General features: G+C 53.0%; 2 protein-coding genes across 2 annotated transcripts in view; both read right to left on the bottom strand.

The window, feature by feature from the left end:
• Positions 1 to 25,142, bottom strand: part of LOC103270245 (myosin-6) — a 27,585-nt gene extending 2,443 nt beyond the window's left edge. Inside the window, exons 1-35 of the mRNA XM_008067778.2 lie at positions 25,107 to 25,142; positions 24,557 to 24,766; positions 22,876 to 23,019; positions 22,468 to 22,624; positions 22,345 to 22,372; positions 21,968 to 22,079; positions 21,564 to 21,656; positions 20,507 to 20,570; positions 20,146 to 20,244; positions 19,472 to 19,575; positions 19,243 to 19,381; positions 17,315 to 17,583; positions 16,850 to 17,020; positions 15,380 to 15,689; positions 14,241 to 14,311; positions 13,865 to 13,952; positions 13,659 to 13,776; positions 13,389 to 13,512; positions 12,969 to 13,105; positions 10,264 to 10,519; positions 9,859 to 10,101; positions 9,496 to 9,672; positions 9,068 to 9,213; positions 8,728 to 8,818; positions 6,244 to 6,633; positions 5,494 to 5,620; positions 5,285 to 5,403; positions 4,748 to 4,944; positions 4,023 to 4,206; positions 3,668 to 3,833; positions 3,439 to 3,563; positions 2,264 to 2,572; positions 1,809 to 2,012; positions 810 to 935; positions 327 to 602 (exon numbers count right to left, since the gene is read on the bottom strand). Of these exons, the coding sequence (XP_008065969.1) occupies positions 327 to 602; positions 810 to 935; positions 1,809 to 2,012; positions 2,264 to 2,572; positions 3,439 to 3,563; positions 3,668 to 3,833; positions 4,023 to 4,206; positions 4,748 to 4,944; positions 5,285 to 5,403; positions 5,494 to 5,620; positions 6,244 to 6,633; positions 8,728 to 8,818; positions 9,068 to 9,213; positions 9,496 to 9,672; positions 9,859 to 10,101; positions 10,264 to 10,519; positions 12,969 to 13,105; positions 13,389 to 13,512; positions 13,659 to 13,776; positions 13,865 to 13,952; positions 14,241 to 14,311; positions 15,380 to 15,689; positions 16,850 to 17,020; positions 17,315 to 17,583; positions 19,243 to 19,381; positions 19,472 to 19,575; positions 20,146 to 20,244; positions 20,507 to 20,570; positions 21,564 to 21,656; positions 21,968 to 22,079; positions 22,345 to 22,372; positions 22,468 to 22,624; positions 22,876 to 23,019; positions 24,557 to 24,757 (5,565 nt within the window). The 5' untranslated portion in view covers positions 24,758 to 24,766; positions 25,107 to 25,142. The remainder of the gene's footprint in view (positions 1 to 326; positions 603 to 809; positions 936 to 1,808; positions 2,013 to 2,263; positions 2,573 to 3,438; positions 3,564 to 3,667; positions 3,834 to 4,022; positions 4,207 to 4,747; positions 4,945 to 5,284; positions 5,404 to 5,493; positions 5,621 to 6,243; positions 6,634 to 8,727; positions 8,819 to 9,067; positions 9,214 to 9,495; positions 9,673 to 9,858; positions 10,102 to 10,263; positions 10,520 to 12,968; positions 13,106 to 13,388; positions 13,513 to 13,658; positions 13,777 to 13,864; positions 13,953 to 14,240; positions 14,312 to 15,379; positions 15,690 to 16,849; positions 17,021 to 17,314; positions 17,584 to 19,242; positions 19,382 to 19,471; positions 19,576 to 20,145; positions 20,245 to 20,506; positions 20,571 to 21,563; positions 21,657 to 21,967; positions 22,080 to 22,344; positions 22,373 to 22,467; positions 22,625 to 22,875; positions 23,020 to 24,556; positions 24,767 to 25,106) is intronic.
• A 4,815-nt stretch (positions 25,143 to 29,957) lies between these two features.
• On the bottom strand, positions 29,958 to 51,643 carry LOC103270244 (myosin-7). The gene is made up of 40 exons (XM_008067777.2): positions 51,541 to 51,643; positions 50,151 to 50,206; positions 49,477 to 49,685; positions 49,054 to 49,197; positions 48,605 to 48,761; positions 48,441 to 48,468; positions 47,718 to 47,826; positions 47,542 to 47,634; positions 47,375 to 47,438; positions 46,822 to 46,920; positions 46,480 to 46,583; positions 45,810 to 45,948; positions 45,584 to 45,702; positions 45,317 to 45,466; positions 44,865 to 45,035; positions 43,961 to 44,270; positions 43,630 to 43,697; positions 43,209 to 43,296; positions 42,428 to 42,545; positions 42,182 to 42,305; positions 41,789 to 41,925; positions 41,274 to 41,529; positions 40,423 to 40,665; positions 40,107 to 40,283; positions 39,149 to 39,294; positions 38,027 to 38,117; positions 36,901 to 37,290; positions 36,549 to 36,675; positions 36,268 to 36,386; positions 35,188 to 35,384; positions 34,505 to 34,688; positions 34,160 to 34,325; positions 33,873 to 33,997; positions 32,978 to 33,286; positions 32,523 to 32,726; positions 32,278 to 32,403; positions 31,894 to 32,169; positions 30,905 to 31,000; positions 30,656 to 30,790; positions 29,958 to 30,090 (listed from the first exon to the last, which is right to left on the bottom strand). The coding sequence occupies exons 3-40, from the start codon at positions 49,675 to 49,677 to the stop codon at positions 30,073 to 30,075; spliced, it is 5,808 nt and encodes a 1,935-aa protein (XP_008065968.1). The 5' UTR covers positions 49,678 to 49,685; positions 50,151 to 50,206; positions 51,541 to 51,643; the 3' UTR covers positions 29,958 to 30,072.
• Positions 51,644 to 62,181: the final 10,538 nt, after the last annotated feature.

Below are 62,181 nucleotides of genomic sequence, written 5' to 3'. Positions count from 1 at the left end.
CAGGCAATCCACTCACCTTAGCCTCCCAAAGTGCTGGGATTACAGGCTGAGCCACTGAGCTCGGCTGGTAGCCATTATTAAAAAACCCGAGGAAAGGCTACTTAAAAGAGCTTTCAGGCAGTAGAAATAGATATTCCATTTGCCAGAAAAATGCATAGACTCAAGTCAAACTGACTGCAGAGAATGTGAAAGAAGGTTAATCTACGGGAAGCACCTCAAGGAGCAGGTGACAGGAGGCTACGCGCCTGGAAGGTGGCTCAGCAAGGGCCTCGTACGGGACCAGAAAAGCTGCTTCCACGTCTGCTCCCAACCGCTGCCCACCGCACCTGGTAGGTGAGCTCCTTGATGCGCCGCTCGCTCTTCCTCATGCCCTTGACGGACTCTGCGTTGCGCTTCTGCTCCGCCTCCAGCTCGCCCTCCAGCTCCCGCACCCGCGCCTCCAGCTTCTGCAGCTGCTTCTTGCCGCCCTTGAGGGCGATCTGCTCGGCCTCGTCCAGCCGGTGCTGCAGGTCCTTAATGGTCTGCTCCATGTTCTTCTTCATGCGCTCCAGGTGGGCGCTGGTGTCCTGCTCCTTCTTCAGCTCCTCTGCCATCATGGCGGCCTGGGGGCAGGAAAAAGTTGTCAAGAATCATGGGCCCGGGAGGCCCGGCACTCTTTCCCCAGGGACCTCCTCTCTTCCATCCTGGTGTTTGCTCCCTCAGGCCTTCAACCCACAGAGTTAACTTGGCATTACGGTGCAGTGGCCTGGCCTGGGCACAGGGCCTTGTTTGTGTTTTTAGGGGAGGCAGGAAGGTGGGCGGTCACTCACATCCGTGATGGCCTTCTTGGCCTTCTCCTCGGCGTTCCTGCACTCCTGCACCGCCTCTTCCACTTCTGACTGGAGCTGGGTCAGATCGGACTCCATCTTCTTCTTCTGGTTGATGAGGCTGGTGTTCTAGATATGGTAGAGAAAACTATCAAATGTGTACTGATATCTGATTCCACACCTTTATCCAGGGAGAACTTTTTTTTAAAACAAAAAACCTTGCTTTTAGGATATTCCTTGTTTTGCACTTACTTTCCACTCTCCTAGGAAACTGGATATGATGTAGACACATATCTAAAATTGCTTAGCTCTGAACAAAGACTTCAAACAGCAAAGGGTCTGCAGTTCTACTCCTGAGCTCTTTAGCCACATGTTTACATAGAAGCATGACAGTATTTCAAGGAAAATAGAAACCACTTTTTACTAGGACAATATTCTGGAAATGATTATAGTTACAGCAAGAGTGTAGGGGGAGTAAGGAAGAAGGGGACGAGGCCAGTGGTGATGTCATTCCCCCAAACACTGAATTACAGAACAAAACTCCATGAGGCACTACGATAGATGGGCACAAAAACTCATTGCAGAGTATAGCTGAAAACAGTGTAGGTGGGATTGCAGAAAAAACGGTGTTCTATCCAGAATTTGGTTTGCAAGAAGTGCAGCTATGCTTCTTTAAACTCCCGGACTCTCATCTTTATAGAGCAACTGGAGGCTCTCTTTTTAGATCAAGGCTATCACATAACAGCACGCATTCCACTACTCCCAAATTTGTGGCTTCGGTGGGTATCACCAATCAGTCATGACAATCTCAGATTCTAAGTCTAGATGCCTTTCTCAAGATAGTGGTTCTGGCAACCACTACTCACAGATGAGAGTCGGCCCAAGAGATGAAATGATTTCTGACCCTAGTTAGACACGCTCACTTAGAACACCTGGTTTCTATAGATGTCCTGGGCTCTGACACTTAGCAGGTTTCCACATGGTGGGCCCTGACACCCTCACCTGGGAGTGCAGCAGCTGCACCCGCTCGCTGGTCTCGATCAGCTCCTGCTCTGCCAGCTTCCGGGACCGCTCCGTCTGCTCCACCACGGCACGCAGCTCCTCCAGCTCAGCCTGCAGCAGGTTGTTGCGCCGCTCCACAATGGCGATGTTCTCCTTCAGGTCATCGTTGGCACGGACGGCGTCATCCAGCTGGATCTGGGTGTCCTGAGCACCAGGAGACCGGCCATGAGGGGGAGCGGCCTCGGTGCCCTTCTTGGGGCTGTCAGGCGGAACTGGACGTGGTGGGGAGCCCTTGCGGTGACCCGGGCGGGGGGCCTGTCGGGGGTCTCCGCAGTGACCCAGGGGCAGAAGGGGTCCGTTGCCTGTGATGGGACGCCGCCCCTTTGCTGGGCCACGTGGAGGCCGGTCCCCTCCCGCGAGGTCGCCTCCTGCTTCCGGGCCTCTCGTGCACCTACCTTCAGCAAGCTCTGGAGGCTCTTGACTTGCTTCTGGGCCTCGGCGGCCATGCGGTTGGCATGGCTGAGCTGGATCTCCATCTCATTGAGGTCACCCTCCATCTTCTTCTTCACCCGCAGGGCCTCGTTGCGGCTGCGAGTCTCTGCGTCCAGGGAGGTCTGCAGTGAGTCCACCACGCGCAGGTGGTTGCGCTTGGCCTGCTCCATCTCCTCGTCCTTCTCTGCCAGCTTGCGCTCGATCTCTGCCTTGATCTGGTTGAACTCCAGCTGGGCCCGGAGGATCTTGCCCTCCTCGTGCTCCAGGGAGGCCTGGGAGGAGGGGTGGGGAGAGACAGGACACAGGGCAGGATGAGGGAGGGAGGCCAAGAGGATGCAGGGTGTCAGCAGGACTATGACCTGGAGAAGAAGAGCTGGAGAGAGATGGGGAGGTGGGACCTGTACGCCGTGCCCACCAGGGTGCTGCGAGGGAGGAAGTGCTGGATTCTCTGCATCAAGGAAAGGCTTTGGATCTGACAACTGCCAGACTCTCCAGCAGTAGCCCTGCATAAATTCCTGACCCATCTAAAATATTATAGAAAAGGGAGGAATTTTTACATCTACAACTTCAAAGTTTTATCTTTGTTTCCTAGGTTCCTCACCCCAAGTGAGAATAGTTACAAACTCCCAAACTCAGGTGCTTAAAAATGAACAGTAACAATAGCTAATATGTGTTAAGTGCTTAATCTTCATAATAATTATGCATAAAGTCGTATGAGGTATATACACTTAATTCCATTTTACCAATGAGTAAACTGAAGCAGAGAGAGGTTAAGGATCTTGCCCAATGATGCAGTGGAGGTCTCCAAGCTGAGCTTCAAACTCAAGTCTGTTTGACTATGGAGCCCACGTTCCTACTGACCACCTGAGTGGTTATCATAATGGCCACAGTCCAACTTTAAGAAACCTGGTGGGAAACAAAACCTTGCGGCCTATAATCAGACAGTGACACTTTCCTTTTTGTAAACTTGGCTTTGGAGATTATCATGGGTGGTGGGTGGTGGGTAGATGACCTGGGACAAAGAATATGGAGCTAATAGATTTTGTCTGGGGGACACGTTAGGGTCACTCCCAGGTGAGGGAGAGACGGGAGACAGTGGCAGAGTGGGGTGGGGGTGTAGAGAGTGCCAGGCCCTCACCTCAGCCTCCTCCAAGGCCGACTGCAGCTCTAGCTTTTCCACCTCCAGCTGTTTGCGAACCTTCTCCAGCTCGTGCACATTCTTTCCTCCTTCTCCTAGCTGCTCCGTCAGGTCCGAGATTTCCTCTGGAGATCAGAGAGCCTGAAAGCTCAGAGCCTGGGTTCCCCCTGCCCACATGGTCCTCCCTGCCACTGCAGCCCTTCCCCGGCCTCTCGGGGCCCCCACGCACCCTGCAGGTTCTTGTTCTCCCGCTTGAAGGTCTCTAGATGCTCCAGGGACTCCTCGTAGGCGTTCTTGAGCTTGAAGAGCTCGGTGCTGAGGGAGCGTGCCTCCTTCTGCGAGGACTCCAGCTCCGACTGCGACTCCTCGTACTTCTGCTTCCAGTCGGCCAGGATCTGCCGGAGACGAGGCTCACTGTGCAGCTTCCCAGGCCCCAGCCTCAGCCCCACATCCTGGGACTGTCCAGGTGCTTCCACCTGGGCTCAGCCCTTGTCCCTGCCTCCAAGGAGGATGGCTCCGGCCTTGTGCTGAGCCCCTCCCATTCCAGCCCTGCGTGCTGGCTGTGGCCCCCACCCGCAGCCCACCTTGTCAAAGTTCCTCTGCTTCTTGTCCAGGGCCGCGGCGGCGGCGTTGGAGCGCTCCACGTCCACCATCAAGTCCTCGATCTCGTTCTGCAGTCGGTGCTTGGTCTTCTCCAGGGACGAGCACTTGGCGTTGACGGCCTCCACAGCCTCCTCAGCGTCCTGCAGCCGCTGGGCCAGCTTCTTCCTGCCCGGGGGAGGGTGGGGGTGGTGTGACTCTACTTGGCCACAGTGGAACCTTGTGTTGACTTCCTCCGGCCCCCTTCCCATTGCTCCTTGGGATACTGTAACCCCAGCCTCGAGGGAGCCAAGACTGTGAGGACAGAGTCTCACAGGGAGCCAAGACTGTGAGGACAGAGTCTACCGCATGGGCTCCCCAGGCGTCCTCCCTACATGCAGTGGCATCTGGTTGGCACTACCCTCCCTCCCTGCATGTCAGGCTGATCGACGGTAGCTCCTCTGACCAACAAGCTTTTTGCTCGTCTTATACGTGTGCATCAGGTATAACCCGGGCCAAAAGCTCGCCTGTCACAGGAAGTGGGTCAGGACCAGCCAGGGTTTGCAGAGCACAGGATCAAGGCTTTCTTTCTTTCAAGTACCTCTGTTGCCCAAGTTTCTCCCACCCTCCTTTCTCCCCCCTCCTTCCCATGACCGCTCTGCCTGTCCCCACCCTAGGTCCTCTTGTTCTTTCTTCTCTGAGAGTCAAAGTGGGAGCACCCAGAGCTCACTTGGCCTCTTCAAGCTCCTCGGTCCTCTGGATGGCGTCCGTCTCGTACTTGGTCCTCCACTGGGCCACCTCTGAGTTGGCCTTGGACAGGATGCGCTGCAGTTCGGCCTTGGCCTCCGTCTCCTCCTCGTACTGCTCCCGCAGCAGGTCACAGTCATGCCGGGCTGACTGCAGTGCGTGGGCCAGGGCGTTCTTCGCCTGGGGAGAGGCGGGTACCAGAAGGTAGGAGTGAGCCCCTGCCCATGATACTCTTCTCATCTGTTTGCTTCAACCAAGCACAGCCTCATTCAGCCTGAGGGCAGATGTAGAATCTCAATGTCTTTGAGTAGCTTCCCAGTCTGTCCACTCCACCCCTTTGCAAATAAGGGGTGTTCAATGACTTTCTGGTGTCGCTTAGCTGCAGGGCAGAAGGACCTAGACTAGAGGGTCTTTCCACAGCAGAGGCCTCTCTCCAGCTTCAGGCTCCATTTCTGGGGTTGAGGCTAGTTGCCTCAGGGCCACCATCAAGGCTGCCCACTGGCCGTCGGCTGGGCCTCACCTTGCTCTCCTCCTCCAGCTGCCTTTTGAGGTCTTCCATTTGCTGGGTGTAGGAGAGTTTCCCTCGGGTCAGCTGGGAGATCAGAGCCTCCTTTTCCTCCAGTTGCCGGGCCAACTCTCCTGGAGGAGGAATGAGGGGCTTGTGGGCCATGGAAAGGGACAGGTGATGTCTCACCCTAGGCAGGTACGGGGCTGATTAGGGGCACCAACCGTTCTCGGTCTGCAACTTGGCTCGCTGGGTGGTGAAGTCATTGAGAGAGCGTTGCGCCTCTTCCAGCTTCATGCGGTACTCGTTGGCCTGGTCCTCCAGCGTCCGAGACACTTTCTCCAGGTTTGCCTGTAGGCAGCAAGGGACAGGAAGGATGAGGGTGGCAGGGGCTGGGTTGAGTAGAGGAAGAAAGAGAGGGCCGAGGTGAGGAGAGTCAGAGGGCAGGAGGGTGACACGGATGATGTGGGAGGACAAAAGAGGGTCATGAATTAAAGAAGGGAAACGGCCGGGCTCGGTGGCTCAGCCTGTAATCCCGCATTTTGGGAGACCGAGGTGAGTGGATTGCCTGAGCCTGCGGGTTCGAGACCCGCCTGGACAACTTGGCGAGACCTCATCTCTACAATAAATCAAAAAATTAGCCGGGTGTGGTAGCGCGCGCCTGTAGTTCCAGCTACTTGGAAGGCTGAGGCAGAAGGATCACCGGAGCCCAGCAGGTCGAGGCTGCGGTGGCCGGGAGCAGCCACTGCACTCCAGTCTGGGGGACAGAGTGAGACTCCAACTCAAAAAAAAAAGAAGGGAAGAACGTGAGGGGACAGAGACGTGGGTAAGGGCCAGGGAGAGGCAGGGGAGAGAGGAAGAGACCAAAGGGTGACAAAGGAAGTGAGAATGACAAGGGAGATAGAAAAGGTGCAGGGAAGGTACAGCTGTATGCGGCGGGTAGAAGAGGACAGGGGAGGCTGAGCAGAGCCCACCTTGGCTTTGATGATCTGCTCCATGTTGGAAGTGACGTCATCCAGCTCCAGCTTGAACTCACTCTTCTCCTTCTCCAGCTTCTGCTTCACCCGCTGCAGGTTGTCGATCTGCTCGCCCAGCTCGGCCACGCTGTCGGCATGCTTCTTGCGCAGGGCTGCGGCCGTGGCCTCGTGCTGCAGCGTGGCCTCCTCCAGGTCCCGCCGCATCTTCTGGAACTCCGCCTCCCGCTTCTTGTTCATCTCGATCTGCACGGACGTGGCCCCGCCGGCCTCCTCCAGTCGCTCGCTGATCTCCTCCAGCTCCCGGGACAGGTCTGAGCGCAGCTTCTCCACCTTGGCCCTGGCGGTGCGCTCGGCTTCCAGCTCTTCCTCCAGCTCCTCGATGCGTGCCTGGGCCCGACATAAGAGGGCTCAGACACCCCGCCTAGACCCTCCGCCGGAGCCCCCGTCCCAGACTCTGAAAGCTTCTGAGCACTCAGGTCCCTCTCAAGCAGTGGTTGTCAACTAGGAGGAATTTTGTGTCCCAGGGAACAGCTGGCAGCATCTAGAGACATTTTTGATTGTCATGACTCGGTGGTGGGGTGTTTCTGGCATCTAGCAAGTAGAGGCCAGGGATGCTGCTAAACATCCTGTAAAGCACAGGCCACCAATAGGAATTTGACTGAAGCCAAACCTTCGAGGCATTTCCTGAGGGCATCTCAGGCCCCGTCTGAGCATCTGCAGCCTCTAATCCCGAGGATCTGTATTCAGAGGGGGATCCTGACACTCTGTGAGATGGTGAATCTCAAAGAGTCCACAGACTCACTGGACTCTGCCCTACTGTCCAAAAGACAGCAATGGATCCTGGTATTTTACCAATATACGCGATAATATGAAGTAATCAAAGTAATCAAATACTTTTGTAATTTTCTGAGTTAACCACAAAGTTCAATCAACCAAATCCCTCACTCTCCAGGGTCTGCTTTATTTATGCTCAGGACTGGTTTCCAGCTTGAGTGCTCCCTTCCTAGCCAGTGAGTGCTAGCAAGGAGATCTTGTCTTCATCATGGCTCTACTTCATTTTTCTGGCTTTAGCTTTGGTCTTAACTAAATTGGGAGAATGTCCCATCTACCGTTTTGATCTGCTTCTGGTTAGCCAGAGGCAAAGCAGAGTGTGGGTGTTATTCCCTCCGCCTGAAGTTATAAGCAGCTTTAATGGACTGTGCATGGGTGGCTCCTGGGAGCAGGAGAGAGAGGACCACCACTCTCTTAGTGCTCTTAGTATGGAGAAGGTGAAACTTGTGTGTAAGAGCTTGGGCAGGAAGAAGGAGGAGCCACGGCCCATTGCCAAGACCTGGTGAGGATAACAGCACTGTCGTTCTGGGTCAAGAGGCCAAAGATGTTGCCCAGACCTAGGTTAGAAGAACCCGAGGATGGCCCAATATTCTAGCTAAAACCCAAGAAGATGGGAGGGCAAATTATTACTGAAGGTATGTTGGTCCCTGAGTTGTCCCAGAGGAGTAGAATTATGTTTGTGTGTTATTACAACCTGGGCCACAAGACTCGAGGGCTGAGGGGAGACTAACTCTTTCTACTAGCCACAGTCTGTCTATAAAATGAGAGGACAAGGTCCTGCCCCAGTAGCCGAGTGCCTGTTATCCTTGGGGTCACTATGTCCAGACCTGGCGATGTAGCTTCTGTAGCTATACTGTGGGGATGACAGTAGCTGCCTTGTAGGTCTCCACAGCTCTTCTGGAGACTAAAAGCACATTAAAGTTTGACACACAATAAAGGTAAGGAAGACTGTGGCTGTTCATTTCATCTCATTCTGCAGAGGGATGAGAAGGCCATGGGGAAGACAAAAGAATACCTTCTTCCTGGTGGCTGGCTGACTTCTCTAACCTGAGCTCTATTAAAATGACATTAATATAGAGTTTCCTAGTTGACAAAGTGGTTTCATATACATTCTCTCCTCTGGTCCTGTAAGGTTGGTATTGTCAGTCTTATTTTACAGATGGGAAGAAGATCTGAGGACAAGGGAGGGCAAGTGACTTGCTGAAGGTTGCCCTGTGGGGACTCAGCCTGGGATAGTGACTGGGGTTTGTGCCAGGAAGAATATGAACAAAGCAGCCCACAGGAAGGTGCTCCGTGAAGGTTTTGTTCACCCCCCCCATGCGGACAGCAGAAGTACCAAAGGAAGGGTTGGAGGAGAACCAAGTCCCATCATTTGTCCCAGAGCAGAAAGTCCATGAGACAGAGCATATCTCAGAAAGAGAAACTCTTTTAGTACATGTGTCCCCCCAAAGCAATTGTTTTGCTAAAACAATATATTCTTGCTTTACTTGGGGAAGGCTGGCATTCCTGAGAACCTGTCAGTCAGGGATGGTTGGATCGATGGGGTTGGCTGGAGTCCCAGATACTGTCTGGAACCCTAAGCAACTCCCACGGCCTCTGCCACCTCAGGGCTATTGAGCTTCCCCTTGGCTGCACTGGGAAGAGTGTCACCTGGTTTTCCTTCAGTTTCTTCTGCAGCTGAAGGGCCAATGCCTGCTCATCCTCAATCTTACTGTTCTGCTGATTAATGTCAAACTCCTTCCTAGAGGAGAAAGGTGGGTGGAGAATGACAGGTGGTCCCTCTTCCTCTGAGTACATTCTCTTCTTTTGTCTTAGCATGCCAGGACCAGCTCCCCCCACACCCAGCCCAGAGAGTGAAGGGGGCGGGCTGTGATTGACCTCATTCTCAGGGTGCCCAAGACAATCGTGGCAAGTGTGGCGCAGCACCCTGCACTTTTTCCACCAGGATAGGCACTTCCATTAGTTCCTCCTGACCACCTCAGCCGCTTACTTCTTGAGCTTTTCTTCCAGCTGCAGCTTGTCATTCTCCAGGTCCATGATGCTCTCCTGGGTCAGCTTCAGGTCACCCTCCAGCTTCCGCTTTGCTCGCTCCAGGTCCATGCGCACCTTCTTCTCTTGCTCCAGGGATCCCTCCAGCTGATGGAGAGAAGAAAATGAGCAAAGTGTGGAAAACATTAAATCCATAGTGCATGCTCTACTGCTTCCTTCTAAACTTGAAGCACAGTATGGCTGAAAGTCAAACCAGCAGAGGAATCCTGCAAGCAAAAGGATTCAGAGGCCTAGCCTAGTGAGGAACCGTAGGGAGCAGAAAGGCTCCAGGGGCCATAGAAGTTATTTCCAGGGATCAGAACCCCAGGGCCAATGGCGTTGCCTGAAAAATCTTGACCTGAGGGAGGGAGTGTGGTCCTTACTACTCACATCATCCACCTGCTGCTCCAGCTTGACCTTAGACTTGGTCAGGCTGTTGACCTTGTCCTCCTCAACCTGAAGGTCATCCAGGGCCTGCTGGTGAGCCTCTTGCAGAGCTTTCTTCTCCTTGGTCAGCTTGGCAATGATCTCGTCCAGCCCAGCCATCTCCTCTGTCAGGTTCTTCACCTGCCAACCAGGAACCCCACCCCATTTAGGGTCAAAGGTAACTCTAGCCTGGGGACATCTTTGGGGACCTCCATGCCAAGAATCATGCTGCTCTCAGGATCCCAAGTGGGATGGTCTTGGTCAGGGTCACTGTGGTCTGGGAATCCTGAGGAGACCTGGGCTGGAGCCAGGAGGAGTTGCCCTCACCTTGTTCTCTGTTGCATGCTTCTCCTTCTCCACCTTGGCCAGTGTCAGCTCCAGGTCATCAATGTCCTTCTTGAGCTCAGAACACTCATCTTCCAGCTTGCGCTTCTTGGCAGTGAGCTCGGCGTTCATCTCCTCCTCGTCCTCCAGCCTCTCGTTCATCTCCTTCACCTTGGCCTCCAGTTGGATCTTGTTCTTGATCAGCTGGTCGCAGCGCTCCTCTGCATCGTTGAGGTTGTCTTGTTCCTGGGAGAAGAGCAGAGGGCAGAAGCTGATGATGAAAGAGAGGTGACACCCAGGATCTGAAAGAGAGCAGGAGCTCCCAGACTCCCGGTCCTTGGTTGTGAGATGGGCTATAATCCAGGGGAAAGGAGGAGGTGAGCTGAAGAGATAATCACGTGGCCTCACCGCCTGCACTTGGAGCTGCAGGTCATTCTTCTCCTGCAGCAGGGACACCATCTTCTCCTCCAGCTCCTTGCGGCGAGCCTCCGACTTCTCCAGCGACTCTTTGATGCGCCCGAACTCCTCCTTCATGGTGGCCATCTCCTTCTCTGTCTCTGCGCTCTTCAGCAGAGGCTTGATCTTGAAGTAGAGCTTCATCCAGGGCCAATTCTTGACCCCCATGAAGGCCCGAATGTTCCACTGGATTACCAGCAGGGCATCCCTGACAAGGAAGCACAGAGAGGGGGGCACTATGAAAGAGCACTTTCCGATTACAGGCCCACTAAGCAAGTGTGTAGGTACCTGGGCAGGAACCCGTCTTGTAGCCTTCCCCCTGTGTGCACCTCCACCCCCAGCATCACTACACTGAACATAGAGCTGCTCAATAAATATTTATTAATCAATCAATCCAATGAAAGGCCAGTTTATATCCTCCCTACTGGGGTGTTAGAAGTAATGGAAGCTAGCACTCCTAGAGTGTCTCCTATGTTCAGTGTTTCTACTCTCACAATATCCTCAAGTGTGTTAGAAATTTTGTAGTCTTACGTATAAGGATATCTGATATACTGTAAGCTGTGAAGCATGAAAACAAAATGACTATCCATGAACCCACTACCCAAACAAGAGCCAGAGCATTACCAACTGTTTGTTCTACGTGTGTGCTCCTCTCTAAGGTCCTCCCATCCACCCACCACTCCTGCCAGCAGCAGCTATTACTCTGAATCTTGTTTATTCTTTTCTTACTCTTTCAAAAAATACTTTAATCATATGTGTATGTATCTTCAAACAATGTAATGTTGGGGTTTCTTTCTTTATGAGCTTTTTTAAAAAAATGGCATCATTCTGCATGTATCCTTCTGCGATTTGCTTTTGTTCACTTAACAATTGCTATCAAGGCTCAAATATATTTGACCATGTGGCTGTATTTCACTTCTTTTCACTGCTTTATAAATATTTCACCAAATGACTATAATGCTATATATCCATTTTCTTGTGGCTGGAAGTTCAGGCTGTTTTAAGATCTTTGATGTTGTGACCAACGCTGCTATGAAGATTCCTTTTCGTTTCATGGTGTATGTGTGTAGGAGTTTCTCTGTGGAAAAGCACTCAGGAGTGGAATTAAAAAGTATGCAATTGCTGGACTTTAAAAGATGATGATAAATTGTTTTCAAAGCAGTTACATTAATTTATATACCCACTGGGCATGGTGGCTCCTGCCTATCATCCCAGCACTTTGGGAGGCCAAGGTGAGAGAATTTCCTGAGTCTACGGGTTCGAGACCAGCTTGTGCAACTTGGTGAGACCTCATCTCTACAATAAATAAAAAAATTAGCTGGGCATGGTGGCACACACTGTCGTTCCAGCTACTTGGAAGGCTGAGAAGGAAGAATCACCTGAGCTCAGCAGGTCGAGGCCACGGTGGCCGTGAATGTGCCACTGCATTCCAGCCTGGGCAGCAGAGTGAGACTCCAACTCAAAATAAATAAATAAATTTAAACACCCATAAACTATGTGTCAGACTTCTTAACTTTTGTCAGTCCAGTGTTTTAAAATGGTATCTGGCCAGGCGTGGTGGTTCATGCCTGTAATCCCAGCACTTAGGCAGGCAGAGGTGGGAGGATTACTTGAGCCCACAAGTTTGAGACCAGCCTAGGCAATATAGCAAGAGCTTATCTCTACACAAATAAATAAATTAGCTGGATGTGGTAACATGGGCCTATATTCCAAGCTACTTGGAAAGCTGAGGTGGAAGAATCACCTAGCCTAGGTGGTTGAGGCTGCGGTGAGCTGTGATCATGCCACTGTACTCCAGCCTCTGTGACAGAGTAAGACTCCTCTCAAAAAATAAAATAAAATAACGAAATGGGCCGGGCTCGGTGGCTCAGCCTGTAATCCCGCACTTTGGGAAGCTGAGGTGAGTGGATTCGAGACCCGCCTGAGCAAATTGGCGAGACCTCATCTCTACAATAAATCAAAAAAATTAGCCAGACATGGTAGCGCGTGCCTGTAGTTCCAGCTACTTGGAAGGCTGAGGCGGAAGGATCGCCGGAGCCCAGCAGGTTGAGGCTGTGGTGGCTGGGAGCGGCCACTGCACTCCAGTCTGGGCGACTGAGTGAGACTCCAACTCAAATAATAATAATAATAATAATAATAATAAAAATGATATCTCATTGGAGTCTTTTTTTTTTTTTTTTTTTAGTTGGAGCCTCACTCTGTCACCCAGGCTGGAGTCAGCGGCATTCTGGCCACCGCAGCCTCAACCTGCTGGGCTCAGGCAATCCTTCCGCCTCAGCCTTCCAAGTAACTGGAACTGCAAGCATGCACTACCATGCCTGGCTATTTTTTTTTATTTATTGTAGAGACGAGATCTCACCAAGTTGCCCAGGCTGGTCTTCAACTCCTGGGCTCAGGCAATCCTCTCACCTTGGCCTCTCAAAGTACTGGGATTATAGGCTTGAGGCACCACGCCTGACCTCATTGAAGTCTTAACTTTCATTCCCCTTTAGACAATTTTCTTTAAAAAGAAAATTCAAAATGAGACCCAGAGTGGTAAAGTAACTTGCCCAGGCCAGCTAGTAAGTCTGAATCCAGGCCTTCTGACCCACACTAGTCGGCACTGCTTGTCTGCCCTTACATATCGGGGTAGCCTCTCCCTTTCCCTCCTGCCTCACCTGCGTTCCACGATCTTCTTGAACTCAATGCGCATGAGCAGACCCCGGGCTTGAGCCTGGATGCGGGTGAGGATGCGGCTCAGCCTCTCATCTCGCATCTCCTCCAGTAGCCCCAGCAGCCCCGCCTTGAAGAACACCTGCAGAGAAGGGGTAGATCCAGGAGGCCGCTGCCTCAGAGGGGTATCCAGGGTGGAAGAAGAGAGAGGGAGAACCTGGCTCCCCGGGGACCCACCCCCGCTATGTATCCTAGAAGTGAGTGAGAGAGAAAATTTGAAAAACAAGACAGAAAGAAAACCTAGGTTCCAGCCCTTGGGTTGGTAGGGAAGCCAGGAATCAGGAGTCTTCCTCCTGGACTCCCAGCTGCTCGAGTCAACATGGCCACCGGCCCTGCAACCACCCCAAAGGACTCTAGGCTCACACCTTGGTGTGGCCGAACTTGTACTGGTTGTGGTCAATATCCAGGGAGCTCAGCAGCTTCTCAGATCCCTTCCTGCTGTCAATGAATTGTCCCTCGGGGATGGCCGCTGGGTTCAGGATGCGGTACCTGGGGAGAGAAGTGCCCGCAGTAACCCACGCTCTGCATGGAACTGCTCTGCCCACTACTTTCAGGGCCACCTGCAGGCTACCGTCCCCACCAGGGCAACCCAGGACTCCCCTGTTCCCTGAGCTCTGGGGCGCCCCCGTACCCACCTCTGCCGAAAGTCCCCATAGAGGATGCGGTTGGGGAAGCCCTTCCTGCAGATGCGAATGCCCTCCAGCACGCCGTTGCAGCGCAGCTGATGCATGACCAGGGGGTTGTCCATCACCCCTGAGACAGGAGGGGAGGGGAAGAGGTCAGTCTTAGGGTAAATGGATGCCAGGCTTCTTCCTCACACGAAGGTCTTCCTCCGGCTCACCTGGAGCCTTCCGTTCATTGGGGATGATGCAGCGCACAAAGTGAGGATGGGTGGTTCTCAGGTTGGTCATCAGCTTGTTCAGATTCTCCTGGGGATGGATGAGGGTGGGGAGTTAGGAGACACATGGATTGTCAGTCGGGTCCCTGAGCCCTGGGCCCCAGACACCCTGTCAACAGAACCACCAAAGTGATAGCTAGTTGACACATCATTTGTGACGTGACTTCAGGCTTGTGTGGACTTGACACGCCCAAAACAACCACATAGCTCTAGCTTCTTCCCTTCCCAAATGCTGAGCATCAGGTTGGGGTGGTATAGCCAGAAGGCTCTGAGCTGGGCCTACCCACCGGGTGTTCTGGTGTCCCTGGGTCCTTCTTACCCGGTGGAGAGCTGACACCGTCTGGAAGGATGAGCCTTTTTTCTTGCCTCCTTTTCCTTTACCACTATCCCCTAATAACAAGAGAAGGAATAATGAACAAGAGCTTGAAAACAGTAGCCCTTGGGCAGACACGGGGCTCTGTCACTCAGTCGTTCTCTGACTTTGGGCAAGTTATTCTCCAAGTCTTAGTTTTCCATGAGGACGATAGTAACTACCTCTAAAAGTTGAAAAGAGGATTGGATAAATTAAGCATGAGAGGCGGCTCACCAGTGTGTGCCACACAGTAGGCACTGAAATAACATTGGCGCCCTTATCCTTCCCTCTTCTGCTCTCACCCTTCATTTTTATATCTTCCCACTATCTACTTTTCTTCTTGTACTTTCTCCTTTTAATTTCAATCCACACCCTTTTTCTTCCTTCTCTGAACTGGGGGCTCTGTTGTTCAGTGTCCTCTCAACGTTTGTTGAAAACTCCTGTGTGCCTGGCTCTGTGCGGGGCATGGTATAGTGATGCTCACAATTTTGAGGAAACATGAGACATGAACAGCAATGTCTGTAAGACTAGGTAGAAAATGACAGAGTGGCCGGTGACCCACGTCTATAATCCCAGCACTTTGGGAGGTCGAGGTGGAGGATTGCCTGAACCCGTGGGTTCAAGACCACCCTGGGCAAATTGGCGAGACCTCATCTCTACAATAAACCAAAAAATTAGCCAGGTATGGTGGCGTGTGCCTGTAGTTCCAGCTACTTGGAAGGCTGAGGTGGAAGGATCACCTGAGACCAGTAGGTCCAGGCTGCAGTGGCTGAGAGCGTGCCACTGCCCTCCTGCCTGGGTGACAGAGTGAAACTCCAACTCAAAAAAAAAGAAAGAAAGAAAGAACAAAAGAAAGAAAGAAAGAAAGAAAGGAAGGAAGGAAGGAAGGAAGGAAGGAAGGAAGGAAGGAAGGAAGGAAGGAAGGAAGAAAATGGCAGGGACTACAGAAGAGGTTCAGATGAAATAGCTGTGGCATCTCCTGACTCACCCCCCCAACCAAGGCTGACTCACTGGCTCCCCCTGCCTGCTTCTGGAGTCACGTGCAGAACCCTGACCCCTTGCACCTCCAGAAGTCTTTTGGTCCAGGGCAGGGGCTGCCCCCTTACCAGAATCAGCAGATGCATAGGAGGAGAAGAGTGTGGCCATGAGCTTGAGGGAGGACTTCTGGTACAAGCCCACCACTGTCTCATTGAGAGGGTCTTTGTTCTTTTCCAGCCAGCCCAGGATGTTATAGTCCACGGTGCCAGCGTAGTGGATCAGGGAGAAGTGGGCTTCCGGCTTCCCCTTGATGTTGCGTGGTTTCTGGAAGTTGTTGGACTTGCCCAGGTGGTTGTCGTACAGCTTGGCCTTGAAGGTCATGTCGGTGGCCTTGGGGAACATGCACTCCTCCTCCAGGATGGACATGATGCCCATGGGCTGAGGGCAGGGTGGAGAGGTAGAGAGAATCACTGAGTGCACTCCTAGGCTTCCAGAGTCCCATACCCTGACAGAGAAAAGACTCAATAGCCAGTGTTGCTGGTGGATGAAAGAAAGCCTGTGCTGGTACCTCTTGCCCCAAGATAGGAAGCCAATATTCCCGAAGTTAGCCTATATCCAGTTACTCAGGTCTGCTTTCTTCCTGCCTCAGTGGACCCAACAATGAATAGTGCACTCCTATTCACCCCTCAAAGCTGTGATGCCTCACAGCACAGCCTTCTTTCTGATGGCCCACTGCCCCAGAGACACCAGACTGCAGGGGAAGGACAGACACCTGTCTATATGACACCAGTAGCAATTCTTAAGGAAAGTTTAGAAGGACCCAAGTTCTGCACAGCACTCTGCACTTCAGAAAATGTGGTGGTTCTTGACTTCTCTTGGGGTAGGAATCTTTTCAAGAATTTAATAAAGTCAAAGATGGTCTCTCCAGAAAAACACATGTATACACACGTACACGCACACGTACGCACTTCCACACATGTATGTATGTATGCATGTACTTATGTCTTTTTTCCATACAGTTTTATGGGATTCTTTGAAAGATGAGAACCCTGGCTAAGACTCTCTGGATAATGACCCAACGCTCGTGGGGAAGCTCCCATTTTTCAGAAGGCAGTGGCTGGGCAGGGAGAGGTCAGGTACTCGGGGCTTGGGCCTGTGTTAGCAAGGCAAAGGCACACTGAGAGCAAGTCTACCAGCATCCTTGACTCTTCTGAGGAATGCCTAAAGTTAAGAGGGGCTGGAGATAGGCTTATTTCTCAAAAAACAGGAGAAGTCAAACAACTCTAGTTTCAGCCTTGGAATTGAACTTTCCATGAACTATGTTTCTCCTGGGCTATCAGAGGTGCCAGGAGTCCTCTCTTCACCACATATCACTCTTAAGACAAAAAGAGGTGACCACCATAGAGATTTCACCTAGGCAAAATGTCCTAGGGAAAGAAGGAAGGGGCCTGTCCTGTGTATGATTTCACAGAGGGAGGAAGCTGGACCTGAGTGTGAGATTCTGGGGACTCTAGTTTCTTGAATGTAGAAGGGACAGGGCTGCCACTTTGTCTGGGATGGCCAAAGAGGGAACACAGGCGGTGGGACTGAGGAGGTACCTTCTCAATGAGGTCGATACAGGCCTGCAGGTCCATGCCGAAGTCGATGAACTCCCACTCAATACCCTCCTTCTTGTATTCCTCCTGCTCCAGCACGAACATGTGGTGGTTGAAGAACTGCTGCAACTTCTCGTTGGTGAAGTTGATGCACAACTGCTCAAAGCTGTTGAACTGCAGGGGGAGGGAGGGGCGGGAGCAGTCAGGGAGGGGGCATCTGAGTGGCCATCGTGGTCCGCCTGGGGCTGTGCCCAAGGACTGTGCCCATGGACTGTGCACAAGCCTAGCAGGGGTGTATCTGGTCCCTTCTCACGTCCATGGAAGCAGAAGAGAGCCATCCCTGAACACAGGGCCGATGACTGCCTCTGTCACCGCACAGTCCCCGCTGGCCCACACTCAGCAAATGGCTGTTGAATGTGCGAGTGAGCCTTGATGGTCCTCCCCACTCCCAGGACTTTGCCGACTCACATCGAAGATCTCGAAGCCAGCGATGTCCAGGACTCCTATGAAGTACTGGCGTGGCTGCTTGGTCTCCAGGGTGGAGTTGATGCGCATCACCATCCAGTTGAACATCTTCTCATACACTGCCTTGGCCAGTGCCCCAATGGAGTAGTATACCTGTTGCACACTCTGCCCCTTGGTGACATACTCATTGCCCACTTTCACCCGAGGGTGGCACAGTCCTTTAAGCAGGTCAGCTGAGTTCAGCCCCATGAGGTAGGCGGACTTGTCGGCATCTGGTTGAGAAGGAAAGGAATGAGTGAGAAATTGCTTTTTTGTTTTTAGAGACAGGATCTTTCTCTGTTGCCCAGGCTGGAGTTCAGTGGCATAATCAAGCGATCCCCCTGCTTCTGCCTCCTGATTCACTGGGATTACAGGTGTGTACTACCACACCCAGCTTGAGTACTATCAATGACCCTCGTTCCTTGCCCCAGGGCCACAGCCTTTGGAAAGTATCAGGTCCAACCTTGTCTCCTTAAGGAGGAAGGAATCGAGATCTGGAATAGCACAAGGAATGCCCGTGGTCACACAGCCAAATCAGGCTGGAGTCCAGGTCTCCTTGTCCAGCCCACGGCTCCCATCACACCCAGGTCCCGTAGCACTGTCTCTCCGTCTGCCAGGTGTCAATGGGCCAGATCTTTCACCAACACCACTGTGAGCATGTGTCCCCACCCTCACTGTACCCCGCATCTCTCCAAGAGGGGTTGTGGCTAATGGAACTAGATGTCCTCTGTTCCCTGTCTCCTTTGTTCTCCATCCCAGGATCTATCCCGGGACTGGGCATACTATACTCTCAATTCACATGATGACCCATTTGACTGGTTGGGAGGAAAATTAAGGCTCCCAGCAGTGTGTTGGACATGGTCCTACTTCCCACCTCAGTCACCCAAATGAGCCATCTAACATGTGGCTTTCTCTCGTTAGCAGGGATTTATTTGGTGTGATTTCATCAAAATTTTGTGATAACTACTGATGTGCTATCTTGAAATCTAGGCTCCGAATTTTGATCTGGACAGACTAGGAGATGGGATCCATGAAGGTGGGCCAGGAGGAATGTTCTCAAACATCTGTCTAGCACTGTTCACATCTCCTCATCTCCTTCTCAAAGGATACTCACAGCAGCCCCCAGAGGAGCTAAGGGAGGACTGTTGCTCCATTTCATTGAGGAGGAAACTGACATACCAATGCCCTAAGCTATAGGCACACATTGGGCCCATATTGGCTATGTGACCATGGGCAATGTCCTCACCTCTGGCCTACCACCTCCCAAATGGAACATGGCAGGAGCCAGTGAGGGGCTCACCTAAGGAGTGGGCAGGTAAATGCCCTGCATTAATGATGAGGATGGTAGAGCTCAGGGGTTGTGATTTCTGGGGCTGAGTGAGTCTTGGGCACAGGAGGGAAAAAATCCCCTACTTACTACTTGTAGTGCAACTGGGCTTGAGAAGTTGGCAGGATTGTGGAGGACTCCCTGTCTGCCCAGCTTTCCAATGTCCCTGTCCCTAATCATTCCTCAACCCACCCTTATCCGATAAGCCTTGGATCCTCCAGGAGCCAGCCTGTCTGGGACAGTGGGTGGTCAGAGGCCTGCCGGGGTCCCAACTGAGGGGAAAGCTGGGAGGTGAGGCTGGATGGGGTGGAGGAGGGGGCAGAGCCTGCCCCTGGAAAAGGCGCCACTCTCTGACCACCTGCTTTTCTTATTTCTCCTGGTTTCCTTCCACTTGCCCTATTGTGGTCCCGTTGTCCATCTTCGTGGATTGCTGAAAGGCACCACTTTTGGACACAGATAGGAGACTGAGCTCCCAGGGACTGTCTTCAGCATGATGGGCGAACAGGCCCCTTGAGCCCAGTCAGCACCTGGGGCCTTCTTGGTGCTGCCCTCCCGCCCTTCGCACCTTCGGTGCCGTCCGGCTCCGCCTGCTCCTCTCGCTGCTTCTGCTTGAACTTCATGTTTCCGTAGTGCATGATGGCACCTGTCAGCTTGTAGACACCAGCTTTCTCCTCTGCAGTGAAGCCCAGCACATCAAAGGCATTCTGGGACAGAGCAAGAGGCAAAGAAGGGAGTTGGGGCAGTGGCCCCAGGAGCTCCCGGGAGCACACAGCCGCAGCAGCCCCCTCACTCACGTCGGTGGCCATGAGCTCCTCGGAGTCATCGATGGAGGCCACGGACACCTCTCCCTGAGACACGAAGGCGTAGTCGTAAGGGTTGTTGGTGAGCAGCAGCATGTCTGTACCAGGTGAGGGGCAAGAAGGCGGGAAGACGGCAGGGAAGGAGCAGGGAGGGTTGGGAGGTGGGCAGGGAGGGGGAGAGAATGGGGAGAATGGAGGAAGAGAGGACAGGGAGAGGTGGAGAAGAGGAGAGTCACTCAGGACCAAAGAGAGAACCCAAAGGAAGTAAAAGAGTGGAAGGGAAACCCAGGGAGGGAAGACCCAAGATCCCCGACGACAAGGAAGAGGGAGGATCGTGGGAGAATAGCATGTGGGAGACAGGGAGGCAAATCACGAGGAGAAGGAGAAGTCAACAGGGAAGAGGAGAGGAAACATGCCAGGGGAAGAGTGGAGAGCAGAGTGGAGAAGGAGTGAGGTGTGTGGTCGTGCAAGGGGAGGCAAGAGGAGATGCAGGTGGGTCCCAGGGTGGGGAATGAAGACAGAACTGGAGCCAGCCGAGGGAGGAGGGAGGAGAGGAGGAGGAAGAAAGAGGAGAGAGAAGGGACAGAGTGAGGAGGGAGGGCCCTGCCAGCACACAGACAGCTTTGGGGAGGGTGCCGGGACAGTGGGATGGGGCAGGTTGGGCTCACCCAGCAGCTCTGGCTTCTTGTTGGACAGGATCTGGTAGAAGATGTGGTAATTCCTCTCAGCCTTCAGCTGGAAGATCACCCGCGACTTCTCCAGCAGGTCTGAGGTGGGGGAGGAGAGGAAGGCAGGTGAGGAAGGAAAGAGAGTAGAGCCAGAAAAAGGGCGGAGATGAGGGGCAGGGAGGCTCCCACAGCATGAGGGAGCGAGCTGGGAAGAAGGTGTGATGGAAAGAAGAAAGGGTGGCAAAGCCCAAGGCAAATGTAGACAGACAGAAGATGGAAAAACGATGAGATAGGATTGTGGCTGGGAAAGAAGGCTAAGGAGGAGGACCCAGAGGTAAGCAGCCTCGACCCCGGGACTCACAGGTCTCTATGTCCGCAGAAGCCAGCTTTCCAGTGGCGCCAAAGTGGATCCTGATGAATTTCCCCTGGGGGAAGATGGGACAGAATTAGGGAACTGATTGGAATGGGACAGAATAAAATCACGGCCCTCTCCTCAGCCCAGAATGCCCTGGATGGTTCTGGAAATGTAAATCACCTAGTTTAGTATCTGGAAAACAGGGAAAGGTATCCATAAAGCAGAGAAAAGGATGCCCATCCCCACATAACACCCGGGGACCTCTGAATGGAAACAGAAAGGAACACATATAGAATGCTCTTGCTCATACGTCTCATATTATCTCATGAAATTCTCCTAGTCATCGGGGAGGTAGATATTATTACCCCTGTTTCACAGATGAGTGGGATCAGAGACAAAATGGACAGTTGGGCCTTTGGCTCCAAAGTCTGTGCTCTCTTTCCACTTCCAATATACAAGAGCTTTGGAAATACTCATAAGAAAAATCTGAAACATGACCAAAACTGTCTGTCTCTGTTACTTGGCTATGGAACAGCTGTGGTGATTTGGGGTTCCCAGAACTCAGGGAGCCAGTTGGGTTGGGAGGGTTTGGAGTGTGTGTATGTATGTGTGTGAGTGTGCTTGCTGATATCCCAAAGCCAGATACAGTATAATTAAGTGGGTGTAGTTGGGCTCGGTGGCTCAGCCTGTAATCCCACGCCTTTGGGAGGCTAAGGTGAGTGGATTGCTTGAGCCTGCGGGTTCGAGACCCGCCTGGGAAACTTGGTGAGCCCTCATCTCTACAATAAATCAAAAATTAGCTGGGCGTGGTAGCGCGTGCCTGTATTTCCAGCTACTTGGAAGGCTGAGGCAGAAGGATCGCTGGAGCTCACCAGGTCGAGGCTGAGGTGGCCGGGAGCAGCCACTGCCCTCCAGTCTGGGCGACAGAGTGAGACTCCAACTCAAAAAAAACCCAAAAAACCCCAAACCAAAACAATAATTAAGTGGGTGTGACAAAGAAGCACTCCTCCCTTTTCTTGTCATGACTGGATGGGTCCAGTTGGCAGTGGTCAGGGGTACTCACGAAGCGGGAGGAGTTGTCGTTCCGGACAGTCTTGGCGTTGCCAAAGGCCTCCAGAGCAGGGTTGGCCTGGATGATCTGGTCCTCTAGCGTGCCCTGCAAAGAGAGCAGAACAGCAGGGTTCATCCAGGCTGTGGTAGGAGGGCAGGAAGTTTGCTCTGACCCTGGGGGATGGAGGTGGTGCTGTTGAACTCCTTGGGTGTGTGACTCCAAAGGGCCTACTCAGACCTCAGGGTGTGTGTCTTCTGCCAGGAAGGCCTTCTGCACAGAGCTGACCCTCAGGAGCCCTGTTCAGTGCAGCTGTTTCCACTGCTTTACCCTTACCCCAGGAGGACAGGCTTAAGGGTAACCCGGGTCAGTCCGCCCCCCAGGTCCCCTCTCTGCTGAGCCTGTGGCTCACACGGCACCTTGTTCGCATTGGGATTGTCCTTCTTGCCACGGTCACCTATGGCTGCGATACTGGCAAAGTACTGGATGACACGTTTGGTATTCACAGTCTTCCCCGCTCCGGATTCTCCGCTGAGGACCACAGGGACCAGTCAAAACTCAGGGTTCCTACTATTCTCCATACAGAGTTCAGCACTGGATGCTCCCTTCCCAGTCCCACCATCAGAGCCCAGCGCACGACAAGATTTGCTTGCCACCCTTCATCCTTTAATGAGAGCTCAGCACCCCATCCTCCCTGCCATCACAGCTTTAAACCTTTCCTCCCCACCTGCCCCCCAAGACTCAGGCTGAGTCCCCCAAGGCCAAGCCCCTCTGTGGGAGGATGCCGCTCACTCACGTGATGAGGATAGACTGGTTCTCCCGATCTGGAAGAGAAAAGAGAAGAGGCAGTGAGACAGGGTCAAGGGCTCAGGTGGGTGTCGGGGCTGAGGGGACCCAGGTCAGAGGCTGCCGGGCTCACCCGTCAGCATGTACTGATAGGCGTTGTCAGAGATGGAGAAGATGTGGGGTGGAGCCTCGCTCCTCTTCTTGCCCCGGTAGGCAGCCACCACTTCTGCGTTGTACACCGGCAGCCACTTGTAGGGGTTGACGGTGACGCAGAAAAGGCCCGAGTAGGTCTGGAGCAGGAGACAAGGCTGGGCATGAGTTTGGTGGGGAGAGACTGGGATGGGCAGTGGTGGCAGGCAAGGGCACGCCTGGTCACTCCAGCTGGCTCCTCTCATCCTGCAGCTGCCCAAGGGCAAGGATGGGGGAGAGGGCACCTGGGTCTTCTGGAAGTGTACCAACCCCCTCCTTGGGAGAATCTCCCTGGCCTACTTTGGCCCCTGTCCAGGATGGGAAGTCCCTGTGGTGTACAGGAGCCACTCACGTAGATCATCCAGGCTGCATAGCGCTCTTTGAGGTTGAAGAGCACCGCAGGCTCGTGCAGGAAGGTCAGCATGGCCATATCCTCGATCTTGTCAAATTTGGGTGGGTTCTGCTGCAACACCTGGTCTTCCTTCACTGTCACTGTCTGGAAAGGATGTGTGGACAGTAGGAAGGGGTGACCACACTCCCACAGGGACCCTTACCAGCCTTGCCCTCTGACCTCCTCCCAGGAAAAGGCCTTGACTTGATCTTGCACCCCTAGCTCTTTCCTGACCAATACCCCAGCCTCTACCCTGGAGCTCCCCCAGGACACTTCGCCCAGATAATTTATCTGCTCACTGTCTCTTTCATCTTAGAGACTGTCCTAGGTTCCCTTTCTTTGCCAGGTCACCAGACCTTGTGCCCATAATCATTACCTTTCTTTTCTTTTTTTTTTGAGTTGGAGTCTCACTCCGTCGCCCAGACTGGAGTGCAGTGGCATGCTCCCGGCCACTGCAGCCTCGACCTGCTAGGCTCCAGTAATCCTTCCACCTCAGTCCTCCAAGTAGCTGGAACTATAGGCACGTACTACCATGCCTGGCTAATTTTTTATTTATGATAGAGACGAAGTCTCGCCAAGTTGCCCCGGGCGGGTCTCGAACCTGTGGGCTCAGGCAATTCACTCGCCTCAGCCTCCCAAAGTGCTGGGGTTACAGGCTGAGCCACTGAGCCCGGCTAATCATCACCTTTCAGTCTCTATGTTTCAGTGTCTAGGAGCAAACCTGGGGACTGGCAGCTTTCAGATCTGCACATGCATGCTGACCCTGAGGCTGTCTCCTGGGGGTAGTTCTCAAGGGTGCCAATTGCTCAGGGCAAACCTTCACCCCTACTAGAAAAGTCGCTCACCCATCTACTCTAGACTCCCCACCAGTCACTGTCAGTGTGGTTTGATTGGCATTGGTTGGTTTACCATGCCCCAGTGTCATTAGATACTGCTAGTAGGTATTTCAGAATTTGTTATAACTGAAGAAGCTGTGGCTCTAAACGACCAAATGATTTTCCTGCACAGTGACTAGCTGGTGGTGGAGCTGGCATCAGAGCCAAAGCCCTCAGTGAGTTGTGGTTTGTTATCCACACCTCAACAGGGTGCAACATTCAGTCAATGAGTCTGTGAGGCACACAGCTCCAAGCTGCTGCTGGTGACCAATGACCATTCTCATGGCTGAGCCAGGGACCAGGGCTTCTCAGTGCCAGTCACCAGCCCCAGGTCAAGTGCTCAGCTCAAAAGTTCTTGCTGTGTGTGTTCATCTGGGTCTAAGAGTTTGCTTTGGTTTGGGTGAAGGGAGTTTGAGAAAGTAGACCCACAGAGGAAACTGAGGCACAGAGAGAAGCGCAAGAAGGGGAGCTTCACTGAATGCTGTGTCTCTGCCCTCTTTATCTACAAGACCTCTCTGAGGAGACAGCTGAGGTCCCTCTCCCTCAGCATCCTCTCTGGAAAGGGCCGTGCATCCCTGGGTGGCACCTGCTGTACCTGCTCGGGTTCATCTGAGAAGGATCAGATCCTGCATTCCCCAAGGGAGCACATTCTGGCATCCTTATTGGCCTTGGCTCTTTTCCAGGCCTCTCGGCTTCCAATGCAAGTGGCTCCTCCCCTCACCCCCCCAACCTTTCCTCCCGCTGCCCTGGCAATGTGCCCCACGCACCTTGCCATTCTCGGTTTCAGCAGTGACCTTGCCCCCTTCCCGGGACACAATCTTGGCTTTGACAAACTCTTCCTTGTCGTCGGGCACGAAGCACTCGGTGCGGATGTCAAAGGGCCGGGTCTGGGCCTCCAGACGCTCCCTCTCTGACTTGCGGAGGTACTGGGCCGCCGCCCCAAAGTCAGCCATCTGGGCGTCGGTCATCTTGTCACCCTGCTGAGGCAGAGACAGGAGGGTTCTTCTACTCCTGAGGTGGGCCCAGGTTCCAGCGGGCAGCCTATTATCTGCACCCCCACTCCCTGTCCTGCTTCCTCCCCACCAAGTCTTATTGCTCTTCCCCCACCACCCTGTGAGTGGCACCTGCTTGATTCTACCCTCCTCCACTCAGGGTTCTTCAGGATCTCTGTAAGGAGTGTATGGGGTGACATTGGCTGGAATTTGCTAAGGGGAGGACTCAGTGCTCAGAGGAGGGACAGTGGCCTCTGGTCTAGCAATCTGGCTCCCAGGAGAAGTCTGCCCTGCTCTCTGCAGAGAAAACTGGGCTGGTTCTCACCTGGTTATACCTTCACAGAGAATCCCGAAGAATCTGGACCACTGGTGGAACAAGAAACCACAGAGTCACAGCTGGGCAGGCTGACTGGGAGATGGAAGCTGGACCCAGAGAGCCAGACATGAGCTGGACAGACCAGGGAGTCAAGGAGAGAAAAGACACAATGAGGCAGGAAAAAGAAGGGGGGGGGGTGCCGAAGTGGTACAAATGCAAGGGACGGCACGTGGAAATGGAGTTAGAAACAGAGAGAGGCCCGGAGAGTAGAACACACAGCCAAGAAAGAAGGCGAAGGGGGAGAGAGAGACGAAGAAGCACGATCGTGACAAGTATTGACAAAGACCAAGAGGCAAAACAAAACCAGGACGAAGGGAAGAAGCCATCCAAAAAAGGGAGAAAGATGGAGGTAGTGCGTAGAAGACACAGAATGGTGCAGGGGGAGAAAAGGAGAGTCAGAGAAGAATTGAGGTTTCCAGTGTTTCCTGTGGTATCTCTCCTCTGTCAGGGGGAACTTCCCCAGTACTGGAGAAAGGCAGTTCGGCCAGAACCCTTGGGCCTCCGGCTGACCTGCACCCCACTCCTCGTGAAGGCAGGGTCCCTCAAGGTGGGGGCTCAGACTGGCTGCAGAGCATCCCACCCCAAGCCCCTTCTTACCTGTGCCGGAGGAGTCTCTGTCTGTCCTCGAAGCTCCAGCTCCTTTATATTCCACTTCCCCCACCCCCTGCCTAAATTTGGAGTCCTTCCGGAGGGACCCTCCCTCCCACCTCTCTTCCCTCCTGGCTCCTCCTCCCTTGATCCCTTGGCTCTGGAGGTGACAGGAGGACAGCAGAGCCCCCAGATTTGCCCATGAAAGGTCTGTTACCCCAGCCTCTTTGGCTCCAGGGCCTTTTTATAGTCCTTGGGCACATTCCTCCCCTCCAGAGGGCTGGTGGGCAGATAGTGGGAATACAGCACCTTCTCACACCACCTCCCCCACCCCACCACAGCCCTTACCTCGGTTATTTTTAACCTGAAGGGTGAGTTGAGCACATGGGGTGAGGGTCACCTTCTCCTGCAGGCCAAATGCCTGTCCCCTGCCTCCCCTTTTCTGTTCCCCAGACTCTCTTTTCCTTTCTGACCTGTCCTTACACAGCCCCAGGCTGGGAGCATCTCCACACAGCACTAGGGAGCCAGGGTACCCAGCCAGGGAGGGTATCTGCTGCCCAGCTCTGTGGCTCAGTTTCCTTTTGTGAGGAAAAGAACCTCTGTCCTGCCCTCAGTCTGCACAAGCACTTTGCCCGGTCTCCTATTTCCCAAGTCTCTAGGCAGATATCCTCCTGAGGACTCGAGGTTACCCTGATTTGGGAACACATCTGGAGCCTCTGCCCCTTCCCTGATGCCCCTGACACGGTGGCCATCATCCAGCCCCTCAAACAGTGCAAGGATTCTCCCACGCTGCCTCGGACCCACAGGACAGTACTCTCACACGTGGACTAGACCAGCCACATGTCTGTGCCCCTTTTCAGTCACACACATGCAGATTTTTCACACTTACCCACTTAAGCTTGCAGATTTCCCTGCTTGCTTTAATGTACACAGATGCCCATATTTGCACAACCACATTTGTACACACAGGCTTTTAGCCTCCGTGCTACCCTCAGTTCCTGGTGTGGAGTGGGGTGGGCAGAGGCAGAAGGCGTTAATCCCAGGGCTTGAGGGAGGAGGGGCGGAGGTGGGGGGCTGCTCCCTTATGCCTCTCCGGGCTGCCAGAGGGTGCAGGTGCAGCCGAGGATGGCTGGGATGACTGGGAGACCTGGGGATTTACACCAGCTGGGCCCCCAGGCGCCGCATTCCATGGGGGTGGGGGTGGGGCTTTGGTGTCTGCTCCCACCCCAGGTAGAACTCTGGTGCCTCCTTCCTCATACTCACGCGTCCTCCTTCGTGGGTGTCCTCAAGCGCCCCAGGCCCTCGAGGCACCCTCCCCATCCTCCAGTGCTGCCATCTCTCAGAGGCTGTAGGTGTTGGGTCTTCAGCAGGCCTGTGACTAAGTGGACATTGTGTTCAGGAAACAAAGCCAGACTCCCCTGCTCTGGCTTTCTCCCACACCCTCACACCCAGGAACACTCTCCCAGCTCCCCCCCCACCCATCTACTGCCACCTCTCGATATAGCTCTAGGGTGTGGACAACAGGGGTCAGCCTCTCTGGGTCAGCGTACTTTCCATTAAGGATGCGGCTTCTCCCCAAGACCCCCAGCTCCCTAGAATGCCCCGCTGCCCCATGACCAGGCTCAAGAACACAAATCTCTCTCCAGGGTATTTGTACCCTCTATTCAGTGTCCTAGGAAGGATCTGAGTCGACCCCACGTCCCTATCTCCTGCAGGTACTTATGCCAAATCATTACCCCCAGGGGATGCAGGCCACCTGTCCCTAGCCCCAGAGTGCAAGCTGGAGGGTTAGTCCATGGCTCAGTGCGTCACTGCTTGGTTCCCATGGCCCTGGGGACATGATAAGGGGCTGAGAACACCGGGTCAGGCTGGGTCAGGTCCAGGTGACAAAGAGCAGGCTTTGTCCTCAGGGAACCCTGTGCTCTGAGTGGACAGACTTGGTGTAGGTGGTGGTGGCAGGACAGGAGTGGGGAAGCGGGGGCGAGGATGGGCGGGCAGTTCCCACTATGTCCTATGGAAGAAGGAAGGAAGGTGTTAACTTGGTCCTGGGCCCTGTCCTTGTCTGGTCTGCCCTCCTCTTCCTTCCCTGGGCCCCTTCCCTGCCCTGGCATGCGCATACTGCTCTCCGTCCTCCCTCAGCTGCCTCCCTAACGGCTCATCATTCTGCTGAAAGTCCCGGAGTGTGAGGGCACAGATGGAGACTCCAACCACAGGTGAGGAGGCCGAGGAGGCAGGGTTGGCCTCCTTGGCACAGGTTGCCTGTCTTCTGCCTGGCTCCTGGTATCTGTCTGTCTCTGTGTCTGGCCTTCCTTTCCCTCTGCCTGTTTCCCCATCTCAAAGTCAGACTGGCCTCAGCTTCTCCCTGGGCTGTGTCTCTGCCCATCTCAGGGTCTGAGCTGGCCTCTTCTCGCTCTCTGCCTCCACAACTTGCCTTGGGTTCTTCATCCACCTCTCTCCAGTCTCCCTGCCGCTTGACTCTCCCAGCTCTCCTTGCATCTGAATGTGACCCCAGATCCTTCCTTCCCCCAGGATCACCCCCCTCAGCTCTTCAAGTTTGTCCACCTGAGTCTTCTTCTTGCTTTCTCTCTCCCCATCCCTCCTTCTCCTGGGCTTAGCTCTCCAGTCCTCTCTCGAAACCGCTGTCTGCATCCAGCCCACTGCCTGTTCTCATTGGACCTACATCTCTTGCTCTCTCTTGTGCTCTGGTTGCTAGATGCCCTGGGTTTCTCTGCACATCTCCGTTTTCAAGTGTGTCCTCTCTTGTTTCTAGTTAGCTCTTCATTACTCTCAAGTCTGTCCATAGAAAGAGGGAGGGTCCTAGGGAGGGACAAGGAGGGGAGTGTGAGGAGCAACATGGGAAGGCCTGCAGATCTCTCTAGAACCTTTTCATTTCCTATACCTTTTTTCTTTCTCTGTGTCCTCTGGTCATCCTATCCCCACCCCCCATCCCCCACCGTTTCTCAATCCCTCTCTCCACTGCCACCCCCAGCAGGTCTTTCCTTTTCCTTCCCTACTCCCTTTCTCTCCGCTGCCCTCACCTGCTATTCCCTAGTGCTAGCATTCCTTCATTCCTGGTAGCAGGCCCATGCTCCAGCTGCTGCATTCAGAGCTCAGAAATCAGAGCTAGGGACAGAGCAGGAGCTGGGCTCTGAGTGAGTGGTTTGGTGGGTTAGGGGAGATCCAATCTGGGCTGAATCAGGGCTTCCCAGGTTCCCGGGATTGTGGTGGGGGGTGACAGCCCTGTTGCCTCCCAAGCCCCTGACCTCTGTGGCCCACAGTCCCAGGCCTACCCTAAGCATCCCAGCTGCAACTCCAAGGGGACTGGGCCTGTTTAGTTGGAGGGGATCTGCCCCTTCCTCCACCTTCTGGCCCTCCAGGGATCCCCTTCAACCCTTTCCCCAGAGTCCTCCTCACACATGACCTTTCCCAGTCCCTCATCTGCCTGTCTTCCTTCAAGATGGCTCGGCATAAATGGGACAAAAGAATCCCATCTTCCAGCAAGCCCCGAGGAGAAAGGCCTTGGTAATGAGAATTATAATGGGAAGAAATGAAGGGGGCACCCTGGACCGAGGGGGCTGGGTCCCAGGAGGAGATGAAGAAGATAGGAAGGTGGGCTGAGGGTGCATTTCTCCTGGCTGTGGTGGGGTGGCCGTGCCCAGGCCCCTGGGGGTGGTGGGAGATGGTGGTGGCTGTATCTGGAAGCGTATGTGGGCCACAGCTGTAGGTCCTTGTGTCCTCTCAGAGACTTGCCTGGGACTGGGGCTTAGGGGACCATTGCTTCACCTGCCCAAGTGATCGTACTTCTGAGGGTCCAGAAAAGGCACTGGTCAGCACCCTACACACCAAACCTCCTCCCCGTGGCTCATCCCTGGGTGTTATCAGTGGTGGTAGGAGGGAAGTGTTGATGGGACCTGGGGTGTCGGTCTACAGAAAGTGGGCTCCAAATGCTCTAGGGGAACTTTAGGGGCCTCCCCAAATCCCCTTTAACCCTGAGGTCCTGAGCCAGGGAGAGGGCTGGGAGGAGAGGTGTCACCTCTGCTGCATTTGTCTGGAGGAGGTGAAGGGGGGTCAGGGCTGCTCCAGGAAGGCTCAGGCTCCCCAGGGAGCCTCCTAGGCCTGGCCTTTGAGGCTGCCCCTCCCCTTCTGCAGCCCCAACTTCCCCACCCCCCAGGTCCCCATGGCTGGCAGACAGTGAAGAGGCTGGAGGCAAGATCTCGGCTTCAAGGAAAATTGCTTTATTCTGCTTCCTCCCAGGGGGCTGTTTCAAAGGCCCCAGGAAGGGGCTTCACTGGCAGTCTCAGGGCTGGGCAGATCAGGATGTGGCAAACTACTCCTCATTCAAGCCCTTTTGAAAGGAAACAAAGTCTAATTAGCTCTGGAGAGGTGGGTGCTGAGCAAGGATGTGGCACAGAAAACAAAAGTGAGACTGGTCCCGATAGGGTGGAGTCCTGCTGGGTGGGAGCAGAAGCCCCTCTGGTGGCAGCAGATGTGTTTCTAGGGATCGGTGTGCTGGGGGCAAGTTCTGGAGGGTAGGGCTCTGGGGAGGGAAGCTGCCTGGGTGGGGACAAGGGGGTCCTCCAAGATGAGCATTTTAGATTTGCATTACAATGTTGTAGGCCAAAATTAGGTGGAAGGTAAGTGGAAGCTGGCAGTGGGGGAAATTGGGACATACTGGGTTTTGTAAATACATGAGGGCTTTCTAGGGTTGCTGACCACCCTAAGACTGGAATTCCCTTAATCACTGAATGTTAGAGCTGGAAGAATCTTAGAAATCAGAGAACTGAATTACCTTGACTTTTAGGGTTTTGTGGGTCAACTGTGGGGATAAATGAAAAGGAAGCATCCCTGGTGTGAGGGGCTGGGTGGGCCCGCCCTGGGGGTGACGAACGAAGCGCAGGGGAGGGACCCACCTTGGTGCCGATGTCGCGGCTCTTGGCCCGCAACTTGTTGACCTGGGACTCAGCAATGTCCGCCCGCTCCTCCGCCTCATCCAACTCGTGCTGCACCTTGCGGAACTTGGACAGGTTGGTGTTGGCCTGCTCCTCCTGCAGTGGATAGAGGGATGAGAGAGGGCTTGGGTTCTCGGCATCCCAGCCGGCGGGTGGGAAGAGGTTCCTTGTGTCCCTCCTCCAGGCCTAGTCCCTGGATTGCCTACTTACCGCCTCCTCAGCCTGGCGCTTGTAGGCCTTGACCTTCAGCTGCAGCTTGTCCACCAGGTCCTGCAGCCGCAGCAGGTTCTTCCTGTCTTCCTCTGTCTGGGGGTCGGAGGTGGGTGGGAGTGAAGAGGGTCCAGTCATAGGAGGCAGCATTCCCTACCCCCACTGTTCCTCTTGTCTCGTTTACCCTGTATCTAATACCCTGACCTGATTCTACTTTCTGATCCTCAGCAAACATTTGAATTCTCCTTATAATTTCTTTCCCAAAAAATGTGGATATTTTAAATGATATATACCAGGAAAGGGTCCAAGAAACTGGTGGAACTCCTGAAAGTATGCACAAAATTGTGTGTGTGCGCTGCTCCAGCAAGCAGGCCCTTGAAGGTCCTGGGACCACACAGAAGATAAACTCCCCGCTCGGGAGACCAGCACGTGCTGGGAATGACTTGGGGCTGTGATTGTGATGGAATTTCTCAGACTGCAGTGATGACGATATGGGCTTGATCTAGGTTAATGCCAAAGTGTGCTTAGACAGATGGTGACAACATGGACTGAGGCAGAAACAAGTCCTAATTGAGAATCCGATTCTAGAAAACACTGTGGAAAGCTACAGTCTATATTGCCCTGGACAACTGAAAAGCTTTGAGACTTGTTTGAATGGCTTTGGTGTAATTTTGGTGTCTTTCAAGGGTGAGCCTGGCTACATATTTGCTTTCTGGTGATCTGTGCTGGGTGAGCTCTGTCTGGTGCTCTGGATGAGTCCCCATGGGATGGGCTGAGGGCAAGTGTTGAGGTGGACCTCCAGGTCAGGAGGCTCAGGGGACACTCAGGGTGGGGCAGGGATAAGTAGAGTGGACCAGAGCAGTCGGGGCTGCACTCCCACCATCGCCCCCAAAGAGGCTAAGAGCAAACCCATCATTCCCCTTGGATAGTCACCACTGTGACTTCAGGCCATGGTGCAAGAGCCCTGCCTGGAGGCACCGCCACCGCACCTGGTAGGTGAGCTCCTTGATGCGCCGCTCACTCTTCCTCATGCCCTTGACGGACTCTGCGTTGCGCTTCTGCTCCGCCTCCAGCTCATTCTCCAGCTCCCGCACCCGCGCCTCCAGCTTCTGCAGCTGCTTCTTGCCGCCCTTGAGCGCGATCTGCTCGGCCTCGTCCAGTCGGTGCTGCAGGTCCTTAATGGTCTGCTCCATGTTCTTCTTCATGCGCTCCAGGTGGGCGCTGGTGTCCTGCTCCTTCTTCAGCTCCTCCGCCATCATGGCGGCCTGGGGGCAGGAAAGAGATGGCACAAGATCTGGTCAAGTCCTCAAGTACTTGTTGACCAGCCCAAGGAGACACCGGCCTGGAGCAGGTGGGTGGGGAGGAGGACTCACATCCGTGATGGCCTTCTTGGCCTTCTCCTCGGCGTTCCTGCACTCCTGCACTGCCTCCTCCACCTCAGTCTGGAGCTGGGACAAGTCTGCATCCATCTTCTTCTTCTGGTTGATGAGGCTGGTGTTCTGCATGGAGGGTAGGCGGAGCAGGAAAAGCACTGAGCACCCATGCGTGGCTCCCAGCCTCACCCGCTAGGCTCTGCTGGCCAGTGCTGCCTCCAGGATGGCGCAGGGGAGGCGCTCACCTGGGAGTGCAGCAGCTGCACCCGCTCGCTGGTCTCGATCAGCTCCTGCTCCGCCAGCTTCCGAGACCGCTCCGTCTGCTCCACCACGGCACGCAGCTCCTCCAGCTCAGCCTGCAGCAGGTTGTTGCGCCGCTCCACGATGGCGATGTTCTCCTTCAGGTCATCGTTGGCACGGACGGCGTCATCCAGCTGGATCTGGGTGTCCTGAGCACCAGGAGACCGGCCATGAGGGGGAGCGGCCTCGGTGCCCTTCACGGGGCTGTCAGGCGGAACTGGACGTGGTGGGGAGCCTTTGCGGTGACCCGGGCGGGGGGCCTGTCGGGGGTCTCCGCAGTGACCCAGGGGCAGAAGGGGTCTGGTGCCTGTGATGGGACGCCACCCCTTCGCTGGGCCACGTGGAGGCCGGTCCCCTCCGGCGAGGACGCCTCCTGCTTCTGGGCCTCTCGTTCACCTACCTTCAGCAAACTCTGGAGGCTCTTGACTTGCTTCTGGGCCTCAGCGGCTATGCGGTTGGCATGGCTGAGCTGGATCTCCATCTCATTGAGGTCACCCTCCATCTTCTTCTTCACCCGCAGGGCCTCATTGCGGCTGCGAGTCTCTGCATCCAGGGAGGTCTGCAGCGAGTCCACCACGCGCAGGTGGTTGCGCTTGGCCTGCTCCATCTCCTCGTCCTTCTCTGCCAGCTTGCGCTCGATCTCTGCCTTGATCTGGTTGAACTCCAGCTGGGCCCGGAGGATCTTGCCCTCCTCGTGCTCCAGGGAGGCCTGGGAGGGAGTGGCGAGAGACAGTCAGGGCACAGGGCAGGGGCGGGGGTCTGTTCACAAATCATGGGTACAAAGGGAGTTTAAGGGTGGTACAAGTGGTTCAGTCAAAGAAGCAGAAGGAGGAAGAGGGTAAGAGAATTTAAAAGAAAATAAAAACAAATTAAAAAAAATAAAAACACCTAAGAAAAGGTGATTCAGACCCTCACAGGGGAGAGCCAGCTACAAAGACAAAGAGGAAAATGAAGAGAAAGGCGTTGCCAAGGAAACAGAGGCAATCAGGCACAGAATGTTAAAAAACACACCAAGAGGCAGGCGGAGGTGGGAACAGGGAGGTGAGTGGAAACAGGAGACTCATCAAGATGCAATAGGTAGGATGTTTATAAGAAGGGAGTCAAGTGACTTGTCGTTCATTCATTCCACAAATATTTGTTGAGTGCCTCCTATGTGCCAGGCACTGTCCTAGGCACTGTCCTAGGCTCTGGAGACAGGACAGTGAACAAAACACAGAGGAGATGAGAACACGGACCACAGCCTAGAGTTCAGCTTTCCTCCATGCCCAACCCTGTCACAATCTGCACAAACACACCTCGGCTTCCTCCAGGGCCGACTGCAGCTCCATCTTCTCGGCCTCCAGCTGTTTGCGGACCTTCTCCAGTTCGTGAATGGTCTTCCCACTGGAACCCAACTGCTCAGTCAGGTCGGAGATCTCCTCTGTGGCAGGGGGGACGTGGTGATTCACTTGAGGGCTGCTGTGGGCTCATGGTGTTTGGGGGCCTGCCTCTCTGTCCAGACCCCTCTAGGAGCCCCTGGATGGTACCCCATGGGAACATTGCCACTGCAGTCCCTGCCCAGCCTCTTGGGCCCCCCGCGTACCCTGCAGGTTCTTGTTCTCCCGCTTGAAGGTCTCTAGGTGCTCCAGGGACTCCTCGTAGGCGTTCTTGAGCTTGAAGAGCTCGGTGCTGAGGGAGCGTGCCTCCTTCTGCGAGGACTCCAGCTCCGACTGCGACTCCTCGTACTTCTGCTTCCACTCGGCCAGGATCTGCCGGGGACAAGGCTCACTGTGCAGCTTCCCAGGCCCCAGCCTCAGCCCCACATCCTGGGGCTGTCCGGGTGCCCCTGCCTGGACTCAGCCCTCGTCCCTGCCTCCAAGGAGGATGGCTCTGGACTTGTGCTGAGCCCCTTCCATTCTGGCCCTGTGCGCTGGCTGTGGGCGCCCACCTTGTCGAAGTTCCTCTGCTTCTTGTCCAGGGCTGCGGCGGCGGCGTTGGAGCGCTCCACATCCACCATCAAGTCCTCGATCTCGTTCTGCAGCCGGTGCTTGGTCTTCTCCAGGGACGAGCACTTGGCGTTGACGGCCTCTACGGCCTCCTCGGCGTCCTGCAGCCTCTGGGCCAGCTTCTTCCTGCCCGGGGGAGGGTGGGAGAGGGTAGGGAGGATGGAGGATATGGATGTGGACAGGAGGAGACACTGTGAGCCTTCTAGAAAACAATCCTTGAAAGCTCAGAACTGTTGTTGAAGAAGCTTGAGGACCTCAGGAGTGGGCAACCTCTCAGTGGCAGGGCGGGAAGACCCAGGCACCTTGGAGAGTCCCTCTGACCCTGGACCAACCTCTCGGGTACAGACGTGGAGGAGGTGTGGGTTTTGGCAGCCGCCATAGCGCCCTGCCCCAGGTGGGAGCACTCTGCCCTCAGACAAACCTTTTGTTCGTCTTATATTCGAATGAGAAACATAATTCGAGCAAAAAGCTTCCCTGAGAGGAGAAGGAAGTGGGGCTGGGGCAGAGTCCTCCGTATTGTCAAACACTAGCCAAGACTCCCAGTGTGGGATTCCTGAGGGCAGGGCTGGGCCTCGTCCTGCCTGCACAAGGCCCTCAGCTGGAAGGTGGGCTGCCCAAGACTCACTTGGCCTCTTCGAGCTCCTCGGTCCTCTGGATGGCGTCCGTCTCGTACTTGGTCCTCCACTGGGCCACCTCTGAGTTGGCCTTGGACAGGGCACGCTGCAGCTCTGCCTTGGCCTCTGTCTCCTCCTCGTACTGCTCCCGCAGCAGGTCACAGTCATGGCGGGCTGACTGCAGCGCGTGGGCCAGGGCGTTCTTGGCCTAGGGGAGGCGGGCATCAGGAGGTAAGCTTAGCTTTCTCCATGAAGCAGCCCAGCAGTGCTTGCAATTTCAGTATTCTCCCCTGGCCTCACTTGTGTCCAAGTCCCCATGGTCATGGAGCAGTTAGCTGAGCATTCATCACAAAGGATGCCGATGCAGTGCTGAACTAGTTATAAAACACTTGGTATCCACTGGCCCTGAGCTCCCACTGCAGCAGGCATGACCACTACCTCTGCCATTTTCCACCAGGTGGAGGAAGAGAAGTGGGAAGATGAACTGTCAAGGAAGAGAGGCGACATGGACAGAAAGTGGAGGTGGTGAAGGGAGTTGGGGGAGGGGGAGGCTGAGCAGAGCCCACCTTGGGTGGAGTGGAGGGAAGGCAGAGTGGGGCACAGGACAGAAGCTCAGAGAGGCTAGGGACTTCCAAGATCACTAAGTCATGAGAGGCAGGTTAGTCTTAAGCCCTGGTGTTGTTTTTTTAAAACTCATGTTCTTTCCTCTCTTTCATGAACCAGTAAAGTGCTAGCAATAGGCTCCAGTTGAACTTTTTCCCCCCATTTTTCAGATTGCCCTGCTAATTCCAGGGCTCATCGGTGCAGTTTCTACAGCCTGTGCCTATGCCCAGGCAAAGCCATCTCTCGCCTCCCTGGTTTATTCCCTCTCCTTCTCCTCATCCCCTGTCTTCTACCCAGGGATGGAGCAGAAAGACAGAGAGCCTTGGTCTGGGGAGTAGATCCAGGAGGCATGTGGTAGAGTTTGGGCCGCTATTGCTAGAATAGTGGGTAGACGGCAAGCTTCATTCTTAGGGGGAAAAAGGGATGTCGATGCAAGGCCAGGTGGTGTGGTTCTTGCTTGGACCAGGTGGCCCAAGCCCAAGCCTCACCTTAACCTCCTCCTCCAGCTGCCTCTTGAGGTCTTCTAGCTGCTGGGTATAGGTGAGCTTGCCTCGGGTCAGCTGAGAGATCAGAGCCTCCTTCTCATCCAGTTGCCGGGACAGCTCACCTAGGGAGGCACCAAGGCACACTCAACTCTTGAAGGTCAGCCGCTCCTCCTCCCCACCAACCCTGACCCTCAGTCCTCATTCTCTGGAGAGACACCATGTCTGTGTGTGCACGTATGGCACAGGAGCTTGGGAAGCCCGCGGAGCCCCCACTTTAGGCTTACCATTCTCGGTTTGCAGCTTGGCCCGCTGGCTGGTGAGGTCATTGACGGAACGCTGGGTCTCCTCAGCCTTGCTTCGGTGCTCATTCATCTGGTCTTCCAGGGTGCGGCACATCTTCTCCAGGTTAGCCTGAGAAAGGAAGAGAGTTATACGATGGATGCAGGGGGTACTGAAAGGGGCGTGAGGGGTGCAGTTAAAGGAGCCAGGGAGAGGGAAGGTGTCAAAAGGAGAGGATGGAGAACCAGGTGGAGGAAGAGAAGTGGGAAGATGAACTGTCAAGGAAGAGAGGCAACATGGACAGAAAGTGGAGGTGGTGAAGGGAGTTGGGGGAGGGGGAGGCTGAGCAGAGCCCACCTTGGCCTTGATGATCTGCTCCATGTTGGAAGTGACGTCATCCAGCTCCAGCTTGAACTCACTCTTCTCCTTCTCCAGCTTCTGCTTCACCCGCTGCAGGTTGTCGATCTGCTCGCCCAGCTCGGCCACGCTGTCGGCATGCTTCTTGCGCAGGGCTGCGGCCGTGGCCTCGTGCTGCAGCGTGGCCTCCTCCAGGTCCCGCCGCATCTTCTGGAACTCCGCCTCGCGCTTCTTGTTCATCTCGATCTGCACGGACGTGGCCCCGCCGGCCTCCTCCAGCCGCTCGCTGATCTCCTCCAGCTCCCGGGACAGGTCTGAGCGCAGCTTCTCCACCTTGGCCCTGGCGGTGCGCTCGGCTTCCAGCTCTTCCTCCAGCTCCTCGACGCGCGCCTGGGCCCGACACACAGGGCTCAGACACCCCGCCTAGACCCTCCGCTGGAGCCCCCATCCTGGACTCTAAAAGACTTCTGGCCTCTCTGGACCAGCAAGTGAGTTTAGTTCTTTCAGTGGATAGGCGGTAAAAAAGGATTTGGGAAGGATGGTTTGAATAGCCAAGTTAGGCTTGCTTTAGGTCAGAACATTATAGTATACATTCTGGGCTTTTTTGGAAGGAAAGTGATTGGAGCTCACTTTTAAAGAGGGACAGAAAGACCTCTGTTCTAGGAATATTTTAAGCAATTTAGATTTTAAAAAAAGTGAAGTGAGAGAGTCATGTGTGCTGATCAGACAACTAAAGACCTAATACAATGTCTGCTCTAGAGGTAAGAACCAAAGTCACATCATCAGGGATGAAGGAACCTTAAAAACCTTCAGGTAACCAGGAGACCATGGAAACCCAGAGATCTGGAGCAGACTCTCTGTGGTCCCCCTAAAGCAGAGATGAAACAGGAAGGCAGGATTTCTGCCCACCAGACCTGTGACCTTCTCAGGGTCCCTTCCTGTGCCATCCTTGGATCACCCGACCCCTCTTGGGTGTGTCCATACTGTGACAGCTGTGTGTCACTCTTCATGGACACATAGTCAGTTTCTGTAATGCTGTGAACAGGACACCCTAGGGGAGGGGGCAGGGGAAACTGAGAACCAGCCCAGGGACTCCAGCGCCCAGCTTGGCTATCCCAGAGCTCACCTGAAGCTCTTTGAGCTTCTTCTGCAGCTGGCTGCCCAGGGCCTGCTCATCCTCAATCCTTGCGTTGAGAGCATTCAGCTCAAAGTCCTTCCTGTGGGGACGGAGGAAGGGTGAGGTCAGGGAGAATAGCTAGGCCCCAGGAGGGCCCACCAGTGGTTGAACATGGCGATGCCACAAGTAAAGAGTAGGATTTCATCAGAAAAGCAGCTTCCAGGGGATGATGTGGGATCCCTGCTGTAGAATTGAAGTCAAACAAGAACATAATGCGAAGAGTGCTATAGGCAGAGTGATAGGACAGGGGCTCTGTAGGACAGTCCCATCTTTGGTTCTTGTTTTCTCATCTATAAAATTAGAGGGCTGGACTAGATTGTTGCAAAGGTCCCTTTTAGTTCTGACGGTCTTTAACTTTGTCAGTGTTGTTTCAAGCAATTCAACAAAACTTTCTGAACCTTAGTTTCTTCTTTGATAAAGTGGGGCTAAAGATACCATCCTTAGAAGGTGGTCTGAGAATCAAATGTGAGCATATATTTATTCATTCGTTCAACACATTCTGTGCCTAAGGAAGGGTGAAGATTCCAGTGTAAACGCAAACTTGATGAGATATAAATTACGATGATTCTTGGAGCCTTTCAAAGTCCTGACCCTGAAGCACCATAAGATCCTCAATTATCAAATATGTTCTGCAAGTTCCCCGTTTACCAAGTCCAGAAAGTAGGACTGTACAGTTTGAATGGACTTGCATAAGACTTGAAATAATAAGTTAATCAAAACAAAAAAAATGGCTCTGGGAGGCTTTGTGTTGAGTCTTCCTTCATGTCAAGCAACTGGTCTCCAAAGAGAGTTGTGTTGAAAGCTGTTAGTTTCATTCCCATTGAGTGCTAAGCAGGAAGAAAGGGCTGGAGGGATCCAAGTTAGACTTTTTTTGCCAAGGAGGACCATCCGGCCCTGATGTGTGAGTCTCGGGAAAGAAAACCTTCATGTTGGAGGCCTTTCCCCATGGTTTGAACCTCCACTTTAAGGAGGCTGCATGAGGTCATTTCCTCTGGGGATAGGTGTCTTGGGTCAGTTTGTACTGTCATGGGTCGGGGAGGAGGAAGGGCAGCAGAGAGGGGAACACTGTACTTTTTCAGCCGCTCATCCAGCTGCTGCTTGTCATTCTCCAGGTCCATGATGCTCTCCTGGGTCAGCTTCAGGTCACCTTCCAGCTTCCTCTTTGCTCTCTCCAGGTCCATGCGCACCTTCTTCTCCTGCTCCAGGGACCCCTCCAGCTGATGGAGAGAAGGACTATCCATACTCAGAAAGGCAAAGCGTCATGACCTGGTGATTTTGTGGCTCAGTTATTCCAGATACTGGGGAATTCTTCCCTAAAGTGGGCCAAATGTTAGCAGGGAACTGTGAGAATGCCTGGCATGTAGGGGATGCTCAAAAAAGATTTGGTATATAAAAGAATGAATGATTGTGGGCTGAAACCCTAAAGCTAAATTCATTCATTTAGCATCCTGTAAATGCCTACTGGGTACCAGATTCTATGCTAGTCACTGCAGATACAAAATAGAATAAATCTGAGTTCCTGTCTAAAGGGAGCTTATAGTCTTGCAGCTGAGACAGATAATTGGATAATTATAACACAGAGTGATGATTCAGTAGAGATACATATATCTGAGAAAACAATGATCACTCAGGACCTAAAATATTGAAAGTTAAAAGATCCTCCTTGAAGAGCCTCACAACATTTCCAAAGAAATGTATCATATTCTTCTGAGATAACCCTCTAAATCCTGCAAATGAAGGCAGAGATATATGGGATTGAACCTAAACTAAATAATAAAGCCCATTTCTATTAGTGATCATAGCAATGAGATTAGGTACAGATCAATAATTTAGAAATGATCACCCTCGCCCTTTTCATTCCCCAGCTTCCTTCTAGGAGGATATCAGGAATGTGCACACCCTTCAACCCCCCACTCCCAACACACACACACACACACACACACACACACACACACACACACACACACACCCCGACACCTCTGAGCAAATGGACATAGTATACCTGGCCTGCAATTCTCAAACTACTTACATCATCCACTTGCTGTTCCAGCTTGACTTTGGCCTTAGTCAGTGTGTTGACCTTGTCCTCCTCGGCCTGAAGGTCATCAAGGGCCTGCTGGTGGGCCTCTTGCAGAGCTTTCTTCTCCTTGGTCAGCTTGACGATGATCTCATCCAGCCCAGCCATCTCTTCTGTCAGGTTCTTCACCTGCCAACCAAGAACCCCAACCTTTTTAGGTCTCCAGCCTTTAGATGTCTATGGAGACACCCCCATGCTAAGGACCAGGACCATTCTCTAGTCTGGGAATTCTGAGACCAGGACTGGAGCCAGAGGAAGCTGCCCTCACCTTGTTCTCTGTTGCATGCTTTTCCTTCTCCACTTTTGCCAGTGTCAGCTCCAGGTCATCAATGTCCCTTTTGAGCTCCGAGCACTCATCTTCCAGCTTGCGCTTCTTGGCAGTGAGCTCGGCGTTCATCTCCTCCTCGTCCTCCAGTCTCTCATTCATCTCCTTCACCTTGGCCTCCAGTTGGATCTTGTTCTTGATCAGCTGGTCGCAGCGCTCCTCTGCATCTGCCAGATTGTCTTGTTCCTGAGGGCAAGGCACAGAGGGGAGGCTGTTCAGTGGGCAGGGTCCTCGCTCCCACAGGTGGAGGCAGGGAGAGGCACAGCCCTCAAATAGGAGGAGAGCTCTAGGATATCCCCAGTTGAGAAGAACCTCAGAAGGAGAGGGAGAGGAAGAGTTTCAGGGCAGTGACTTGGGAAAGAGAAGCAAAGAGGAAGGGAACCAGAAGTCTTTATCTGTCCTTCCGATATCCTCTATTGAAGGGAGGGAACTGCCTGTACTGATGCCAGGCACTTTATGTATTGACAGCCCAGTGAGATGGGCAGCTTTATTTCCTGTCTAGAAATGAGGAAATTGAGGCTCAAAAATGATCATGGTTTGCCCAGTGTCACAAAATTTTTAAGCTGTGGCTCTAAGTTGAGCCCAGGTGGAAAGTCTAGGCATTTAAAAGTTAATTTTCCTCCTCCCCTTTCCTCCTCCTGACGGACTTCTTTGGAGGTCTTTGCAAGAGTTGATCCCAGGATCCTCTGATGTGAGGGGAAAAGATGGAGCCATCCTGTGTGGGGAGGTGCAGGGTTGTGGGAGGTGAAGGCAGAGTAGGGTGGGAGAGCCAACAACAACCTTAGGAGGCTCACCGCCTGCACTTGGAGCTGCAGGTCATTCTTCTCCTGCAGCAGGGACACCATCTTCTCCTCCAGCTCCTTGCGGCGAGCCTCCGACTTCTCCAGCGACTCTTTGATGCGCCCGAACTCCTCCTTCATGGTGGCTATCTCCTTCTCTCTCTCTGCGCTCTTCAGCAGAGGCTTGATCTTGAAGTAGAGCTTCATCCAGGGCCAATTCTTGACCCCCATGAAGGCCCGAATGTTCCACTGGATTATCAGCAGGGAGTCTCTGCAGAGGCAGCAAGAGGTGTGGAGAGCGCCCTCCTGCCTCCTTCCCACCTGAGGTCCCGAAACCTTGGTAATGCCCATTTCCTTCCTCCATGCCACCCACTCTGAGGTCCTCTGACTTCCTGTGGCCACCTTTGTGCATAGGAGCTCCTCCTGCAGGTCTCTTTGTTTGAAGACCCTGTGAGCTCTTTTTCCTGACACTGTCTCTGATCCCTCCTGGGCCTCAGATAGGGAGGGAGCCTCCTTCTGAGAGCTCTCACCTGCGTTCCAGCAGCTTCTTGTACTCCATTCTGGAGAGCACGCCCCGGGACTGGGCCTGGATGCGGGTGATGATGCGGCTCAGCCTCTCGTCTCGCATCTCTTCCAGCAGCCCCAGCAGCCCTGCCTTGAAGAACACCTGCAGAGAAGGTGAGTGCTGGGCATGACTAGGAAGGGATGTGAGGGACAGAGGTGGTGTGGATTCTCTGGGAGAGAGGAGGTCGGCGACAGCTGGAGTTGGGCTGAGGGAAATGGGGCTGGATGTTCCCCTGGAGGATAGTTTGGGGGTCAGAGATTTTGCTAAGATGATTGCTAAAAGGAAAGGAGCCATGAGGCAAGAGGCCAGTGGCAAGAGATGTCTTCCTTTAATCAATTTGTCTCCTCCCTTTCCTCACCTTGGTGTGGCCGAACTTGTACTGATTGTGGTCAATGTCTAGGGAACCCAGTAGTTTCTCTGCCCCCTTTCTGCTGTCAATGAACTGCCCTTCAGGGATGGCTGCTGGGTTCAGGATGCGGTACCTGGGAAGGGAAATGCCCAGAGTCACCCATACTCTGCACGGACCTGCTCTGCCCAGGGCAACCTGCAGACTGCTGTTCCCACCAGGGTAGCCCGGTGAGCTCTGGGTTGCGCCCGTACCCACCTCTGCCGGAAGTCCCCGTAGAGGATGCGGTTGGGGAAGCCCTTCCTGCAGATGCGGATGCCCTCCAGCACGCCGTTGCAGCGCAGCTGATGCATGACCAGGGGATTGTTCATCACCCCTGTGGCAGGAGGGGAGGAGGAGGGTGTCTGTGAGGAGAGCACTGGACTAACAGCCAAAAAATCGGGATTCTGATTTTTATTTTATTGGGGAAATTTGGTTCTGCCACTTGCTAGCCTGTAACCTTAGCAAGTTAATTCATAATAATTCTCTATTTGTTTTATATTTTTCTGGCCACACTTAGGAGTAACCAAAAGATTTTTGCATTCTTTGTCTTATATGATTTATACCTATTATCATGGGCAGTAGCCAGGACAGATATATCTGATATATCCCATTTTCTAGATGAGGAAATAAAGCCTGGAGAGGCTGAGAGACTTGCCCAAGGTCATTAAGTTGATGAAGAACAGAGCTAGGCCTAGAACCTAAGTCCCTGAGGCTCCAACTCCTTATTAGCTAATAATGAATGAACAATATTTACATGCCTCATTGGGGGTTGTGAGTCACTGGTGAGGTCTTGTCCATCAAAGTGTCTTACACATCACCCCAAGGTACACATTTCAAGTGTAAGGTGATATTGGGAGAGAGGTAGCCTGGGAGACTTCATGTGAGGGCCGGGAGGAGAAGAATGTGATTTGGAAACCACCGTGGTGGTGGACCAGAAGATAACTTAGAAGGCCTCATCCTTGGGGCAGTGTGGGCTGGCCTGCATCTGTGGGCTCACCTGGAGACTTTGTCTCATTGGGGATGATGCAACGCACAAAGTGGGGATGGGTGGAGCGCAAGTTGGTCATCAGCTTGTTCAGATTTTCCTGTGGTGAAAAAAACAAGAGGGAAAAGTAAAGAAACTGAGAGAGAGAGAGAGAGAGAGGAAATACTGGGAGGAGACGTGAACGAGGAGAGAGAGGATAGAAGGCAGGAGGGAAACGAGAAGAGGTGAGGTGGAAAGTGAGTAAGAGAAGAGGCCAAGAGAGAAGGGAAGGGAAGACAAACTGTGAAGAGGATCTTGATTGCACTGAGGAGACAGGAGAAAAGGAGTGAGAAGAGCAGGAGGTGGACAAGGCAGGGAAGGACAAGCTTGGGTGGGGATTGGGGACAGGGCACATGGGGACCCATACGGGGATGGGCAGGGGTCCCATACTCACCCTGTGCAGAGCTGACACAGTCTGAAAGGACGAGCCTTTCTTGGCCTTGCCTTTGCCCTTATCAACAGCTGTGGGAAGGGAAGTCAACAAAAGGGGTATCAGTGGGCATGTGGGAGGTGAGGGCATGCGTGAACAGTTGCAGCCTCTCTTCACATCCTTGATCCTAGATGAGGGCCTTCAATGCGGCTGCCACAGTTAGTCCACCCTGTTCCAACCCACTGAGTCTATAAACCTTGAGGTGCAACCTGACACAGAAGTGGTGGGGGTAGCGATTGATCTGCCCCAGAACCCTGGCAGAATCCCTGCTCCTTAGCTCCCTGGGGAGACTTACGTGCATCAGCCCCAGCGTAGTTGGCAAACAAGTTGCTGAGCAGCTTGAGGGAGGACTTCTGGTACAACGCCACCACTGTCTCATTGAGAGGGTCCTTGTTCTTCTGCAGCCAGCCCAGGATGTTGTAGTCCACGGTGCCGGCATAGTGGATCAGGGAGAAGTGGGCTTCCGGCTTCCCCTTGATGTTGCGTGGCTTCTGGAAGTTGTTGGACTTGCCCAGGTGGTTATCGTACAGCTTGGCCTTGAAGGTCATGTCGGTGGCCTTGGGGAACATGCACTCCTCCTCCAGGATGGACATGATGCCCATGGGCTGAGGGTGGAGGGGAGAGCATCACCAAGTGTGCCTCACACAGCTGAGATGGATTCTGCTCTGTAGTCAATATCTGCTCATGGGGGTGCCCTTTTTGGGTATTAAGGCATTAGGCTCAGCTTCAAGTACAGTTATCTACTGACTGGCACTTGTTTGAGCCTTCCCAAGGTGGAGGACTTTGTTTGATGACAGAGGGAACTTTGTGAAAGTCTGGGAACACCATTTCATCACCCAGATCTCTGAGATGTTGGGGTTGAAAATAGGTGTACCCTTACCACCCCCATGCCACCTCACATGTCCTGCTCCTTGCAGGCATAGACCAGGCCCAGTAAACATGCTGGTGTGGGAGGCCATCCTGCAGGTGTCTATCCTCCACGTGTTCACTCTCAAGGCCCTGGGACTCAGCTGCCCCTGGTGCCACTCTGTCCTGGGTGCTCAGCCCAACATGGGGCTCTGGAATCTAGGACTCAGGTTCTTCAGTCTCACTTTTGTTACCCGGATTATACTCCCCAGAAAGGAGAGGGGCTGCTATTTTGTCTGGGGTGTTCATGTGGAGTGTGGATGGAGAGTTCAGGGCGTGGGCTGAGGAGGCACCTTCTCGATGAGGTCAATGCAGGCCTGCAAGTCCATGCCGAAGTCAATGAACGTCCACTCAATGCCCTCCTTTTTGTATTCCTCCTGTTCCAGCACGAACATGTGGTGGTTGAAGAACTGCTGCAACTTCTCGTTGGTGAAGTTGATGCACAACTGCTCAAAGCTGTTGAACTGCAGGGGGAGGGAGGGGCGGGAGCAGTCAGGGAGGGGGCGTCTGAGTGGCCATCGCGGTCCGCCTGGGGCTGTGCCCAAGGACTGTGCCCAAGCCTAGCAGGGGTGTGTCTGGTCCCTTCCCACGTCCATGGAAGCAGAAGAGAGCCACCCCTGAACACAGGGCCGATGACTGCCTCTGTCACCGCACAGTCCCCGCTGGCCCACACTCAGTAAATGGCTGTTGAATGTGCGAGTGAGCCTTGATGGTCCTCCCCACTCCCAGGGCTTTGCCGACTCACATCGAAGATCTCGAAGCCAGCGATGTCCAGGACTCCTATGAAGTACTGGCGTGGTTGCTTGGTCTCCAGGGTGGAGTTGATGCGCATCACCATCCAGTTGAACATCTTCTCATACACTGCCTTGGCCAGCGCCCCAGTGGCATACGCCACCTGCAAGGTAGGGAAGACCCACATTGAGTGAGGTTGTTGGGAAGAGTGAGCTGGAAAGCTCCTACCCCACAATTCCAGTTTCCCTACCCTGCCCATCTATTTCTGAAGATGACCCACCTGCTGGACATTCTGTCCTTTGGTGACGTACTCGTTGCCCACTTTCACCCGAGGGTGGCACAGCCCCTTGAGCAGGTCGGCTGAGTTCAGCCCCATGAGGTAAGCGGACTTATCAGCCTCTGGAAGGAAAGGACAGGTAACGAAGTTGGTAAAAGGGATGACCGACCACTCTGCAGATGTGGCCTTCAGTGACTTGATAGCTGCCCCCAGAATCTGGGCCTCCCACCTTCAGTGCCATCTGGCTCTGCCTGCTCTTCTCGCTGCTTCTGTTTGAATTTCATGTTTCCAAAGTGCATGATGGCACCAGTCAGCTTGTAAATGGAGTTCTTCTCCTCTGGAGTGAAGCCCAACACATCAAAGGCGTTCTGTAGGCAGGCCACGTATTGACAGATCCCAGAAAAATTAAGTAAGAAGGGTAAATGGAAATTCCTCATAAGTTGTAGAGATAATTTGTCTCTGTAATCCCTGTGGGTTCTGAGACTCCCATACACAGTGGGGAACTCCAAAACAAAGTTGGAAGACACAACAGCAGACCCTACACTTACTTTCCTGCCTGGCCTTCCATACATATCTGTGTCTGTTTTTTGCCTAAAAGCCTGCCCCAGCCCCACGATGTCTGTATGGTCCCCTCTCCCTTGGTGATGCTTGTTTCTTGGCTTGTGTGCCTCTCTGTCCCATCGCCTTCAGCCCTTTCTGATTTGATTGAACACCAAATGCTGGCCATTCCTGTCTCACCTCATCCATACCCCAGCACACTCTGGTCACAGCACATCCTGGCTGCCAAGAGGACCATACTCCTTTAAACAGGTGGCCAGTGTCTTCTGGGGCAGTGAACTGGCCCTATTTGGCCCTCACTGCTAATGCTCCCACCCCTGGTTGGGTCCTTGCACACTCACATCGGTGGCCATGAGCTCCTCAGAGTCATCAATTGAGGCCACGGTGGTCTCTCCTTGGGAGATGAATGCATAATCGTAGGGGTTGTTGGTGATCAGAAGCATGTCTAGTGGGAGACAACATGGTTAGAGTGTGACACAAGCCCCTGGCTCTCACGGGAGCTGCTCGCCATGGCACATGGCTCAAGAGAGAGCACAGAACAGGGCTTGCTGGGCCCCTGCATCCCCCAGAACTGAATCCAGCAGGGCCATAAAACCCAAGGCATGCCAGCAGAATCCAGCCACAAGCAGAGGCAACCAGGTTGCCATGGAGATAGTTGGTCTCACTCAGTAGCTCTGACTCACCCAGAAGCTCAGGCTTTTTGTTAGACAGGATTTGGTAGAAAATGTGATAATCTCTCTCTGATTTCAACTGGAAAATAACTCTGGATTTTTCCAGAAGATCTGTGAACAGGCAGGGAGAAAGGAGAGAAAGAAAAGGCTAGCATTTCGGTACAAGGAAATAGAGGAAAATGAATGGTAAATGCAGCAAGTAAAAGACGGAGGGAGAGGAAGAGACAAAGAGAGAGACTGATAAACAGACACATAGAGATCACACAGAGAATGGAGGCAGAAGTCCAGAAGGAGTGAAATCGTCTCAGAGAAGGACACACAAACATGCAGATACAGGGATGGAGAGACATCCAGAGGAAGTCTTAGAGAGGGACAGATATACATAGAGACAGAGACAGAAAAAAAAAAGGAGAGAGAGAGAGAGAGAGAGGGAGGAAAGGAGAAGAGAGAGGAGAGGTTAAGAGAGGGGAGGAGAGGAGAGGAGAGGAGAGGAGAGGGAACAAGACCAGAGGATCTAGAACAATGGTGAGGTCAGGCTGAGCCCTAGCAGATTCATAGCACTCACATGTCTCTATGTCTGCAGATGCCAACTTTCCTGTTGCCCCAAAATGAATTCGAATAAATTTCCCCTGGAGAGATGGAAGAGAGTAGTGTTGAGGTGGGGAAAGCCTCCCATTTGAAGCCATCCCTCCACAAGCCTAAGTCCCAAGCCCAAGGTCAGGAACCACTCACAAAGCGGGAGGAATTGTCATTCCGGACAGTCTTGGCGTTGCCGAAGGCCTCCAGAGCGGGGTTGGCCTGGATGATCTGGTCCTCCAGAGTACCCTGCAGAGGTCAAGAGGGTGGCAGGTGAGAGGGGTTCCCATTGCCTTTCTGCAGCGTCGGCCCTTGGAGGACAACAGGCCTACCTTGCCCGGGTTCTGGTCCTTCTTGCTGCGGTCCCCAATGGCAGCGATAACAGCGAAGTACTGAATGACCCTCTTGGTGTTGACTGTCTTTCCTGCTCCAGATTCTCCGCTGCGGGGACAGTCAGGGACCCATTGGGCAGTGAAAAACACTGCTTGAGACCACCAAGCCTCAAGTCAGGAGATAATACCTGGGCCAACCAGAAAGTAGGAGCCCTGAGAGGGAAGCTGCCTGGTAACTTGTACCCAAAAGACACAGCTATCCTCTGACACACAGAGGGTCGGGGCTAGCAACTGGAAAGCCGGCCACCAGCAGCCACTGGGTTTGGGTAGGTTGAGGCTTTGCTTGGCTGGGTGAGTTCAATTGGAGGAGATGGACCAGGGCTGTTTTGGGAAAATGAGTGGGACTGGAAGAATGGGAAAGCTTTCTGAAGGGAAAGAAAAGAAAATGAAGAAGAGAAAAAGAAGACATAGTGACAATGGGTTTATGGATAAATGAGTGATGAGCTGGAGGAGGGTGGGAGAGGAAAAACAAGAGAGGGTTGGGAAGCAGAAAGGAAGGAGAGAGAAAAGAGGAGGGTCAGGGTCAAGGTTGCAGAAGAAAGAGGAGACGGGCAAGAAGAAAACTGGTTGCCTGTCTATGCAGAGGCGTCTGGGGACCCTTCTGGGCCTGGGGGCTGGAGTCAGGGAGACTCTGGAAAGGAATAGGGCAGGAGCTATACTCACGTGATCAGGATGGACTGGTTTTCTCTGTCTTTGGGGAGAAAACGGGAAGGACAAGTCAGGAGCTGCAGAGATGCTCTTGTGGGTCTTCTCCGCCACACCCAAACTCCCTCTCCCCAGGCCTCTCCCAGTTCCCTTCAGGAAGACCCTCCCTTAGGTCCTCTCACCTGTCAGCATGTTCTGATAGGCATTATCAGAGATGGAGAAGATGTGGGGCGGGGCCTCGCTCCTCTTCTTGCCTCGGTAGGCGGCCACCACCTCGGCGTTGTACACCGGCAGCCACTTGTAGGGATTGACAGTGACGCAGAAAAGTCCCGAGTAGGTCTGGGGATAGAAAAGGAGGAGTGAGTGGCCAGTGATGAAGGGAGAGGGGTGGTAATTTTCAGAGTTAGAACAAGACCCCAGGAGAGGAAGAAGAGAAAGGAAAACTGCTATATTCACTCAATCTGAGGAATGCCAGTCCCCAGGGTTTTGGGATTGAACCAAGGATATAGGGATGAGGGTAGAGTGCCGCACTGCCTGGACACAAAGAACAAACGCTCTTGGCTCCTGGAGTGGAAATGCATGGACTGGGAAGCTCCCAGATGCCCAGGCCTGGCTGTGCGCCGGCACTCACATAGATCATCCAGGAGGAGTAGCGCTCCTTGAGGTTGTAGAGCACCGCCGGCTCGTGCAGGAAGGTCAGCATGGCCATGTCCTCAATCTTGTCGAACTTGGGCGGGTTCTGCTGCATCACCTGGTCCTCCTTCACGGTCACTGTCTGCAACAGCCCCCCAACAGATCTTCCTGTCAGCCTTTGCTTTCCTTCCTCCCTCAAGAGGGATGGGAATTGGGCAAGTTATGGGACAGTGGTGTGAAAGAGAGAGGGAACCAGGATCCCACAGAGAAGACAGACGGGATGCAGGAATGGGAGGGCTGTTTGGAGGGTTTGGAACCCCACCCAAAGGGAAGAGAACCGAACCATTCTCAGGTCTATATGGGGCAGAGCACCCAGGTTTGGGGTGGCCAGAGTAGCCTGTCACATCAGCCTGATACTCACCTTGCCATTCTCGGTCTCGGCAGTGACTTTGCCACCCTCACGAGACATAATCTTGGCCTTGACAAACTCCTCTTTGTCATCAGGCACAAAAACGTCCTTCTTGAGGTCAAAAGGCCTGGTCTGTGATTCGTGACGCTCCTTATCTGACTTGCGCAGGAAGGGAGCAGCAGCCCCAAATGCAGCCATCTCTGCATCCCCCATGGCTGTGCCTGTAGTGAGCAGGAGAAGCTGGCTGCACTCCCATCAGCTTGCTCTCCCCTTCCTCTCCCTGGCCTCTTCCCTTTGGAGGGAGCCCCCAATCTAGTGCCATGTTCAGAAGTCAAGAGAAATCACCAGTGAGTCTCTCGTTGTTTAAGTTTACCCCTAAACCAGAAGAGCAGCCTAGCAAATCTGCCAGGGTAGAAGGGGCAACTAACTTTTGCTCGGGTTGGGGATCTCCTAGGGGAGGGAAGAGTGTCTTAGGCTTCTTGTAGAAGGAGGAATCTGACTGTATCCTTCCCTGGGCTTCATCTGTCCCTGGACCTCCCTTATTAGTCACAGGTAAGGAGCTCCAGGTAGCCATGATAATCTCCCCAAAAAGGCAGGACAGAAACTAGAGTTCCATAGTCTGGGTTTGGGGCTATCCTGCCCAATCTTCCCAGATTCTCCCATGGTCTAGCTTCAGCTTTTCTTACCTTGGCTTCTCAAATGTGTCTACAAATGAGGAAAGAAACCCAGGCCTGCAGGAGACCTGGAGAGAGGGAAGAAGTGTGTCAAGGCAGGCTACACCCAAGCTGGCCGGCACCACCTCTCTGCTGCTCCCTGGCTCTGTCCTTTAGCACATATCCTCCTCCAAACCTGAAAACAAGGTGGAGGTAGGGTAAGCTTCTCTGGCCCCATCCTTTTTACTTTTCAAATACTACTCCCAAGGATTAGCTCTAACAGCTTCTTGGTATCGACTCAACTCTGAGCTCTAATCCTCCTCATTCCTGGGAGATGGGCCCACCCTTGCCATGTAGTGAGACCTTCTATCTTTGAGCCACCTGAGAAACAATCAACGGTCACATTTGTTCAGTGCGTTCCAGTCTACAAAGCACTTCAGTGCACACTCTCTTACTCAGTCCTCACCCCATTGACAGATGAGGAAATCAGGGTTAAGTGGCTTGCTTGCCCAAGAGCCAAGGCTGGAACCCAAGTCCCATTACTCTAACACCAGTTCTTTTCATTGTGTCCTCATTTATTGACAAACTTTGTGGAAGTTCTCAGGAGACACTGTGGGTTTCCTCTCGTAGACACACCCATCACACAGTCAAACACCCTCCATATGCCCCCTGATAAACATGCATGCCCACTGCTCACACACATGCCTCACACCAAGACAGGCTTCCTTCCCCTACCTCAGCACCCCCCCCCGCAGTGTGCTATATTCACCTCAACAATAGATGTGCACACAAATACTTGCACAGCATAAATAGCCTCATATTCTTCTGTATACAAAGACCTGGTACACCCACACCCACGTGCCTGTGAGCTCTGTCTGCAGGAGTAGACACCCTGTGACAGTTATGACTCTTATATGCACAGAGAAGTACCCACGTGCGTGGCAGAAGTGGCTATACATTCCAAGCCTCACAGAACAACTTGTAAGCACACACACTTCCTGTAGACCATCTTCTTTCTCCCCTGCAAACGGACCTGCTTATACTCAGGTATGACCATAAACACACATCTCCCACTTGATATTTCTGCATCAGTCAGTGAGGTACATACCCTCCCTCACATTCAGACCGTGTAGGCTTGTACACACACACACACACACACACACACACACACACACACACACACATCCCACACATACCCCTCTAATGCATTCTGGCCTGTATGCTCAGATACAACTATCTTCCCCCAGAAACATATGAGCTCCCACACTTCCATGGCACATACACACATGTGTAGACTGGCACATATGTGCTCAGTGACTGGACCTGGTTCTCTGCGTGAAGCTTGCAGATTCTGGGGGAACCCCTTCTTCCAACACCTGGAGCCCCCTTATCCCAGAGGAAGGCCTCCAGCTCCCGCTCCTACCTGAGAGCAGCAGAGAAAGACACAGAGAGCAGGAGAGAGCTGTGGAACCAGACCTGGTCTCAGGGGCTGTATATATGGGGCAGCAGGGCGCCCCCACCCCCACCTGCACCCAGTCCCTAGCCGGATTTAGAAAGGGCTGTTGTCACTAGAAGTATTTCCCCCAGGCTCCCCCCCTTCCCAAACAGGGCTCCCCTCCCCGCCCTTCAGCTAGGAAACAATTGGAAGTGGTCGTCATTGTTATGGCATGGAGTGTGCAGGGTCTGAGTTCCAGGGGGCGGGGTGGCTCAAAGTGCAGCAAAAATATCTCCCAGGCCAGGCCTCACATTCCACAGCTGGCAGAAGAGGGAACTGACCACGACCACCATGACTGCAGGCAGGCAGGGCCCTGGCTGTCCCACAAGACACTCCTGGTGCTTGATATACTGCTGCCCTTCGGGTCCCCTGACCCCAGCACTGGCCTGGAGCCCCATGTCCAAAGCATCCTCCCTGCTCCCCTGACCTGGATCCTGCATCCAACTGTGAGAAGACAAAGGCTGAGAGTGAAGCAGCAGAGAAGGGTAGCGCAGAGTTGGGGGCATGGCCTCAGGGTCGGGGCTAGATGAGGCAGCTAAAAGGAGACTTCCTAGCCAAATGGCAAGAGCTTGGACTTGGGGACTCTGGCTCAGGCACTGATTTCCTTGGAGCAGCAGGCAACGTGTTGAGGTCATTGAGCCTCAGAGCCAGGCAGGCTGTTTGTGATCCGTCCAAGCCCTTCATTTTATGGAGAGGGACAGTGCATTCTTTAAGGTCATTCAGCTCAAGATTCAAGGTGAGGAACCTCAGCAGATAGGAATGGAGACCTGCGGAAGGAGGCCTGGGAAGGAAGGCTGGGATTCCAAAGAGGTGAGGACTCACTGTGTGTGGAGGGCAGGACCCTGCCGCCTGACAGTCCTAGTTTGGAGTCCTTTGCCTGACTCACTTTTCTAGCTCTACCCCACAGGTACCAAATGCCCGAGCCCAGAACCAGACCCTCTCAGAGCTATAGATGTTACAGCTGTTCTGAGCTAAAAGGAGACCCCCAAACAGCTGGTGCCCGGCCTACCCAGCCTCTGGGGAAGGAGGGTTGGTTTCTAGCTAGACCAGGAGGCAACTGGTGTTCTAGCAAGTGAGAAAGACAGAGGAACAGGACAGGAAAAAATCTTCCCTTTGCAAGCCTTGGGAGCAGCCACAAAGGAGGGGAGGAAAGAGAGCTGGGACCTAGCCTGTGAGCACAGAACATAGCTGACGCCATGCTCTTCGAGCTACGGGTGTGCAGTGGCTCCGTGTCCAGGCAACCACTGCAGGGTTTGGTGTGAAATCCCGCCTCCTTCCCAAGCAACACTCCTCAGCGCATGCGAATTAGTCCATCTGATCAGTTGTTAGCTTCGAAGGAGAGAAGCAGGCCGGGGGATGGGGTGCAGAGCAGATACTTTTTGAAGGTGGGGTGGACATAGCAGGGGAGGAAAATCCAAGAGGGGGACTCTGTGGTGGCTGCTTGGTAACCAAGGCACAGTGTGAGGACATTGAGCCGCTGTGGGAGAGGGTGGGGGGAGTAGGCAAGTGGTGTAGACCACGAACCACAGAGGCTGCGTCTGACACCACTGCAGCTCTGCAGTGCCGAGGTACACAGTTTCTGAGATGGCCCCAGGGGGCTCTGCTGCTAACATGCCTGTCAGAACAGACTCTGGTGGTCCTGACCAGGCTCTGTCAGGCGCTGAGGAATCAACCCCACAAGTAGAAACTTCCGGGATTGAGGATGAAAGGCTGGAACTCTTTTTATCCTCCCTTCCAACTTTACAAGCTCAAAACTGCCACTCCTCCCCGATTTCCCAGGTGCAGGCAATGGATGGAAACAGCTGAGCCATTTCAAAGCCAATGTCTTCACCATGGGCCAGGTTTCTTGTCTGTGGACTTGGGAAGCCTTTTCTACATTTAGTAAATCAGTCACACATTATCTCCCTCCTTTCAGGTTTGGGAGGCTCTGGCCTATTTGTGTTTCTGTGTTATTGTTCTTCACAGACTAGATCTCACCTCCCTAACTCTAGCCTTTTCTACCTCATATCTCAGACAAGTCGGAGAGTCCGCTGTCCTTAAAGATCCACTCACTCCCCAGTCCCCCCAGTGCCTGCTCTTGGCTCCGTCATGATTCTCTTCCTTCTGCTTGCTGCTGTCCAAGCACTGAGTAGTTTTGCTGACTCCTTTATTCAGCGAGTATTTATTGAGTGCCTACTATGTGCCAGGCATTGTTCTGGTCAATGAGGACAGAGCAGTGATCAAAGGAAAGATTCCCTCCTCCGGGCAGCTCTGTCGACTGTTTGTAGAAGTGGAATTCAGGCCTGTGCTTACAGCCAGTGCCTTTGCACACATGTACATTCCTAGTGGGGAGAGTGAGGGGCTGGGGGCCCCACTGTGTGGGGGTGGGTGGGGATTGTGCAGCATGTACTACAAGAGTGATAGCAGACAAGACAAAGGAGAGCAGAGCAGAATGCTATAAATAAATAGGGGCTGGAGGGAGGGCAGCTTCTACAAGGTAGACCAAATAAGGCCTGGAGTGGAAGGAAGGTGATCTGTCCCCCTGTCTTTCCCTCCTCGGCATTGTGCCTGCTTTGTCTGGGCTCTGTCACCACCCTGATCAAGTGTCAAGCCCAAACAGGGGCCATTTGCTGCGAACATACCAGCAGTAGTTCAGAGGAAAAGTTGCTAAAATTACTACCAGGAATCGGGGTGCTGGGGGAGGGAGACACTAAGGCAAATTAGAAAAGGCCTCACCATGGGAAGAGGGAGAAAGAGCCCCAAAACCCAAACGGAGAGGAGAAGTGGGGCAGAAAGAGTCAGGGGACTTCCCAGGGGGACGAATGAGACACCAGTTGTTTGCACACATGGGAGAGGGAACCCACCCAGGATTGGAGACTAATTCTCTCATCAGCCTGCCCCTAGAATCCCTGACCTTGGGGGGTCCCTGTCCTGGCTCTACACGAGCCTGGGATTAGGGAGCTGAGCTTTGTGCCTGTCTCAGGTTTCCCTCTACCAACAGCTGCTCCTTCTTGTCACTCTTTTGTCTTCCTGCTGGCTCTAAAATCTTTTGTGCCTCTGCACTCCACCCCACCCCCTACTCCCAGCTTCTGCTTTCCGATAGACAGTGGACAGCTGGAAAGACTGGTGGCATGGGGCAGGTTTGGGCTGGCCCAGTTTAGTTTGAGGTGGCTTGGGAAGATAGATCTTGCTTTCAGGGAGTGTTTGGAGCTTTGCAACTCACCAAAAGGGAGGTTTTTTGGGGAGTGGCCGGTCTGGACCCCTGCTGAGGCTAGAGGCCTCAGAGGGCTTGGGAGGGGCAGTCTGGCAAGCTTTGGAAGTGATCACAAACATCCACTTTGAAACCCAGCGATTCTGTTTTCTAGCAGTGTGGTCTAGGTCAGTCTCACAGCCTCTCTGAATCAGTTTTGTCACCTATAGTATGGAGATAGTCATATTTATTTTTTAGGGTCATTAAGACCATTAGAGATTGCACAGGTAAAGAGTCTTCACACACCACACTGTAGGTCCTCACTAAACGGCAGCTATCTTAGAAACACAGATCCAAGGAAGCCTGATTGCAGGCAGTAGGGCCAGTTACCTTGGCACAGGTTCTTTGTCCTCACATCTCCTTCAGCCCCACTAAATCTACTTGATTCTAGGTGAATCAAGCATCTTACAGCTCTGTGGTCTCTTCTGCCCAGACTGTGACTGCCCTTGGGAGCATCATGCCAGGAAGCCAAAGTTCTCAAACTGCCCTAGACTCAGTCCAGGCCCACAGCCCAGCCTGGGCCAGAAGAGGCATCACTGCCTGACTGCTGTCCACTGAGCTACCCTCATGGCAAGCCAATATGTGTCCAGAGGCCCACCAGGAGTTGGCCTAAGTCAACTGGTGACATTGGTCAAGTCACCAGATGAGAACAGAGGCCAAATATCAGCTAAATGTTTTTTGTGTCCTGATATGATGATCTTAGGGACTGTGGATGAAGCTGGACTGGTCTTAGGGTCTTGAAATTGAACTGTGGAGAGGAAGCAGACTAAACTGGGGACCTCAGGAGATGGTGAGAACCATCCCTGAGCTGCCCAGGGGATCTTGCAGCAGTCCCACGATCCCTGGGTGGAGCCAGACTGATCTTAGGATACAGAGGAGTAAGAAACCTCTGGAAGGGGAATGTCTAAAGATATCATGATATGAAACAATTAGGCAAACTAAAAAACAGTATTCTGAAATCACCCACTGGACCTGGAGCCAGCACATTGGTCACTTTCTCTATTTGGTTCCAGTGGGGACACACCTCAGGCCAGTGCCCCTCCATCTGGGGCCCTCTGCTCTGTTAACAGATATCCCTGGGTCAGTATCCTGTGGCTGCCAAGCCTGGACCAGCACAGGATATGGAACACCATGGGACTTCCCAGGAGTGGAAGGGAATTGCTCAGTGAGGAGCCAAGAGGCTGAGAAGCCAGTGCAGTCCCTTCCCAAGAATAGAAGGGATTCTGTACTCCATTATTTTATCAGAGCCCCACTTCCTTAGGCAGGTCTCCCTAGGACCACTTCCTGTCTCCACACCTCTACTCCCACACCATAAAGGTAGGCGAAAGTACGTAACGCATGTCTACACACACATACATACATGTACCCATGTGTACATATCTGCATGAGCTAGGTCTGAGCTGCCTTCCAGTTTTAAGCCAGTTTTAAGACAGACCACTGGTGTTTGATGAACTTGCCAGGAAGGTCTCAATGCCAGTCACCAGACCAGCCTATTTCATTCTCCTTCCACCCCCAGGTGGGTCCCATCAGTCAACCAATCAGACGCCTTTCTGACCCCTGCTGCATGCCAGGCTCTATGGGGCCACAGGAGAACCACAGGGCCTCTGACTTATAAGCACGCTCAACAGTTAGGGAAGCCAAAGGCAACAACACCCTGGAAACCAAGGGAAAATGGTTTGAGGCTGAACATTGTGGTCCGGATCTGGAATAACCCAAGAGCAGAGAAGATTTTGCTCAGTTTAGGCTAAAATAGTCAAAGTTTTCATGGTAAGACATGACACTGGGACCTGAAGGGAAGGTAGGGCTTTGAGAAACACTGGAAATCGAGATGTGTTCTAAGCAGGGAAAATTGCAGCATGACGAAAGGTATGGAGAGGGAATGGTGTGGTGAATCTGTAAAGTCGCAGAGCATAGTGATTGGTTGGACTATGCTATGGGGGGGTCTGAAGACATAAGGTAGAAGAAAAAAAAAAGTGAAGCCACATTGTAGAAGAGAAGAAAGGGCTACATATGTCTTGAGGACCTACCTGTGCCAGATGGCATGCATGGTATTTTGTACACAGCTGTCGCATCTAATGCTCACAATTGCCTATCACTCAAATTGCATTTATGGATGAGCAACAGGGTTCAGAGAGACTAAGCTGTCTGTGCAGGGTCAAGCAGCAAATGTGGTACTGGGATTCAGACCCACAGCTGCCTTGCTCCAAAGTGTTTTCTACTGACTCCACCATGTTTCCCCGACGAGCAAAATGGACAATATCCTGGAAGCAATGAGGAATGACTGAAGTTCTAGACCATGGCAGTTGTTGCAATGTCTTGAAAGCAAAGTCTGAGGGGCCTAGCAGGGGTATTGTTGGGTGCTTTGAGGAAGAGAAGTTGGAGGCAAGGAGATCCAAGAGGAGACTACGGAAGCAATCAAGGTCAGGAGGGGAGCGGGGCCAGCTGTAATAAAGAGAAAAAGGCAAGGCTGGAAGGCATTTCTAAAGAAGAAATCAAATGCCTTCCTGACATACTAGATACAGGAAACGAGGGAGAAAGAGTCATAACTGCATGATGTTGACAAGGTTGGGAATAGAGGCAAAAGGAAACAAGCTCTAAGACAGGCAAAGTGTTCTGTGTGGGAGAATTGTGGGTAACAGTGGGGCACCAATGGAAGATGTGTTGAATTCCATCTTGGGACCAGTGGGAAGACCTGGAGAAAGAGAGCTAACTGCCTCAGGGGGTTGGAAGAAACCTTGAGACTAGAGAGAAGAGGAGAGACCCAAGGAGAGACCTGCAGAACAATGATGGGAGAAGGAAGAGAATCCCATGGAGAATGGAGAGGGAGATTCACAGAGAGCCAAGGAGAATAAGAAAAGTCAGTTTCCTAGAAGCCAAAAGAAGTATTTCAAGAAGAGCAGGTGGCCAACAGTGTCAGATGCCAAAGAAAGGCTGAGTGTCAGGAAGAGAAAGAAGAGAACTTGGGTTATCTTGGAGTAAGCAGCTTCTGTAGAGTCACAGGCAGAGCCAGGACACAGGGAGTTAATTAAGAAAAGGATAGGAAGTGGAGGCAGTGGGTGTACACTACACATCTGAGGAGCTTGGCAGTGAAATGAATGAGATTAGACAGCAGCTAAAAGGGAAGAGGGCCAAGTAGCATGGCATGTTTTGTTTTTCAGGTAGGGCAGTCCTGAACACGTGAAGAGGGGGTGTTAAGAGATGTGCTTGTTTTGTTTCCCATTCCTATTTACATTTTCTGGTTCTATTTTCTTATTCCCGTCTCTCTTTGTAGAAGCCTGAGAGTGACTTGGGACTACCTGGAGAGTTGGGGTGCCCACCACTATAAGGTGGACTTGCAAACATGAGACTGTACTCTCTGTCCAATTGCACACATAGGTAGCTCAGAGCAGAGCTTCTGTGCCCATGGCCCTCATTCTCAGGCCCTCAGTGACTGCCCTAAGAAAGATTTCAGCCTTCAAGCCTGGTGCGGTGGCTCATGCCTGTAATCCCAGCACTTTGGGAGGCGGAGGTGAAAGGATTGCCTGAACCCAGGGGTTTGAGACCAACCAGCCTGGGCAACTTGACTCGACCTTGTCTCTACAATAAACCCAAAAATTAGCCGGATATGGTGGCGTGCATCTGTAGTTCCAGGTACTTGGAAGGCTGAGTTGGAAGCATTGCCTGAGCCCAGCAGGCTGAGACTGTGGTGGCCATGAGTATGCCACTGCACTCCAGCCTGGGTGACAGAATGAGACTCCAAAAAAAAGAAAAGAAAAGATTTCGGCCTCCTGAGTTCATAGGGCTGGAGGGCAGGAGTAGCCCTAGTGAATGATCTGGAGACATACGTAGTACCTGGCAACTCAGTGTCTTCTGCATGCTTTTCCTCAGTACTTTTATTTTTCTTAGAAAGACAATGTTCCTGGTTTGAAGGTGCAGGTGCCTCTGCCAGCCCCAACCCATGACCTGGGGGTGGGTTCTGAGAGGATAGTGAAAGTCAGGAAGGGAGTCCATAGGGGGCCCTTGGGGGAGTGCCGCAGAATCCCCGCTGCTGGGTGCACAAGCCCACTTTCGTGCAGAGCCTTAATTCCAGCCCTCTGCTGCATATGCCCCAAAGTTCTCCACAAGAATTAGAAATGGAGTAAGAAGACAAACAGATACACACTAGGCAGTCCCTCCGGTCATGGGAGAGGGCGGTGAGCGACCTCTCTGGGTCTAAGACTCACAAAGTCAGATTTGGGACAGAGAAGCCTGGGGAGCTAACTGCTGCTCCCCCCCAAGGGAGTTTTTCAGGGACGGCCGGTAGCCTGAGTGCCAGACTGTCTCGTGGGTCTGTGGATCAGACTAGAGACTGAGAGGTGGTCAGGTTCCTAGATGTCTGAAGAGAAGAGTGCAGGGGTTTCACTTCCCTACCTGCAGCAAAGGAAGAAGGGCCCTTATCAAAGGGCTTTGAGCTTACTGGATTAAAAGAATTGAACCGTTCTGAGCAGGAAGAGCAGGAAGGTAGCAGGATGGTGCAGTAGTTGGTTTGTTGGAAGTGGGAAAGTCAGGAAGGGGGTTCATGGGAGGTATAGCAGAGTAGCCAGAGGGCGGGGCTGGCAGAGCTGAGGTCGCACAGAGGAGGTGACCTTGCCCAAGGGCAGAGCCTCATGACTCTGAGAAGCCAGGAGGTGGGGGGGGGCACAAGTTCCAGCCCAGCCTCCCCGTGCCTGGGCCCCTTGTCTCTGAGATTACAGCCTTGGCCGCTAAGGGTGGTTCCATGGGGGTGATGTGAAACAAGGCAAGGGTTCCTTTGTGGTGCTGGGTTCCTAAGAATAGCTGTGACTAGGCTCAGGGTGGGTGTCTCCTACTGCCCTCAAGACCCGACCGGGTCTTGTTCTCAAAGGTGTCTGGATGCCTGGTGTCCGGCAGTGCTGATTGCTAGTTGCTGGGAGAGTGGAGACTTTGCCCACCTCGGCCTCTCGCCTGTGTGTGTCCAGCTCAGCTGTGGGAGAAGGCATGGCTCCAGGGACAGTATAGGGGCAGACACAAAACTAGCCTCCGTTTGTTAGGGGTGGGGACATGGAGGCTACAAGCTTGGAAAGCAAATTTGACACCTGAAGCTGAAGACAGTGATGGTCCTGGGAAGATAGGAGTGGAACACAGGGGCCGGAGTGGGGACAAAAGACATGTGGGAAGGACTTGTGGAAAGTGGTGAAAGGAAGATGAGCAAGGCAGAGAGTTGGGGAAAAGAGATGCCAGAGACCAGAGCATGGAAAGAGAAGGACTGAGGAATGGAGGTGGGGGTGGGTGGGATGGACGGGGCTGACAGAGAACAGCAGATGGAAGGAGAGAAGAGAAAGGATGAAATGCAGTGGGTGCACCTACGACAACTGAGGGAGGGGGAGGGCGGGGCGGTGGTGCTGCTCTTGGAAGAGCTTGGAAATAAGGCTCTCAAACGCCATTCCTGTGAGATAACAATGCAGTCAAATCCCTCCCTAATCTCCCCTCCTATTATTAGCACAGTGTCCTCTTGGAGAAGAGGCCACAGGTCCCCGGGCTCTGTCCTTTCCCCCATGCCCTTGGCTAGAATTAGACAGACGTGCCTGCGTGGTCATCTGCTAACCATGGTCCTCCTGGCTTCTGGGCAATGTCACTAGAGGAGAGCATGGAGAGGTGACGGGAAGGGGATGGAAGGTCACTGGGGACCCTCTGTGGAACAGTCATCAGCTAGACACCAAGAGGGGTGGAGAGGCACAGTAGAGGCTTTGGGCTCAAAGAGTTTTCAGATCAATAAAATAAGCACACGTCCAACATGGTAAAGTCCAGAGTGACAGGAGTTAACAGGTGCAAAATAACTGAAAAATTGAGCACAGAAACACGGGAATGCAGATGCAATGTCACTGAAGAGCAGAGCAGAGAAAGGAAGGCTTTTGGGGAAGGTGAGCTTAGAGATGGGTCTGGAGGCTGGAGGACCAGCGTCCACAGCTGCTGGTCAATGCTGTGGGGCTGTGGGCATTCTGGAGGAAATCAGGTGATCAAGGAGACAGCGGCTCTTACGTCTGCTTCTCGGCCCAGCCCCTAGGAGCAAAGTTGTCATAAGCTTCAGCGAGCAGTAGCCGATTCCTGGGCTTTTAACGCAGACTGGTATTTGGTGCTATTTACTTGAAACTGCAGCTTCATTTTTCAGCTTGTCCCTTTTCTGTTTTCCCTTTAACCTCCCTTCTTGCCTTTAGTCTCCCTAAATATTGTTTTGACATTTAAAATGGATGAAAGTTATCGTGTCTCTTTTTATTTTGAGCTCTTTTAACTCTGACAAATCGAAATAAAATAAATACATGATGAATAATGTACCAAAGAGGGTGAACAGCTGCTGTTCTCTGTTCCTATGAAGGCTCCAATTGCTCCTGCAGGATAAGGGACATAGATGAGATTCCCTGGATCTTATTCAGGGAGAGGGTGGAGGAGGGTGGAGGTAGCTTCTCTTTCTCTCTGTCTTTCTTTCTCTTTCCTTTTCTCTCTCAACTTGCTTTTTTCTTCCTCTCTTCTTTCCTCCCTCCCTCCTTCCTGCTTTCCTTTCTCCCAAATGATAAAAGTAATGTTCATTACTTTAAAAATTCAAACAATGAGGAGGGCACAGTGGCTCATGTCTATAATCCCAGCACTTTGGGAGGCCAAGGTGGAAGGATCACTTGAGGCCAAGAGTTTAAGACCAGCCTGGGCAACACAGTGAGATCTCCTCTCTACAAAAAATTAGCTGGATGTGGTGGCATGTTCCAGCTACTCAGGAGGCTGAGGCAGAAGGAAAGTCTGAGCCCGAGTTGAGCTGTGATCATGCCACTGTACTCCAACCTGGACAACAGAATAAGACCTTGACAAAAAAAAAAAAAAAAAAAAAATCAAACAGTGAATCTTCTGTAAGACAAAATAAATGAAACTTCTTCCATCACTCACAATCCCATCCCCAAAGGTTAATAGTTGGAGTGTATCCATTCAGAACCTTTTATGTATATGTGTAAAATATATATTGGCAATTTTATTTATACTGGCATATACAAAAATGAGATGTTTGTAGTTTTTGGAGGCTTCTTAAGTCATGGATGATTTCAGGGGCCCTTCTTCAAGTGACTTGCATTTGGATGATTACCAGAGTTTATAGAGACTATATAGAAATAACTTTCAAAAGTGAATCAAAATGAATTTTAAAAAGTAATCAGGCTGGGCACAGTGACTCATGCTTATAATCCCAGCACTTTGGGAGAGTGAGGTGGGAGGAGTTCTTGAGACCAGGAGTACAAGATCAGCCTGGGCAACATAGAGAGAACTTGGCTCTATATAAAAAAAGAAGAAGAAGGAGAAGGAGAAGGAGGAGGAGGAGGAGGAGG

The sequence above is a fragment of the Carlito syrichta genome, unplaced genomic scaffold, assembly GCF_000164805.1.
Source record: "Carlito syrichta isolate Samal-C Ts95f unplaced genomic scaffold, Tarsius_syrichta-2.0.1 Scaffold309773, whole genome shotgun sequence".
NCBI lineage: Eukaryota > Metazoa > Chordata > Mammalia > Primates > Tarsiidae > Carlito > Carlito syrichta.
This window is presented reverse-complemented; position numbering and strand designations above follow the sequence as displayed.

What these genes read in the sequence shown, in the direction of transcription:
- LOC103270244 (XM_008067777.2), bottom strand. Translation starts at nt 49,677, where the DNA reads ATGGGGGATGCAGAGATGGCTGCATTTGGGGCTGCTGCTCCCTTCCTG. An exon ending in TGCAGCTCCAAGTGCAGGCG is followed by an intron (nt 40,666 to 41,273) that starts GTGAGCCTCCTA and finishes CCTTGCCCTCAG; the next exon opens with GAACAAGACAATCTGGCAGA. An exon ending in CAAGCTGCAAACCGAGAATG is followed by an intron (nt 36,387 to 36,548) that starts GTAAGCCTAAAG and finishes GTGCCTCCCTAG; the next exon opens with GTGAGCTGTCCCGGCAACTG.